General features: G+C 39.8%; 2 long non-coding RNA genes across 2 annotated transcripts; both read left to right on the top strand.

The window, feature by feature from the left end:
- Positions 1 to 13,248: 13,248 nt before the first annotated feature.
- On the top strand, positions 13,249 to 58,209 carry LOC123332045. Its single transcript, XR_006548892.2, has 3 exons — positions 13,249 to 13,438; positions 51,289 to 51,357; positions 57,536 to 58,209. It is a non-coding gene; the product is annotated as an uncharacterized LOC123332045 (long non-coding RNA).
- Positions 58,210 to 62,333: 4,124 nt separating this feature from the next.
- On the top strand, positions 62,334 to 64,254 carry LOC123332048. Its single transcript, XR_006548895.2, has 2 exons — positions 62,334 to 62,366; positions 62,803 to 64,254. It is a non-coding gene; the product is annotated as an uncharacterized LOC123332048 (long non-coding RNA).
- The last annotated feature ends 7,835 nt before the right edge of the window (positions 64,255 to 72,089 follow it).

The following is a 72,089-nucleotide window of genomic DNA, read 5'->3' as shown; positions in this document are numbered from 1 at the left end:
TAATTGTTTGGGATTGATTTTGTAGATGTTTTTCCTTCTCTTGTATTTCTTGTCTATATAAATCCCTTTAACAGTTGTTGTGAGGCTGGCTTGATGACACTGAATTCTCTTAACTTTTGCTTGTCTGAAAAGCTTTTTATTTCTTCATCAGTTTTTAATGAGATCCTTGCTGGGTACAGTAATCTTGGTTGCAGATTTTTCCCTTTCAGTACTTAAAATATATCCTGCCATTCCCTTCTGGCCTACAGAGATTCTGAGGAGAGATTAGCTGTTAAATGTATGGGATTTCCCTTGTATGTTACTTGTTGCTTTTCCCTTGCTGCTTTTAATATTCTTTCTTTGTGTTTAGTCTTTGTTAATTTGATTAGCATGTGTCTTGGCATGTTTCTTCTTGAGTTTATCCTTATGGGACTCTTTGCACATATTGGACTTGATTGACTATTTCGTTTTCCACGTTGGAGAAATTTTCAACTATAATCTCGTCAAAAATTTTCTCATACCCTTTCGTTCTCTCTTCTTCAGTTCAGTTCAGTTGCTCAGTCGTGTCCAAGTCTTTGTGACCCCATGGACTACAGCATGCCAGGCCTCCATATCCATCACCAACTCCCAGAGTTTGCTCAAACTCATGTCCCTTGAGTCAGTGATGACATCCAACCATCTCATCCTCTGTCGTCCCCTTCTCCTCTTGCCCCTAATCCCTCCCAGCATCAGAGTCTTTTCCAATGAGTCAACTCTTCTCATGAGGTGGCCAAAGTATTGGAGTTTCAGCTTTAGCATCATTCCTTCCAAAGAAATCCCAGGGCTGATCTCCTTCAGAATGGACTGGTTGGATCTCCTTGCAGTCCAAGGGACTCTCAAGAGTCTTCTCCAACACCACAGTTCAAAAGCATAAATTCTTCAGCACTCAGCTTTCCTTATACTCCAACTCTCACATCCATACCCGCCTACTTGAAAAACAATAGCTTTGACTAGACGAATCTTTGTTTGCAAAGTAATAGCTCTGCTTTTTAAAATGCTGGCTAGGTTGGTCATCGCTTTTCTTCCAAGGAGTAAGTGTCTTTTAATTTCATGGCTGCAGTCACCATCTGCAGTGATTTTGGAGCCCCCCAAAATAAAGTCTCTCACTGTTTCCATTGCTTCCCTATTTGCCATGAAGTGATGGGACCAGATGCCATGATCTTAGTTTTCTGAATGTTGAGTTTTAAGTCAACTTTTTAACTCTCTTCTTTCACTTTCATCAAGAGTCTCTTTAGTTCTTCTTCATTTTCTGCCATAAGGGTGGTGTCATCTGCACATCTGAGGTTATTGCTGTTTCTCCCCGCAATCTTGATTCCAGCTTGTGCTTCATCCAGCCCAGCATTTCTCATGATGTACTCTGCATATAAGTTAAATAGGCAGGGTGATAATATACAGCCTTAATGTACTCCTTTCCTTATTTGGAACCAGTTTGTTGTTCCATGTCCAGTTCTAAGTGTTGCTTTCTCAGCTGCATACAGATTTCCCAGGAGGCAGGTCAGGTGGTCTGGTTTTCCCATCTCTTTAAGAATTTTCCACAGTTTTCAGAGATAAATCCATGCACCTATGGCTACCTTATCTTTGACAAAGGAGGCAAGAATATACAATGGAGAAGACAATCTTTTTAACAAGTGGTGCTGGGAAAACTGGTCAACCATTTGTGAAAGAATGAAACTAGAACACTTTCTAACACCATACACAAAAATAAACTCAAAATGGATTAAAGATCTAAATGAAAGACCAGAAAATATAAAGCTCCTAGTGGAAAACATTGGAGAAGGCAATGGCAACCCACTCCAGTACTCTTGCCTGGAAAATCCCATGGATGGACGAGCCTGGTAGGCTGCAGTCTATGGGGTTGCACAGAGTCGGACACAACTGAAGTGACTTAGCAGCAGCAGCAGCATTCACTTTCACTTTTCACTTTCATGCATTGGAAGAGGAAATGGCAACCCACTCCAGTGTTCTTGCCTGGAGAATCCCAGGGACAGTGGGGCCTGGTGGGCTGCCGTCTATGGGTTCGCACAGAGTCAGACACGACTGAATCGACTTAGCAGCAGCAGCAGAGGAAAACATAGGCAAAACACTCTCTGACATAAATCATAGCAGGATCCTCTATGACCCACCTCCCGGAGTAATAGAAATAAAAGCAAAAATAAACAAATGGGACCTAATTAAACTTAACAGCTTTTGGACAATGAAGGAAACTATAAGCAAGGTGAAAAGACAGCCTTCAGAATGGGAGAAAATAATAGCAAATGAAGCAACTGACAAAGAATTAATCTCAAAAATACAGAAGCAGCTCATGCAGCTCAATTCCAGAAAAATAAACGACCCAATCAAAAAATGGGCCAAAGAACTAAACAGACATTGCTCCAAAGAAGACATACAGATGGCTAACAAACATGTGAAAAGATTCTCAACATCACTCATTATCAGAGAAATGCAAATCAAAACCATAATGAGGTACCATCTCATGCCAGTCAGAATGGCTGCTATCCAAAAGTCTACAAACAATAAATGCTGAAGAGGGTGCAGAGAAAAGGGAACCCTCTTACACTGTTGGTGGGAATGTAAACTAGTACAGCCACTATGGAGAACAGTGTGGAGATTTCTTAAAAAACTGGAAATAGAACTGCCATACGACCCAGCAATCCCACTGCTGGGCATACACACTGAGGAAACCAGAATTGAAAGAGACACGTGTACCCCAATGTTCATTGCAGCACTGTTTACAATATAGGACATGGAAGCAACCCAGATGTCCATCAGCAGACGAATGGATACTAAAGCAGTGGTACATATACACAATGGAATATTATTCAGCAATTAAAAAGAATGCATTTGAATCAGTTCTAATGAGGTGGATGAAACTGGAGCCTATCATACAGTGTGAAGTAAGTCAGAAAGAAAAACACCAATACAGTACATTAACACATATATATGGAATTTAGAAAGATGGTAATGATAACCCTATATGTGAGACTGCAAAAAAGACACGGATGTAAAGAACAGACTTTTGGACTCTGTGGGAGAAGGTGAGGGTGGGATGATTTGAGAAAATAGCATTGAACCATGTATATTATCATATGTGAAATAGATCACCAGGTTTGATGCATGAGACGGGGTGCTCAGGGATGGTGCACTGGGACAACCCTGAGGGATGGGATGGGGAGGGAGGTGGGAGAGGGTTTCAGAATGGGGAACACATGTACACCCATGGCTGATTCATGTCAATGTATGGCAAAACCACTACAATATTGTAATTAGCCTCCAATTAAAAGAAATAAAAAAAAAAGAATTTTCCACAGTTTGCTGTGATCCCCACAGTCAAAGGCTTAGGCATACTCAATAAAGCAGAAATAGATGTTTTTCTGGAACTCTCTTGCTTTTTTGATGGTCCAGTGGATGTTGGCAATTTGATCTCTGGTTCCTCTGCCTTTTGTAAATCAAGCTTGAACATCTGGAATTTCACAGTTAACATATGGTTGAAGCCTGGCTTGGAGAATTTTGAGCATTACTTTGCTAGCCTGTGAGATGAGTATGATTGTGCAGTGGTTTCAACATTCATTGGCATTGCCTTTCTTAGGGATTGGAATGAAAACTGACCTTTTCCAGTCCTGTGGCTACTGCTGAGTTTTCCAAATTTGCTGGTATATTGAGTGTAGTAATTTCACAGCATCATCTTTTAGCATTTAAGATAGGTCAACTGGAATTCCATCACCTCCACTAGCTTTGCTCGTCTTGATGCTTCCTAAGGCCCATTTGACTTCACATGCAAAATATCTGGCTCTAGGTGAATGATCACACCATCGTGATTATCTGGGTCATGAAGATCTTTTTTGAATAGTTCTTACATTGTATTCTTGCCACCTCTTCTTAATATCTTCAGCTTCTGTTAGGTCCATACCATTTCTGTCCTTCATTGTGCCCATTTTTGCATGAAAAGTTCCCTTGGTATCTCTAATTTTCTTGAAGAGATCTCTAGTCTTTCCCATTCTATTGTTTTTCTCTATTCCTTTGCATTGATTGCTGAGGAAGGCTTTCTTATCTCTCCTTGCTATTCTTTGGAACTCTGCATTCAAATGGGTATATCTTTCCTTTTCGCCTTTGCCTTTTGCTTCTCTTTTTTTCACAGCTTTTTGTAAGTCCTCCTCAGACAACCATTTTGCCTTTTTGCATTTCTTTTTCTTGGGGATGGTCTTGATCCTTGCCTTCTGTACAATGTTATGAACCTCTGCCCATAGTTTTTCAGGCACTCTGTCTATAAGATCTAATCCCTTGAATCTATTTGTCACTTCCACTGTATAATCATAAGGGATTTGATTTAGGGCATACCTGTATGGTCTAGTGGTTTTCCCTACTTTCTTCAGTTTAAGTCTGAATTTGGCAATAAGGAGTTCATGATCTGAGCCACAGTCAGCTCCTAGTCTTGTTTTTGCTAACTATATAGAGCTTTTCCTTCTTTGGCTACAAAGAATGTAATCAGTCTGATTTTGGTATTGACCATCTAGTGATGTCCATGTGTAGAGTCTTCTCTTGTGTTGTTGCAAGAGGGTGTTTCCCATGACCAGCGTGTTTTCTTGGCAAAACTCTATTAGCCTTTGCCCTGCTTCGTTCCGTATTCCAAGGCCAAATTTGCCTGTTACTCCAGGTGTTTCCTGACTTCCTACTTTTCCATTCCAGTCCTCGATAAAGAAAAGGACATCTTTTTTGTGTGTTAGTTCTAGAAGGTCTTGTAGGTCTTCATAGAACCATTCAACTTCAGTTTCTTCAGCATTACTGGTCGGGTCATAGACTTGGATTACTGCAATATTGAATGGTTTCCCTTGGAAATGAACAGATATCATTCTGTCATTTTTGAATGTTGGTGCATTTGATATTGTCCCGGAAGTCTCTGAGGCTATCCTCAGTTCTTTTGATTCTTTTTACTTTATTCTACTCTTCAGAAGTTATTTCCACCATTTTATCTTCCAGCTCACTGATTCATTCTTCTGCTTTAGATATTCTGCTATTGATTCCTTCCAGAGTATTCTTAATTTCAGTAATTGTGTTGTTTGTCTGTGTATGTTTATTCTTTAATTCTTCTAGGTCTTTGTTAATTGATTCTTGCATTTTCTCCATTATGTTTTCAAGGTTTTTGATAATTTTTACTACCATTATTCTGAATTCTTTTTTAGGTAGTTGCCTGTATCCTCTTCATTTATTTGGACTTCTGTGTTTCTAATTTGTTCCTTCATTTGTGTAGTCTTTCTCTGCCTTTTCACTATTAATTTTAAAAAACTTATTGTGTTTGAGATTTCCTTTTCCCAGGCTTTAAATTTGAATTGTTTCTTCCTTATGGTTTCTGCCCTCCTAAGGTTGGTCCCAGAGAAGGCAATGGCAGCCCACTCCAGTACTCTTGCCTGGAAAATCCCATGGATGGAGGAGCCTGGTAGGCAGTTCATGGGGTCGCTACGAGTCAGACAGGACTGAGTGACTTCACTTTCGCTTTTCACTTTCATGCATTGGAGAAGGAAATGGCAACCCACTCCAGTGTTCTTGCCTGGAGAATCCCAGGGACGGGGGAGCCTGGTGGGCTGCCCGTCTATGGGGTCACACAGAGTCGGACATGACTGAAGCAACTTAGCAGCAGCAGCAGCAGCAAGGTTGGTCCTGTGGTTTGTGTAAGCCTGTAGAGGGTGAGATTTGTGCTCAGTTTGTTGTTTGTTTGTTTGCTTGTGGGTTTGTTTTTCCTGTAATGGGCAAGGCTGAGTGAGGTGGTTATCCTGTCTGCTAATGATTAGGTTTGTATTTTTGTTTTGTTTGTTGTTTAGGTGAGTCATGCACAGGGTGCTACTGGTGGTTGTGTGATTCCAGGTGTTGTATTCAGGTGGTTTCCTTTGTGTGAGTTCTCACTATTTGATCGTCCCTAGGGTTAATTCTCTAGAGAAGGCAATGGCACCCCACTCCAGTACTCTTGCCTGGAAAATCCCATGGATGGAGGAGCCTGGTAGGCTGTAGTCCATGCGGTCACTAAGAGTTGGACACGACTGAGCAACTTCCCTTTCACTTTTCGGTTTCATTCATTGGAGAAGGAAATGGCAACCCACTCCAGTGTTCTTGCCTGGAGAATCCCAAGGACGGGGGAGCCTGGTGGGCTTCCATCTGTGCGGTCGCACAGAGTCGGACACGACTGAGGCCACTTAGGAGCAGCAGGGTTAGTTCTCTGGTAGTCTGCTGCTGCTGTTGTTGCTAAGTCTCTTCAGTCGTGTCCAACTCTGTGTGACCCCAGAGACGGCAGCCCACCAGGCTCCCCCGTCCCTGGGATTCTCCAGGCAAGAACACTGGAGCGGGTTGCCATTTCCTTCTCCAATGCATGAAAGTGAAAAGTGAAAGTGAAGTTGCTCAGTCGTGTCCTACTCTTAGCAACCACATGGACTGCAGACTACCAGGCTCCTCCGTCCATGGGATTTTCCAGGCAAGAGTACTGGAATGGGGTGCCATTGCCTTCTCCACTAGTTCCCTGACCAGGGATCAAACCCAGGTCTCTTGCATTGGGAGTGCAGAGTCTTGGCCACTGGCTACCAGGGAAGTCCATCTCATATACCAATTCTTAAAGGAGCATTTCTTATGTTATAATACTAAATTTAGTATGGTAGTCACCCTTATATGGTATTAGTTTAAAATTAAATATGAGAAATTTCCCATTTGCTAAACAAGAAAGATAAAATATGTCTATGGTATTCATGTACCAATTTAGACATGTTTAAAGTTTTTTTTTAATCTTGAAATAATTATAGACTCACACAAAGTTGCAAAAATAGTACAGAATCCCATGTACCCTTCCTTCAGGTTTCCCCACTGGTGACATATTACACAGCTGGTGTACAATATCAAACTAGGAAATAGACATTGGTGTAACATCGTTAACTAGACTCCAGATCTTCAGTTTTCAATATCTGTAACATGTGTGTGTGTGCATGCATAGTGAAAGTGAAAGTGAAGTCGCTCAGTCGTGTCCGACTCTTAGCAACCCCAGGGACTGCAGCCCACCAGGCTCCTCTGTCCATGGGATTTTCCAGGCAAGAGTACTGGAGTGGGGTGCCATCGCCTTCTCCATGTGTGCATGCATAGTTCTATTCAAATTTATTCCATGTGTAGGTTCATGTAACTGCCATCACAATCAAGATGCAGAACCATTCCATCCCCACAAAGTAACTCCCTTGTGCTACCTTTTATATTTGCATGCCCGGCAACTGCCAATCTGCTCTGCATCTCTCTAGTTTTATCATGTTGAGAATATTATGTAAATGAAAGCACACAGTATGTAACTATTTAAGAGTGGCTTTTTTCATTAAGCATAATACCCTTTAAACACATTTCAGGTATTGCATGTGTAGTTGGTACCTTTTTTATTGTGGAATAATATTCCAAAATCAGATTGATTATATTCTTTGCAGCCAAAGATGGAGAAGCTCTATACAGTCAGCAAAAACAAGACCAAGAGCTGACTGTGGATCAGATCATGAACTCCTTATTGTCAAATTCAGACTTAAATTGAAGAAAGTAGGGAAAACCACTAGACCATACAGGTATGACCTAAATCAAATCCCTTATGATTATACAGTGGAAGTGAGAAATAGATTTAAGGGCCTAGATCTGATAGATAGACTGCCTGATGAACTATGAAATGAGGTTCGTGACATTGTACAGGAGACAGGGATCAAGACCATCCCCATGGAAAAGAAATGCAAAAAAGCAAAATGGCTGTCTGGGGAGGCCTTACAAATAGCTGTGAAAAGAAGAGAAGCGAAAAGCAAAGGAGCAAAGGAAAGATATAAGCATCTGAATGCAGAGTTCCAAAGAATAGCAAGAAGAGATAAGAAAGCCTTCTTCAGCGATCAATGCAAAGAAATAGAGGAAAACAACAGAATGGGAAAGACAAGAGATCTCTTCAAGAAAATTAGAGATAACAAGGGAACATTTCATGCAAAGAAGGGCTCGATAAAGGACAGAAATGGTATGGACCTAACAGAAGCAGAAGATATTAAGAAGAGATGGCAAGAATACACAGAAGAACTGTACAAAAAAGATCATCATGACCCAGATAATCACGATGGTGTGATCACTGACCTAGAGCCAGACATCCTGGAATGTGAAGTCAAGTGGGCCTTAGAAAGCATCACTACGAACAAAGCTAGTGGAGGTGATGGAATTCCAGTGGAGCTATTTCAAATCCTGAAAGATGATGCTGTGAAAGTGCTGCACTCAATATGCCAGCAAATTTGGAAAACTCAGCAGTGGCCACAGGACTGGAAAAGGTCAGTTTTCATTCCAGTCCCAAAGAAAGGCAATGCCAAAGAATGCTCAAACTACTGCACAATTGCACTCATCTCACACACTAGTAAAGTAATGCTCAAAATTCTCCAAGCCAGGCTTCAGCAATATGTGAACCGTGAACTTCCAGATGTTCAAGCTGGTTTTAGAAAAGGCAGAGGAACCAGAGATCAAATTGCCAACATCTGCTGGATCATAGAAAAAGCAAGAGAGTTCCAGAAAAACATCTATTTCTGCTTTATTGACTATGCCAAAGCCTTTGACTGTGTGGATCACAATAAACTGTGGAAAATTCTGAAAGAGATGGGAATACCAGACCACCTGATCTGCCTCTTGAGAAATTTGTATGTAGGTCAGGATGCAACAGTTAGAACTGGACATGGAACAACAGGCTGGTTCCAAATAGGAAAAGGAGTATGTCAAGGCTGTATATTGTCACCCTGCGTATTTAACTTCTATTCAGAGTACATCATGAGAAACGCTGGACTGGAAGAAACACAAGTTGGAATCAAGATTTCTGGGAGAAATATCAATAACCTCAGATATACAGATGACACCACCCTTATGGCAGAAAGTGAAGAGGAACTAGGAAGCCTCTTGATGAAAGTGAAAGTGGACAGTGAAAAAGTTGGCTTAAAGCTCAACATTCAGAAAACGAAGATCATGGCATCTGGTCCCATCACTTCATGGGAAATAGATGGGGAAACAGTGGAAACAGTGTCAGACTTTATTTTTCTGGGCTCCAAAATCACTGCAGATGGTGACTGCAGCCATGAAATTAAAAGACGCTTACTCCTTGGAAGGAAAGTTATAACCAACCTAGATAGCATATTCAAAAGCAGATACATTACTTTGCCAACAAAGATTCATCTAGTCAAGGCTATGGTTTTTCCTGTGGTCATGTATGGATGTGAGAGTTGGACTGTGAAGAAGGCTGAGCGCCCAACAATTGATGCTTTTAAACTGTGGCGTTGGAGAAGACTCTTGAGAGTCCCTTGGACTGCAAGGAGATGCAACCAGTCCATTCTGAAGGAGATCAGCCCTGGGATTTCTTTGGAGGGAATGATGCTAAAGCTGAAACTCCAGTACTTTGGCCACCTCATGCGAAGAGTTGACTCATTGGAAAAGACTCTGATGCTGGGAGGGATTGGGGGCAGGAGGAGAAGGGGACGACAGAGGATGAGATGGCTGGATGGCATCACCGACTCGATGGATGTGAGTCTGGGTGAACTCCCGGAGTTGGTGATGGACAGGGAGGCCTGGCGTGCTGTGATTCATGGGGTCACAAAGAGTCAGACACGACTGAGTGGCTGAACTGAACTGATTCCATTGTATAGATGGACCAGAGTTTATTTAATCATTATTATTCCATTCTCTCCATTTTGAACTTATGTTTGTTAGGTTTTGAAGTGCTGATTTTCTATTGTATCTTCTGCACCTAAAGAAGCTGATATAATTCAATTCATTGAAATGAAATTCTAGCATATCAGATTTTACATGTGAGAATTTACATTTCAGAATATTCTCAGCTGTGGATAGTAATCTTGTTAGTATCATTTGGGTTGGCTTTATGTATCTTTGAATCACAGAATGGATGGTATTTTCAATTATGACCCGTTATTCTAAAATCTCTACTTTCTGTCATAGATTCATCACTTTCCATCTGCTTTTTTTCTTATGTACTCCTAAACCTATCCTATATTTGTGGGATGATATCAATTTTTTAACATCAGGTTCTTTGTCCATCCATTATTATTATATGATAATAATATTTTACATAATTTTAATTTCCATTATTACTAATGGAAATCATACTCCTTATAGAAGTTTTCAGTGAACAAAGAAGAAAATTGAAAAATCACCTGAAATCCTGCCACACAGGAATATTTAATATTTTAATATTAAATATTGGGATTCCCTGGTGGCTTAGACAGTAAAGCATCTGCCTCCAATTCAGGAGACCCGGGTTCGATCCCTGGGTCAGGAAGATCCTCTGGAGAAGGAAATGGCAATCCACTCCAGTACTCTTGCCTGAAAAATTCCATGGACGGAGCCTGGTGGGCTACAGTCCATGGGGTCGCAAAGAGTCGGACACGACTGAGTGACTTCATATTATTAAATATGTAATTTTATTGTAAATCTCCCCGGGGCCTTTTGAACACTTGAACTTTTTTTTTTTTTTGAGCATTTGAGCTTTCTATTCCTCAATATAAAGCTGTCCATCCTCTAGACCTGGCTCAGTGGTAGTCATGTCCATGGGAACATAGTCAGAGTGTTTGTCCTGTGCTGGAGGGGCTGAGATATGACCCTGAGCTATATGCTCCCTTTATTGCTGTGGTTCAGACTTCTGTCCTGTGCATCTGCCCATCTTCTTTCCTCACTGATGAGCTGATCCAGAATTTACAGAAATCTCACTAAATCACTTTTTATCTTCCCCCTACCTTTACTTTTCCCCAAGACTCAGGACAGGGACACCCCAAGCTGACATCCCTTCCTGAGAACCCCTTCCTGGCCCTGCTTAACCTTCCAAGGTCAGGCTGCTCCCCTCCTAATATAAAGTCACCCATAACTTTCATCTCTTGATACTAATCCCACCAAGGAAGAAGGGATCCTGCAATGGGAGAAAGAAAAAGGTTACCTTGTTTCATTCCTTTTAGGGAAGTCTCTACTGCCAGAAAACTGGTCTCCTGGATCCTAAAGGTCACCTTCTTCCACGTCTGCCAGACCTTTCCCATTGAGGTCAGAGGGAAGATAAGACGACTGTGGCCTGCTGGCCTTTCCTTCCCATCAGTGATGTGCTGGAACCCAGGTAAGCTGGCCTGGAGGTGATGCAGACTCCATTCCTGGCCTGTGAGGTATGTAACATGACCCACCCCCCCTCAGCCCCTGCCAGCATCTGCTGCGCTCCAGGAGTGAGGGCAGGCATTCCCGTTCTTCACTGCTGTGTGCTCTGATGTGTTGCTCAGAGATGCTCAGCAGTTAATGTGGGCTTTCTTGAGCATTTCTTCTACTCCAGAGAGCAGATTAAAATGTTACACTGACATTATTACAGGGCTCACCTTGCATCATCCCTAGTTCATGAAAATAATGAAATTGATTGCCAACTTGTTTCTAATATGGGTTACAGATTGCTAGGGCCCATCCCCCAATTGATCCTGGTGCATCAGCTTTGTTAGATCCCTTTGAACAGCATAATTTCTGCATTTCTGTTCTAGTCCATCACTTGAATCGTGACTCTCTTTCCCTTCCTGATCTTGCCAGCCTCCTTTCCAGCGCTCTCTCTAATCCCTTGACCATATGACTGAGAGAGAGTGGTCTTTCTGAAGAGTTGATCCCTTCCTGGTTCTCTCTGGCTAGCCAGTATTACCCAGATGGCACCTAGGTTCAGTTCTCTAGCTTCGTGTCCTCTTCCCCAGCCATCCTCAGCCTCCATCATTTCCCAGAAGGTATTTCCTGTTTTGACATCTTCTCATACATCATTCCCTCTGCTAGAATGTTCTCCAGAGTGAAACTAAGCCATCCTCCCTTTTGAAAAGAGTTCTTTGATTCTTTGTGGAGAAACTCTATGCTCCCCCAGCTCCTTGGATGAACCTCTACCACAGCTCTATCAACTGTTAATTTATTATTTTCTCCTCCACCCCACCCTTATCACCATACTGCAAGTATTTTGTGGGTTTTTTTTCTATTTTTTTAAGCCATGATTTGTGGCATGTGGCCTTCATTGGTGGTTCAGATGGTAAAGAGTCTGCCTGCAATGCAGAAGACCCAGGTTCAAACTCTGGGTTGGGAATACCCCTTGGAGAAGGGAATGGGTACCCACTCCAGTATTCTTGCCTGGGAAATCCCATAGACAGAGGAGCCTGGCAGGCTACAGTCGATGGGGTCGCAGAGTCAGACACGACTGAGTGGCTAACACTTTCACTTTCTGTAGCATGTGGGGTTTTAATTCCCTGACCAGGGATCAAACCTGCGTTCTCTGCAGTGGAAGCACAGAGTCTTTCCTCCCTGCTAGGGGGGTCCCCATACTGCAAGTATTTTGAAAGAGATTAAGTTTTATTCAGCCTTGCATTCTTAGTGTTTGAACAGAGTAGATGTTCAACACATATTTTCTGAATCAATCACTATAATAAAAAACCTCCACATGTTTTTTTTGTCTTATACCTATGTTCATATTTAAAACAAAATTCTTTCTCTTTTTGTTTTGTTTAATAAATCACAATATCACCATGTTGGTTTTTCTCAAGTCTGTTTCTTGCCCTCTCAGAAGATACCTCCACAGTCATTGGCACCAAATAGCACTTCATTTAGGAGAGTCTCTTGAAAATATAGCAAGAGCAGATTTTCAAACACATATTACATGTTGACCTGTCTTGACATTCCCAGTTTCTCTCACCACAATTAAAATATGAGTATCATACACATGGCTAGATGATTCTTCAACATTGGTAAAACTACCATTGAAATTCATTGCTCAACTTTGTTGATCTCTGAGCAGGTTTTCTTAATTATTCTGTCATGTTCTCTCTACTGGGTTTTCTCCCCACTGTAAATTGGGTTTAGTCTTCAGCTTTATAATAGCACCATCATTAGGGCTGCTTATAATGACTTTCCTCTGTGACCTGGCCTTGTTGTTCCACTTGGGCTTCCCATAGATCTTCTATTCTGCTTCCTAAACTTGAAGCAAAATCACCTAGAGGACTTCTTAAAACACAGGCTGCTGGGCTCCAAGCACAGAGCTTCCTGTTGGGTAGGTTTGGAGTGGGGCTGATTCGTGTCCTAACAGGCTCCCAGGTGATACTGATCACACTGAGATTCACTGCTCTGCTAGCATGCCCAGTGCTGGTCGGCAGTTTTCATAGCTGTATCCACTTAACTCATGTTGAGCCAGCCCTGCTCCAGAAGGCATATAAGGCCTTTCATAGGCTCAGAGCCATGGGTCTTCAGACCGGGGTCAAGGAGGGGCCTAGACTTGGGCCTTTGCTCGGCGCTCTGGCTCCCGTGCTTTGTCTCTTCCTGGGCTCTTCACTGCACACACTGCTTCCTGTGGGACTAGGGGACTTGGGCTTCCCTGGCTCACTTTCTTTTGGAAGCTGAAGGGGAGAAGGTAAGTTTCTTTCCCCCTTATGGGCATCTCTCTGCTGCCTAGGTCTCGATTCTTGATTCTGTGCTTATACTGGTGTTGTTGGTTTACCTGTGCTGATTTCTTCTTATTGTTTGTTAAGACTTTGGGGTTTGCCTCCTCTGTGCCCATGAGCTGGGATGTCAAGCCTGGTTCTTATCCACTGTTCCTCAGTGTTGGCTCGGCCAGACTTCCATGAGTACCTCCTTGTTTGCTTTCTTAAACATTGAATATTTACTTACGAGTACCACCTGGTTGCTTAATTTATGATTGTTGTTTCTTCTTTCCCCCTTTTGATTTCTCTCTGTGTTTCCAGACACCGCAACCACCTCCTCCCTTACACCCTGAGACTCAATGCTGGCTTGTTTTTTTCCCCTATATAAACAATTACTTTTATGGTAAGACCATGCAACTTGACTGTAAGGTTCTAGTGCATCTACACACATAACTTAAAGTAAAATATTTTCTGTCCCTTTTAAACTTGTGTCAGTGAGGTCTATGAGCTTGCTTTTCAAAGCACAGTCTGAGGGACAGCTGTATTAGCACATTAGGGGAACTGGTTAGAAATGTGCCACCTCAGACTTAGCACATTAAAATCCACATTTTAGTTTTTTATTGAAATATAGTTGATTTACCATATTGTGCTTCAGGTGTAAGGCAAAGTGATTCAATTTTACATATATTCTTTTTCATATTGTTTTCTATTATAGGTTATTATAAGATATTGAATATAATTCTCGATGCTATGCACTAAATCTTTATTGCTAATCTATCTTATATATAATAGCTTGGGGGGGAGGAGCCAAGATGGCGGAGGAGTAGGATGGGGAGAACACTTTCTCCCCCACAAATTCATCAAAAGAGCATTTAAACGTCGAGTAAATTCCACAAAACAACTTCTGAATGCCGGCAGAGGACATCAGGCACCCAGAAAAGCAGCCCAACTCTTCGAAAGGAGGTAACGCTGTGAACCTCTCTGAGTGACCCTCACAGTAGAGAAACTTTTCATCTTTAACGTAGATGTTTTATCAATGGTGCTGTATAGAAGGAGAAGTTTTGAAACTACTGTAAAAATAAGACCGATAACTGGAAGTAGGAGGCTTAAGTCCAAACCCTGACTCCAGGGAACTCCTGACTCCAAGGAACATTAATTAACAGGAGCTCATCAAACGCCTCCATACCGACACTGAAACCAAGCACCACACAAGGGCCAACAAGTTCCAGGGAAAGACATACCAAGCAAATTCTCCAGCAACAAAGGAACACAGCCCTGAGCTTCAAGATACAGGCTGCCCAAAGTCACCCCAAAACCATAGACATCGCATAACTCATTACTGGACATTTCATTACACTCCAGAGAGAAGAAATACAGCTCCATCCACCAGAACATCGACACAAGCTTCCCTAACCAGGAAACCTTGACAAGCCACCTGTATATAATAGCTTGTATCTGTTAATTGCCTATCCTTAATTATTCCCTCCCTCTCCCCCACTTTCCTCTTTGATAACCATAAGTTTGTTTTCTCTGTGAGTCTGTTTCTGTTCTGTTTATAGGTTAATTTGTACTTTTTATATTGTACAAATGAGTGGCATCATATAGTTTTTGTCTTTCTCTGTCTGGCTTACTTCACTTAGTATGATAAGCTCCAGGTTCATCCATGGACCTGCAAATGGCATTCTTTCTTTATGGCTGAGTGATATTCCCCTCTTAAACCTGTTGTTTGTTGATGAGCATTTAGGTTGCTTACACATCATGGTGATTGTAAATAGTTCTGCTATGAACATTGGGGTGCATGTGTCTTTTGGAATTATAATGTTCATATTTTCTGGATATATGCTCAGGAGTGGGATAAAATTCACATTTTTAACAAGAGCCACAGGTGATTACCTATGCATATAGGAAAGAAATGATCTATGGTACAGCTCCTATAGGATGAAATGCTACCACTTGACTAAACATGACTCACAATCTTAGCATTTCACTAGTTTTCAGCTTCTTACCACTACTGATGTAATAACTACAAACCTATGCTGGTTGTTTCCCTCTGACAGTATGAACAATGATGAACAACCCATGATGCTGTAGGAACCCAGGAACTTACTGTGTATGAGATTTGTTATTTCTTGGGCTGCCTCTTTGGCAAAATATTTCCAATTATGTGAGTCTACCAAAGGAATACTGCTTGAATGTTTTTTCCAGTTGTATTGAAATATAATTGACATACAGCACTATACAAGTTTAAGCTGAACAGCAGAATTTGACCTACCTATGTCATGAAATGCTTACCACAGTAAGTTTAATGAACAGCCATTATTGTGTATAGATACAAACTTAAAGAAATAGAATGAATTTTTCCTTGTGATGAGAACACTTAGGATTTACTGTCTTAACACGGTTGTATGTCATATGAGAGTTGTTAATTGTATTTATCATGTTGTCCACTGCATCCTTAGTACTTAGTTATCTTATAACTGGGAGTTGGTACCTTTTGATCACCTTCGTCCAATCTCGCCTCTCCCCAACCCCCTCTCTTCTGGTAATACAAATCTGTTCTTTCTTTTTCAGCATGATTTTCTGTCCAGGATCTTATGTGGGCTTGGATTAGAGGCAGGCTACAAGTCCAGGGCGAATGAGTATCATAATGCTACATTTCAGGTACTTAATGTAATGCTAGCCCATAGTAGGTAACCACTGGCAAAGTGTTGAAAGGGGATCAGGCTAGGTGAACTCACTCTGCCTCAGAGCTTGTGTAGTGAGTGGGGCCAGCAGTTGTGGTCTGCACAGTGACAAGTGACTGGCCTTATTGCCAGATGCCCTTCCTTCTAGGAGCCGGACTCCAGCCAGTGACTCAAAGAACAGAAGTCAGGTACAACCATTGCAGGGGGAGGGCTGTTAAGACACACCTGATGTCAGGGCCTCAGTTACGACTGCCTCAGTTCAAGATGAGGGCCCCAGCCCCAAAGGGAGGAAAGTTGAACATCAACCTGGAGACCCAGGTGGAAAGGCCTTTATTCATAAGCAGTGCAGTAGAAGGAGCATGGGCTCTAAAATCCAGTCCGAGTTAGGATCACAGGCCTGTCTCTTCTCACCATGTGACTTAATTAACTAAACCTCAGATGGTCTTCCTCATCAAATGAAACTGCATGTAAAGGGTCTTAGGGAGCATGGGTCCTCCACCTCTGGGATCTAATGCCTGAAGATCTGAGGTGGAGCTAATGTAATAATAATAGAAATAAAATGGACAATAAATGTAATGCACTTGAATCTATCCCAACCATCCCCCACCCAGGTTTGTGGAAAAATTGTCTTCCATGAAACTGGTCCGTGGTGCCAAAAAGGTTGGGAACTGCTGGTATAGAAGGTTTCAAATAAGAGATGCTTAATCAAATGGTAGTTGCTATTATGCTTATTAAAATTAGAGGAATATAGACCTCAGAGCTATTTAGGTTCTTTGAATTCCCGTGGTAAGAGCAACAAGGCTAATTTAGACCTGATTGGTTGGAGGGTTGGGTATTTAATGTATTATATTTCTTGGTTGGCCAGTATCTGGGCAGGATGGAGCATGCACGCTCAAATCACAGGTGCTGTTGTTGCTCAGTCATGTCTGACTCTTTGAGACTCTATAGACTGCAGCACGCCAGGCTTCCCCGCCCTTCACCATCTCCCAGAGCTCGCTCAAACTCATGTCCATTGAGTTGGTGATGCCATCCAAGCATCTCGTCCTCTGTTGTCCCCTTCTCCTCCTACCTTCCATCTTTCTCAGCAACAGGGTCTTTTCTGATGAGTTGACTCTTTGCATTAGGTGGCCACAGGGTTGGAGCTTCAGCTTCCGTCCTTCCAATGAATATTCAGGGCTTATTTCCTTTAGGATTGACTGGTGTGATCTCCTTGCAGTCCAAGGGACTCTCAAGAGTCTTCTCCAACACCACAATTCAAAAGCATCAATTCTTTGACACTCAGTCTTTGTTATGGTCCAAATCTCACATCCATATGTGACTATGGAAAAACCATAGCATTGACTATATGGATCTTTGTTGGCAAAGTAATGTCTTTGCTTTTTAATAAGCAGTCTAGGTTTGTCATAACCTTTCTTCCAAAGAGCAAGCATCTTTTAATTTCATGGCTGCAGTTACCTTCTGCAGTGATTTTGGAGCCCAAGAAAATAGTCTCTCACTGTTTCCATTGTTTCCCCATCTATTTGCCATCAAGTGATGGGACCAGATGCCATGAACTTAGTTTTCTAAATGTTGAGTTTTAAGCCAGCTTTTTCACTCTCCTCTTTCACCTTCATCAAGAGGCTCTTTAGTTCCTCTTTGCTTTCTGCCATAAGGGTAGTGTCATCTGCATATCTGAAGTTATTAATATTTCTCCCAACAATCTTGATTCCAGCTTGTGCTTCATCTAGCCTGGTATTTTGCATGATGTACTCTGCATATAAGTTAAATAGGCAGGGTGACAATATACAGCCTTGATGTACTCCTTTCCCAATTTGGAACCAGCCTGTTGTTCCATGTTTGGTCCTAACTGTTGCTTCTTGACCTGTGTACAGGTTTCTCAGGAGGCAGGTAGGGTGGTCTGGTATTCCCATCGCTCTAATAATTTTCCACAGTTTGTTGTGATCCACACAGTCAAAGGCTTTAGTGTAGTCAATTAAGCAGATGTTTTTCTGGAATTCTCTTGCTTTTTCTATGATCCAACAGATGTTGGCAATTTGATCTCTGGTTCCTCTGCCATTTCTAAATCCAGCCTGAACATCTGGAAGTTCTCAGTTCACATACTGTTGAAGCGTAGCTTGGAGAATTTTGAGCATTACTTTGCTAGCATGTGAAATGAGTGCAATTGTGTGGTAGTTTGAATTTTCTTTGGCACTGCCTTCCTTTGGGATTGAAATGAAAACTGACCTTTTCTAGTCCTGTGGCCACTGCTGAGTTTTCTAAATTTGCTGGGATATTGAGTGAAGCACTTTCACAGCATCAACTTTTAGGATGTGAAATAAGAAAGTGGAAGTGAAAGTTGCTCAGTCGTGTCTGACTCTTGACAACCCCATGGACTATACAGTCCATGGAATTCTTCAGGCCAGAATACTGGAGTGGGTAACCTTTCCCTTCTCCAGGGGATCTTCCCAACCCAGGGATTGAACCCAGGTCTCCCACATTGCAGGCAGATTCTTTACCAGCTGAGCCACAAGGGAAGCCCAAGTATACTGGAGTGGGTAGCCTATCCCTTCTCAAGAGGATCTTCCCGACCCAGGAATTAAACCAGGGTCTCCTGCATTGCAGGTGGATTCTTTACCAACTGAACTATCAGGAAAGGTGATAATCTTCCTGATCACAGGTGTTGACAATTAAATTTACTGTAGAACGTTATTATAATTGTTATACAATTGTCTGCACTAAAAAAAATCACTGAGATGTGTGGGGCCACTGGTGGTCAGCAAGGCTAGATTCTACACTTAGGCTGCTGTTGAGGTCTGTCTTATGGCAAGTAGGCATATTTCTGTGGGCCTCAATTTCTTGTAAATAGAAGAATTAAAATTAGATATCCCTGCAGATAATGGCATTCTTTAGGTGTCCCTTATATAATAATAGGGACTTTACCAGGAGTTCTCCGTTAATTAGTATTTTCATGATTGTATGTAGCCTTTTAAAATATGGCTACCAATACAATATTGTAAAGTAATTAGCCTCTAATTAAAATAAATAAATTTAAAAAAGGAAAAAATATGGCTACTTATAGACTTACATAAAAATCCAAGTGCAGCCTTACCATCTAAACTCGGGTCTTCAGGCAATCAATGAGCTTGAACCATGGTGATGAGGGAGATAGACTAAGGCTGAGTCAAAGTTGAGCCTTATCTGTGATCTTAAACCTTAGAAGGACCTGTTACAGAATCTCAAGATTTTGGTAGCAACTGGGCTGAAAGGGACTATTAATGTCTTTTTTAAGCTGAGATCCTCCAGGTGAAGGTTTCAGTTTGAAAGGAGACTGAAGTGTTGAGTTTTGTTTTTTTTTTTAAACAATTCTTAGATATATAACATCCTTTTTCATGAGCAGGGTCTTCCTGTATGGGATCTATTTTGCCAGTGAACTTGCCTGGCTTGTGTGGGTGCCAGAACCCTGTACAGATAGAAGAAGACCAAATGTCACCCAGGGACCAGATGGGGGTCTTCCAAGTGTCCTGAAGTCCTATGTATTTTAATGTGCCTGCTATTGAGATGTTTGGTTAGTGCTTCTAATTCTTCAGGTTATGCATAAGTATCGTGTGAAGGGCTCTTTGAACTTAACTCCAAGACCCCATCCTCTGTGTGGATCTGGGGTAGGGTCTGAAAATTTGCATTTCCAGCAAGTTCCCGGGTAATACTAATGTTGGCCTGTGGACCAAGTTGGAGTAACAGAGCAGTAGGCTGCTTCCACTACATCATTTTCTGTAGTGTGATTATCCTCTCATGTTTAGTGGCATCCCATCAATCAAGATTGTCACCTTTCCTTTTCCCCTACCTATCTTCTGTAAGGTAAAGGAAGAAATGGCTGAGGTGACCCTGCTGTCAGCCTAGACTGGATTTATCCCTTACTCTGAAGGCCTCATGGCTTAGATGTCTTTCTGGATAAAGGCAATTTTGATTGTGGAAAATAAAGAGGCTTCTTTATGCCCAACCTTAGGAGTCTCCCCTTTTAACATCCGGGGGGCTAGGTGAAAGCATCAGTAGACAACCCAACCACCAGATGTTTGCTTGATTTGTTGCTCACATCTTGAATCCCTTTGTTGGAACCGAAAGTAAAAAATAAAAACAAAAGTGACAAATACCAAACTTCAGTCTCTTAGACGTTTTCCTCCCAACTGGTTTCTTCACCTTGCTATGTAACCTGTTGTACCCCAGTGGGAGCTCGCCAATGAGATGGGATTGAATGCTGCAGAACACTCCATGGTGGGGCAAATGGTCTCCCTAATAAGCCATGAATCCTCTGAGCAACCATTCTAATACATTTTGGAAAGATTTCTCACTGCCTTATGGCCCTCTGAGTAGATTCCCAAAGTAATAAACCTAGATCCTAGACCAAAACAGCCTGTTGAATAGCTGTGTGACCTTGGGCTGGTTTCCTCACCTTTCTGGCCCCTTCTTTTTTTCTCTGTACTTGTTCTAAACCTGGGAGTTCGATTTCTTGTCTCAGCCAGACAGGTAGGTGGAGTGCAGGGTGATCTGTTGACTGGTACTTTGTAAATCTTAGGCTTAAGGTGTCATCTAGCCCCATTGTCTTGGTAGGAAGCTCTTAAGGGCTAAAAGTCCCCTTGTATTGGAGAAGCAGGAAGCTTGCGGCCCTGTCTGCCTAGGACAGTGAGTAGCTACTTCAGATACCTATGGTGGTGACCAAGTGATACATAAATAAGGGGAATGGGGAAGGAGTGATGGTTGGAGAGTGAAGACTGTGGTCAGTCAGTGTGAGCGCATGTGCTCTGTTGAGAGTGCAGCAGCCAGGAGGCCCAGCAGACTGGTGGCCCAGAAAAGGATAGCCTGGAGCTAACAGGCTTTCAGAAGTCAAAGCTAGGATACCCCTCCCCTATGCCTTAGCGTGATGCAACAAGCATTTTGAAAAGTTGTCAGATGTTTTCAGTACCTATTTAGGTTGAATTTGGCCTATAAAGACCTAATTTTGACTTCACAGTGTGTGCATGAGTGCTCAGTCGTGTCCAACTCTTTGTGACCCATGGACTGCAGCTCACCAGGCTCCTCTGTCCATGGGGATTCTCCAGCAAGAATACTGGAGGGGGCTGCCACTTCCTATTCCAGGGATCTTCCCGATCCAGGGATCGAAACCACATCTCCTGTGTCTCCTTCATTGCAGGCAGATTCTTGACCACTGAGCCACTTGAGAAGCCATTATCACTTCTACACTATGACAAATTGAGCAAGGAATTAAACAGTCAGTTTATTGACTACTGACAACCATTTATCACTGTGAAATTGCTATTGTTTCAGAGGCTTTTGATCCAGTTTCCCAACTTGGCTTTACTTATGTCTTAAGCAACAGATAATGATCCAACAACAGAGATTTTAATGAACATTAAAATAGAACTCAGGGTTCTGCTCCAAGCTTGGTGCAGAAATGGATCTACATATGTATATTCTATATTGGGTACTCATTGGCTCCTGCTTTTTCTGCTAGCAGTTACATTAAAATGAAATAATGTAACCCACGGATACTAATGGCATATGGTATTAATACAAATCTATGACACTATCTCAAGCCTAGGAAAGTGAAGAGTGAACACCACTGAACAACAGTGAGTAAATCTAGTGAATGACTGAGTCTAAATTGTAGGCCCTGCTGCTTTTCTCTTGCAATAATGTTGACTCATTATTCCAAAACACTGAAAGCAAAAGAGGGAGGTAAGGGGTAAGGAGAAAGCAAAATACAAACTTCAACTGGATGAAAGATACATTAAAAGGTAAATAATACCCTTGCTTCTCCTGTTGCCTTGTCTGTGCTGCTCTAGGACCCTGTAGCCTGAAAAGGGAAAAAGATTAATCATTTTCACATTTCTGTTAAATGTTGTTAAATAATATGGAAATCTCCAGAATATGCAGCAGAAACATGTTAAAGTCCAATAACTCTTCAAAAGTTACTGGCTCAAGATTTGAACCCTTCCCTACGTATCCTTGGCTTCCTTTGTGGCTTAATAAAGAATCTACCTGCAATGCAGGAGACCCAGGTTCGATCCCTGGGTTGGGAGGAGTCCCTGGAGAAGGGCATAGCTGCCCACTCCAGTATTCTGGCCTGGAGAATTTCATGAACAGAGGAGCTAGTTGGCCACAGTCCACAGCTGCAAAGAGTCGTACATGACTGAGTGACTAACACACACACATTTACTTGTCCTTAAGAACTCGAACACTCAAACCCACACATGTCAGCATAAGTGGGTGATAGTATGCATTTCTTAAATCATTGGCCAAGAGATCATACTTTTTACAACTCTTGACACTCAATTTACAAGGTACAGAGAAGTTTTAAAATCTCCATTAAAAAAATAGGCTGAATACTTCAGACTGGTAGAGGGTAGAACCCTAAGTTTAGAAAGTATGTACCTAAAACTCTTCTCCGTCAGGCAGAACTACTAGCTGGCTAGGGCCACCAGGATCTGTATGTTCTATCTTGATGTCACACAACTGTGTGTGCTGTGTCTGGTGCTGTATAGAATTGTGTAGCTGATCTTGAAAGTCTTCTGGTCGCCTTGAGCCAGCCTTACTGGAGAGTACTGTGTGACTACATGTGATAGCTATATGCTTCCCAAAGGTGTTCGGATCAATCATAAGGTGTTTTTCAGTATTTACTGTCTTCCTTTGACTTCTGAGCTACTGTATCCCAGTGTTAGTGTTTTGGTATTGAATTTCCCTTATTCTAAAAGCTCAGACATCATCTAAGTAGTTGATTATACTTTCTAACAAAGGGTTTATCCTGTTCCAAGGCCTCCTCTAATTTTTAGGACCCATGTTTCATGCTTTAATTTTTTTGGTTCTTAAGACTTTTTAAACAAGTCTTCATTAAGTAAAATCACCTGTTCCTTGTCATTCTAGAAGATTCTTTATCTTGTCCTTCAAACAAATCTACGTCTGTCTATAGTTTGGTTGGTCATATACAATAAATTAGTTGGAGACTGAAATATGCCTGCTGCTTTGCCACTCCAAACCAACAAAACTCCCAAAATGCTTCCTCGCCCGAACTAGTTTCTTCTATGACTAAACTATGGGTTTTGACTCCTTTCATTCTCTAAGCCTCTCAGGCTTAAAACTTTCTGAGCTCCATGCTGTTCAGGTTTACCTATAGCCCATCCTCCAATGGACAGAGCCCAGTGGGAATGGGCCATCTGGTGATAGATTCTTGGAGCTCCAGTATCTGAGCACATAGTTGGCCATACTCTCAGACTCCTAATGATATGTCTGCTTTGAATTTCAGAGACTAAGTCCAATGATAAGTTTACCTAAGTTTTATTTGGTGTTCACAGGACTCTGTAGGCCACCAGATGATGGAGAGCAGACATTTGCCTCAAGCTTTTCAAGTCATAGTTGTCCCTCCTCTCAGCTAGTCTAAAGGCTATTCTGGGGGCAGGGGTAAAGAGCAATCAGTTATACTTTAAAAATAACCATAAACTATTTTCCCCTTAAAATGTGAAGAAGTTTTATGGTAGGGAGTGTAGGACCTAGAATATATGCCTTCTGTGTGTTCTGAGTACTACTTGGAATGTAAATTAGTAGAATGTACCTAGAAAGAAATCTGCCAGTCATCCTATCTACTCCCTTCCCAAGAACTTGTTATAAAGGAAATTCTATTAATACCAATGAAAGTATCTGTACATGACTGGCTTTGTTATTATAGATAATAATGAGAAGTGAGCAACAAATAGAACAATTGTCCTATAGTACCCTATGGAGTATTGGGTACTCATTAAGTCATATTTTGAAAATATTTGGGAAAATAATCATGTTATTATAAAAAAAGGAAGACAGAAAAGTAGAGCCTGACCCTAGTTGTATAAAACCCCATGGAGCATTTTTTTTCTCTTAGAGGTTGTTATTGGGTAGTACGATTGGGGTCCTCTGTCTTGTCATCTCCATTTACTGTACTTTTTTATTGCTTTTAGAATCAGAAAGTTATAAAATTTATTGAATGATTTGATGCCTTGACTGAGGCTTTTACTGTCCAGACAGGTAAATAAATATAGCCTTGAATTGTTGCTATTCTACTGCCTAGGAGTGATGGTTCAGTTACAGTGGCTAAAACCTGGCATGTATGGGTTTGATTTAGGCTGGTGTCACCATGAAGGGAAGGCATTACAGAACACTGGAAGTATAACAGGGAGGTGGCCTCAAAGATGCCAGGTGAGGGTTCTGGTTTTAGAACTGTACTCAGTATCTAAGGACTGCTTCTTTAATTTTTCTATGCTGTTATCCATGTATTTACCTGTCTTTCTGAATTCATCTTCCATGGTTTTGTATTCACCTTCTGTGTTTCTCAGTAGTTCTTTTCTCCCTCCATACCAGACTAGATCCTGTGTCTTGACAGGAACTGTGGAAGTGTTAGTCACTTCAGTCGTGTATGACTCTTTGTGACCCCATGGACTGTAGCCCACTAGGCTCCTCTGTCCATGGGATTTCCCAGGCAAGAGTACTGGAGTAGGTAGCCATTCCCTTCTCCAGGGGATCTTCCTGACCTAGGGATCAAACCTGGGCCTCCTTCATTATAGGCAGATTCTTTACCATCTGAGCCACCAGGGAAGCCTTGTGAAATACTCAGGACTCGGTCCATTATGGATGACTAGTTGTGGTATACAGGTGGTTTGTGGTAGGGTTACATCCATTAGGAGATGAAGTTAACCAAGACTTGAGTGATTTGTTAATATCCCATCAAAGCCAGCTGTTGTTCAGGCTGAGGCTGCACACTCACAGGATGACTGAGCTTCTAAAGAGTTAGTCAGGGCAAAGCACCACTATATGACAGGCTAATTCTTTGAGATCACTTGCTAGTTTATATAATCTCACAATCCTATAATTTGGGTTACTCACAATCTCATATTACTAAGGGGATATGCAAGTTTCATTGTGTTTTTGGATAAAATAAAGGGCACCTTGTTATATTTACATTTCAGATATACAGCAAGCAATGTCAATAAATTTTTAAAAGAATGTATCAAGTATGGTACCATATAAGTATGCCTCAAGTACTGCATGTGACAGATATATACAAATGATTTATCTGAAATTCAAATGTAGTTGGTTATCATATTTTTTATTAGTTAAATTGGCCCTAACTTTGGGTAACTTACTTTGCTCAAAATGTAGCAAAATACAGAATTTGAAAGTAGTTCTGACAGAGTTCAAAGCTTGTGCTTTTAACCTTGTATGCTGTTGCCCTTTTATTTCTGTTGTGTGGATTTGGACAATATGGGAGAAGTGAAGGCTTGGCATGTGAGTGTCCAGAGCTCTGAGCAGATACTTAGTTTATGCCGGCAAGATTACCCAGCAACTAATGAACTCCTGAATGACTCTTTCAGGATGGTCTGTGGGCCTTGGATGTGGTGTCTGTTCAGGTTGACAACTTAAACCTTAGTTAGGTTCCTAAACCCTAGTTTTGTCATCTGCCATCCCTAACCTTCACTTTTGAATTTGCTGAGATAATCTATATACTATAAAATTTACCCATTTTAAGTGCACAATTCAATGCCTTTTAGTAAAATTGAGTTGCATGGTCATAACCACAGTCTTAGAGGCTACAGAAATGCCTTAAATGACCCTATTTGCTTGCAAAGAATCAAGATAGTTGTATAATGGCCTTTATGATCCTTAAAAGCTGGCTTTGTTGTAACCCATTGGATTGGGGGGTGAGGAGAGTCAGAGATAGCAGAAAGAGCCAAGACATCAGGTTTGGTGTTCTACAGGCACACTTAGCCATTCACAAAGTTGGCGTTCTAGAGAAGACCTAGAACATGGACCATATGTTACCAAACTGCAGTAAAATTGAGTTGCAAAATTGTGGAAGCAACCCAAGTGTTCGCAAACTGGGGAATAGTTAAATGAGGTATTTTAACACTATGACATACTATTAAAAAATTAGCATGTGTCAGTTTGTTCCATTTTAAAACATGAGTAAGTGATGAAAATTGCTCAGTTGTGTCCGACTCTTTGCAACCCCATGGACTATATAGTCCATGGAATTCTCCAGGCCAGAATACTGGAGTGGGTAGCCTTTCCCTTCTCCAAGGGATCTTCCCAACCCAGGGATTGAATCCAGGTCTCTGGCATTGCAGGCGGATTCTTTACCAGCTGAGCCACCAGGGAAGCCCAGGAATACTGGAGTGGGTAGCCTATCCCTTCTCCAAGGGATCTTCCCAACCCAGGGATTGAATCCAGGTCTCTGGCATTGCAGGCGGATTCTTTACCAGCTGAGCCACCAGGGAAGCCCAGGAATACTGGAGTGGGTAGCCTATCCCTTCTCCAAGGGATCTTCCCAACCCAGGGATTGAATCCAGGTCTCTGGCATTGCAGGCGGATTCTTTACCAGCTGAGCCACCAGGGAAGCCCAGGAATACTGGAGTGGGTAGCCTATCCCTTTCCCAGAGGATCTTCCCAGCCCAGGAATTGAACCAGGGTCTCCTGCATTGCAGGCAGATTCTTTACCAACTGAGCTATCAGGGAATCCCTAAAACATGGATAAACCCCAAACATTATTTTAAGAGAAGCCAGACATAAAAGGCCACATTTTATTATATAATTCTGTTTATATGAAATGTCCAGAAAAAGGTAAATCTATAGAAGATAGGGACCTCCCAGGTGGTGCAGTGGTAAAGAATCACCTGCCAATGCAGGAGACACTAGAGAGGTGGGTTCCATCCCTGGGTTGGGAAGATCCCCTGGAGTAGGAAATGGCAATCCACTCCAGTATTCTTGCCTGGAGAATCCCATGGACAGAGGAACCTGGTGGGCTACAGTCCATGGGGTGGCAAAGAGTTGGACATGACTGAACACACACACACACAGAAAGTAGGCAAGTAGTTGGCTAGGCATGGAGGTGGGGGAAGTGAAGGGAATAAGTGTCAATGGGCAAGACATTTTATTGAAGGGATAGAAATGTTCTAGAACTGAGTTTTGATTGTTGCTGATACTTCAACAAAGTTACCTCATTGGGGTAGAATATCTCTTAAGTCGTGAACCATAGCTTGTCTGTTTAAATACAGATCAGATCTGATTATAACAAAATCTAGATGTTTTGTGGTAGTGCAGTCTTAAAGCAAACTGTAAACCTAAGGGCCATTAAGTGAATCTCACAGATCTTGTCTGCTGCATTGGTTTTTTTTCTTTTTTTCTTTTTCACTGAGGTAACTTAAGGAGCCGGACTTAGAGGCAGCAAACACCTAGGGTTGAGTGGCATAAATGGTAGTCTTGGTTCAGCCAATGACTAGCTGTGTGGCTGCACAGGTCACTTAACCTCACTTAATCTCAGCAAAACAATACAGGCTTTTTGGCAAGATTAAATGCCTTAGTAAGTATGAAAGCACACTGCAACCTATAAACTTTTGCAAGAGTGAGCCCTCTTAATATGGCTGAGAGTGAGTTAATCTTGATCCAACAGTGATTAGAACCTTCTTTTTTTAAAACTAAAAGAACTAAATTTTAATAAAAATGAGATGTTTTAACAATTAGAACTCTCATGTTGTAAAGTTAACCCCTCGAAGACTCTACTTCGTTATGCTCAAGTCAACTTAGTTTAAAGGCTTTTGCTATATTCACGTGACTGTGATTGTTTTAAGCCTCGCTGCTCTCTTTAATGGAGAAGGAAATGGCAGCCCAGTCCAGTGTTCTTGCCTGGAGAATCCCGGGGACAGGGAAGCCTTGTGGGCTGCCATCTATGGGGTCGCACAGAGTCGGACACGACTGAAGCGACTTAGCAGCAGCAGCAGCAGCTCTCTTTAAAAAAGAGTGAAAAACACGTCACGCACAATAAAGCACATAAAACTGTTTTCTGAGATGGGTGTTTTCAGGACATGATTGCATTGACATTTGGCAAGTGTTAATTCTCATATTGAAGGAAATTGCCTTTAAGATAAGGATATGCATGATGACAGATTGGAAAGATAATGGTTCCCAAAGCAATGGATGAAGATTTGCAAAATGCACTTTTCACAGACAGAATTTGTATTCATGTAATGACTGACTTTTATGTTTTGAAGCATTTATAGGTGAACTCTTTTCTGTGACTGATAGAGACAGGTAGAGATATTTTATAATTTTTGATAAATGAAAATTTAGTGTTCTGTTCACCATCTGCACCCAAGATCACTTCTTAGTTTGTGCTGCTTGAATAAATCATGCCTTCTCTTACCATGAAAATCCTCGAGTATTTGGGAAAAATTTTTTTTTCAATTCTGAAGCTGATTTTTGTATGCACCACAATAAGTGGAATTAGGTCAAATATAAGCCCCAAACTGAGTCACCTAGAGGAGGCCACTGTAAGGACTTGCATAACCAGTGTGGGGGTAACCAATAGACCAAATACAACACAGTAATAAAGAGATGGAGAATAAATTCTAACTTACCACAGGTTTTCCAAAAGCAGAACTGGTATAGGGAGTAATAGTTGAAGAAAGAACTGAAGGATACGATTCTTAGGAACATTTTCAGTTTTGAGAAGGACTTTAAAAATTATCCACACCCATTGAAATAAAACTTAAGAAAATCTCAGATGAAAAAGCACAAAAGCTACCAAGAGAGGGAAAGACATCAGACATTATCTACAAAGGAATAATTGCCAACAAAACAACAATAAATCTTTGAATCCCAGTGGAATGCAAAGGAAAAGTATGGTTAAATTTCTTGCCTTGTGGTGCAGAAATAGTGTTGAACTTAATATTTGGTAGAAAAACAAATTCAAGTATGTACTTTTTAAAACTGTAAGGGTCACCACTAAAAGTAAGCAAATGGACTGTGGCTATTAGCTATCATGAAGGAGGAAAACATGAAAAAATGGGGTCAATTCAAGTGAAGGCAGGATAATAAAAATAAAGGGAAAACAGAGCAAATTAAATAAGATGGTACAATTTGTTTGGCTTAATATGAATAGAATGCTAGATTTCTAATTTATATTCACTCAAAACTTTGATATAGTTCCATTTATTCTGGCAGTTAGTATTACTGCTAGGAGTCTAGAAAGTTTCTTAGTGATTAAAAAAATTGAATGAGGCTTGAAACTTCTAATCCAATTCTGAGAATATAAAGAAATATACTATGTTAAAAAAAAAAACAGAGAAAATTAACGTGATACGGTGTTATTAACTAAAGTACAGATTTTGTTCAAATTTCACAAAATTATATGCTAGTGTCCATTATTGTTTTCACACCTTATTCAAGATTACACATTATATTTAGTTGGATTGAGCAGCTTTAGCTGTATGCAACAAATTCTAATAAATTCTCTTCATTTTTTTTTTTTTTGAATTTATAGATCGATTTGGGGAGTATTGTCATTTTATTTATTTATTTATTTTATTTTTTAAATTTAATTTAATCTTATTTTTAAACTTTACATAATTGTATTAGTTTTGCCAAATATCAAAATGAATCCACCACAGGTATACATGTGTTCCCCATCCTGAACCCTCCTCCCTCCCCATTCTATCCCTCTGGGTCGTCCCAGTGCACCAGCCCCAAGCATCCAATATCGTGCATCGAACCTGGACTGGCAACTCGTTTCATACATGATATTTTACATGTTTCAATGCCATTCTCCCAAATCTTCCCACCCTCTCCCTCTCTCACAGAGTCCATAAGACTTCTATACATCAGTGTCTCTTTTGCTGTCTCGTACACAGGGTTATTGTTACCATCTTTCTAAATTCCATATATATGTGTTAGTATACTGTATTGATCAAGACAGTATGGTACTGGCACAAAGACAGAAATATAGATCAATGGAACAAAATAGAAAGCCCAGAGATAAGTCCACGCACATATGGACACCTTATCTTTGACAAAGGAGGCAAGACTATACAATGGATTAAAGACAATCTCTTTAACAAGTGGTGCTGGGAAATCTGGTCAACCACTTGTAAAAGAATGAAACTAGAACACTTTCTAACACCATACACAAAAATAAACTCAAAATGGATTAAAGATCTCAACGTAAGACCAGAAACTATAAAACTCCTAGAGGAGAACATAGGCAAAACACTCTCTGACATACATCACAGCAGGATCCTCTATGACCCACCTCCCAGAATATTGGAAATAAAAGCAAAAATAAACAAATGGGACCTAATTAACCTTAAAAGCTTCTGCACATCAAAGGAAACTATTAGCAAGGTGCAAAGACAGCCTTCAGAATGGGAGAAGATAATAGCAAATGAAGCCACTGACAAACAACTAATCTCGAGAATATACAAGCAACTCCTACAGCTCAACTCCAGAAAAATAAATGACCCAATCTTCATTTTTATTTTGTTACAAATATTTTCTAATTTTCCTTGTTACAGCTTCTTAGATACACCCATTATTTAAAAGTGGACATTTAATTTCCAGATACATGTGTTTTTTTATGTATCTTTGATATTAATTTCTTATTTTGATATTAAATTCTCATTTAAATGCTTTCTTCTCTGCAATCACCCTCTTTGTTTTTTCAATCTTTTAGCTTTATTGAGGCTTTCAATGGCTAAGTTAAAGATCTCTCTTGGTAAATGTCACATTGCACTTGAAACTATGTGGGTTATTTTCTAATATACTTTGATGTTCATTTCTAATATAATTCCACAGTGCTCAGAGAACTGCCTCCGTATGATTTCAGTATCTTTAGACCATGAAATTTTTGCACCTTGTTTTATGTCTGTGGATATATCCTAGTGTCTCCTGGTTTATAGTCTATGGAAACTTGAATAGATTCTGTATCTGGCTATTGTGTGAAGATTGTGTAAATCTTAATTAGGTTGAATTGGTTCACAGTGCTTTTTAGGTCTACTATATCCTTCTACTTTTCTGTCTATTCATTCTATTAATTTTTGAGAGCTTGATACTGCATCTCCAACTAAAAATTTATCTACTAAAAATAATTGTAATATATAGTGGAATGGTATGTAACTTTGTTCTATATTTTCCAAGTCTCCTGTAAATGTGTTAACATACTTTCATAATTTAAAAAATAAAAAAATAAGAAAAATCAATCATATATCAACTAAGCAGTTTTAGAAATCCTAAAAAAAAAAAAAAAAGAATTCAGTGGTACAATTGAGTTCAAATATAGTAATCTCAAAAATGCAAGTCGAGTAAGATCCTCAGTTAAGAGTCTCAAAAATATAAAATGCAATTATATGAAGTTTACAAGAGAAGATGTAAAAATAAGGGTAGGATTAAACTACAGTATTTAAAATATAGCAGGAAAATATTAATCCAAAGAAAACTGCCTTAGTGAGATTAATCGGATAAAATATGATTACGAGAACAAAAACATCAACGGGCACAAACGGGGACATTTAGAACTTATAGCACTAATTCATGAAATTCAGCAATCATAAACTTAAGTACATCTTACAGCACAGCCTCAACATATACAACAGAATTTTGTATCCAACAAAGAAGATGCATTCTTCAGAGTGCACATAGGGTACTCTGATAAACGGATGATACGCAAGGCTAAAATCTAAGTCTGAACAAATTCCTAAAAGTGGTATCTGATAGACTGTTTTACAGCTCAAAAAAAAAAAATAGCAGATACATCTGAAAACAAAACCATCTTCATTTCTAATTAACTTCAGTAAATATTGCTCCTGTAAATCAAGTATTTAGAAGGGTAATAATAGAAGCCCTATATTTCATAACTTATGGAATACAGCCAAAGAAACTCTGAGAAGGAAGTTCATGGTCTTTCATAAATAATGGAAGGGTTTAAGATACAGTGTAGAAACTGGTAAAAGAAAAAGAGTAAAGCCAAAGCAAGGAAGTAAATAAAGATAAATGGATTTTAAAAGTCATTTTAGATGTATACAACCAAAAGCTAAATATTGAGAAAAAATGGTACAGGTGAATCTTAGGCAAGATTGATAAAGAAAATCAGAAAAATCGTTGGAATTAAAAAGTGGGTTATAACCATAGTGACAACAGAAATCTAAATTATTCAGAAGAGAAATTTTTCAATGAACTTAAATCTGGACAGCAGGGATTTTCTAGAAGTAAGCATATCAGTCAGTCAGTTCAGTCGCTCATCATGTCTGACTCTTTGCGACCCCATGAACCACAGCACACCAGGCCTCCCTGTCCATCACCAACACCTGGAGTCCACCCAAACCCATGTCCATTGAGTCGGTGATGGCATCCAACTATCTCATCCTCTGTCGTCCCCTTCTCCTCCTGCCCTCAATCTTTCCCAGCATCAGGGTCTTTTCAAATGAGTCAGCTGTGCACATCAGGTGGCCAAAATGTTGGAGCTTCAGCTTCATCAGTCCTTCCAATGAACACCCAGGACTGATTTCCTTTAGGATGGACTGGTTGGATCTCCTTGCAGTCCAAGGGACTCTCAAGAGTCTTCTCCAATGTCACAGTTCAAAAGCATCAATTCTTCAGTGCTCAGCTGTCTTTATAGTCCAACTCGCACATCCATACATCACTACTGGAAAAACCATAGCTTTGACTTGACGGACCTTTGTTGGCAAAGTAATGTCTCTGCTTTTTAATATGCTGTCTAGGTTGGTCATAACTTTTCTCCCAAGGAAGCAAGCATCTTTTAATTTCATGGCTGCCATCACCATCTGCAGTGATTTTGGAGCCCCCCAAAGTAAAGTCTCTCACTGTTTTCATTATTTCCCCATCTATTTGCCATGAAGTGATGGGACCATTGCCATGATCTTACTTTTCTGAATGTTGAGTTTTAAGCCAAGTTTTTCACTCTCCTCTTTCACTTTCATCAAGAGGCTCTTTAGTTCCTCTTCACTTTCTGCCATAAGGGTGGTGTCATCTGCATATCTGAGGTTATTGATATTTCTCACAGCAATCTTGATTCCAGCTTGTGCTTCATCCAGCCCAGCATTTCTCATAATGTACTCTGAATATAAGTTAAATAGGCAGGATGACAGTATATAGCCTTGATGTACTCCTTTCCCGATTTGGAACCAGTTTGTTGTTCCATGTCCTGTTCTAACTGTTGCTTCTTGACCTATAACAGGATTTCTCAGGAGACAGATCAGGTGGTCTGGTATTCCCATCTCTTACAGAATTTTCCACAGTTTGTTGTGATCCACACAGTCAAAGGCTTTGGCGTAGTCAATAAAGCAGAAGTAGATGTTTTTAGGGAAATCTTTTGCTTTTTTGATGATCCAGCGGATGTTGGTAATTTGATCTCTGGTTCCTCTGCCTTTTCTAAAACCAGCTTGAACATCTGGAAGTTCACAGTTCACACACTGTTGAAGCCTAGCTTGGAGAATTTTGAGCATTACTTTGCTAGCGTGTGAGATGAGTGCAATTGTGCGGTAGTTTGAGCATTCTTTGGCATTGCCTTTCTTTGGGATTAGAATGAAAACTGACCTTTTCCAGTCCTGTGGAATCTGATCACATGGACTGCAGCCTTGTCTAACTCAATGAAGCTATGAGCCATGCTGTGTAGGGCCACCCAAGATGGACGGGTCATGGTGTCGAGTTCTGACAAAACGTGGTCCACTTGAGAAGGAAATGGCAAACCACTTCAGTATTCTTGCCTTGGGAATCCCATGAGACAGTATGGTATTGCATTTTGCTAGCCTAGGAAAAGATCAAAACTGAAAGTAAGGTTTCTACTGAGTTTGTTTGCTTTCATACCATTCTGAAGTTAAAAGACTGAGTTGAACCATTATAAGTCAGGGATAATTTGCATTTGTAGACAACAAACCCATACTTAAAACTATTAATAATTAAGTTAGATTTCTTGATAAGAAAAATAAAAAGAACTAATAGTATGCATGTATACCAGCAATAACCAATGAAACAAAATATCCTATTCAGTATGACAAATACAAAGCTGGTAATACCACAAACCTGTTAAAACTACACTTGTAATAAAATATATAGAAGATCTTTAAGGAAAAATAAACTTTATTGAAGGTTATGAAACTCTAAATAAATGCAGATACAAGCAACATTACTCAGTTGGAGCACTCAGTATTGTTAAAGATGTCAATTCTCTACAGATTAATCTATGAATTCATTGTAATACCAAAAATCCCACTGAGCTTTTTAATTGAACTCACCAAACAGATTTTGAAATCCTTCTAGGATAGTGAATGAACAGAAAAGATATTTGTGAAAGGAACTTACCAAACATTAGGACATGTTGTGTAGCTATAGTAATTAGCATAGCATGCTGTTGGTGCAGGAAGTGACAAATAGATCATAGAATCTAGAAAGAAATGGAAAATTGTTCTATGAGGGAAGTGACGTAGAAAATCAAAGGAGAAATGATGGGTCATTCAGTAAATCATGCTGGGAAAATTACTTTTATATGAGAAAAATTGCCTCATAAAAATTCATAAAAATTGTTCATATAAATAACTTCAGACTAAGTTACAGAATTGTTAAAATATTGGCAAGAAATTGTAGAATCATATCTCTATGACCAAGGAGACTGGAAGACTTTTAAAACTATAAGTTACCAAAAGCATGAAGCATAGAAAAATAAATTCAGCTACATCAACATAGACTTTAGTAAGTCAAAGGACTCTATTACACACACAATTCACAGGCAGCAGATGGGGTGAAACTGTTTTTAACCTATTTAACAAAGGATTAGTATCCAAAATACAAAGAACAAAATGCAAATGAAACAGAAACAAAGCGAAATTCAAGTGTTTAATCCAATGTGTGAAAAATTAATATTCACTAACAACCAGTCAACTGTCATTTCTTCATCAGAATGAACAAACTATTAAGTGTGACAATCCTTAGGATATGAGGAAAAGGGTCCTCTGAGGTACACTTCTGGGTGAAGGCTTTTTCCAGCATGAGTTACAAGTGTAAAATACTGGTACTTTAATGACTTAGAAGTTCCTCCTCAAAGTGTGTGCCCTACACACTCAAACTGGGGTACAAGGAGGGACCAAGGAAGGATGTTACTCTCAGGCCCATTTATACAAAGAAAATAGGAAACTCCATAAATATCTGTGGATAGAAAAATAAAGTGTAGTCTTTTTACAAAATGGAAGAAGAAACTGTAAAGGGTAAAGAAGTAGATCTTTCCATACAATTAGTGTGGTCAGATGCCAAAATCATGCTTTACAGTGAGCTCAGACTAATGGTTGCTCACTGAAAGAGAAGTTAATGAATGTGACTGAGGCTGGAGGGCCAAGGGGATTTTGTGTTTGTGTCTTTAAAAGAAGGTATGTATTAATATGATTTTGGCATGGTGAAAATTCATATGTTTAGGAGAAAATGCAAAATCAGAACTAGATTAAATTTACAAGTTGCTTTTCCTTGCATTGTCATTTGAGCTCTACAGTGCCTTTAGAAATAGGCATTAATTACCAACTTACATGGGCGATTAATCTATGACAAAGGGAAGAATATACTGGAGAAAAGATAGCCTTTTCAATAAATGGTGTTGAGAAAACTGGATAGCTACATGCAAAAAATCAAACTGAACTACTTTCTATATGACAGGCAAAAATAAACTCAAAATGGACTAGAGACACACAACTATAAGACTTGAGAGAAGGAAACTTAGAAGAAAACATAAACAGTATGTTCTTTGATGTGGGTCTCAGCAATGTTTTTCTGGGGACATGTGGCTTCTGGCAAGGGAAACAAAAGCAAAAATGAACAGGTAGGGCTATACAAAACTAAAAAGCTTTTAAATTTTTAAATTGAAATATAGTTGTTTTACAAAGTTGTGCTAGTTTCAGGTATACAGGAAATGATTTGGTTATGCATAGATGTAAAAAATGAACATATATTTATTATACATGTATAACCAAATAACAAATTAAAAAATTATAATGCATTTAAGGGAAAATAATTTTCATTAAGAAGTTCTCTATAATTGTACATTGTTTGAACAAAGAGCTTTGGGGCAAAAAAGGGCAGAATTAAAACTGCATTTAGAGTTTGGTAATGTTTCACTGGGCCATATGTCTACATATAATCTCACTTCTTTTGTGAATAAAGGAAATGTTTTGACTCCAGAGTTGTTCATAGTCTATTAACATACCACTTTTTAGACTCAAGAAAACATTTTAAGAGAAAATAAATATTGGTATATGAGTTTTTTATTATGTGTCCTAATGAAAGATTTTTCATCTATAACATTTAACAGAGACAAGTGGCCAGAAAATGTTTGGAATGAGAGAATAATTCACTAGCTATGATTTCAGTTAAATATAATTTTTATTTCCATTGAAATGGCCACTTATGACACATGGAAAAAGTTCTATATAATCAGTAATGTGAGCCAAGACTTGCTAGTGAATAATATATGACACTTTATAAATTTGAAAGAAATATATTTAATGAAAAGAATATGAAATTTATTTTAGAGAAGAGGTAAGTACGGTCTTAGTATTCTGCACAAAGTAGTTAGAAAATATGCTGTCTCATGAATAAAGTCACAGAAAGTGAGAGAAAGATTGTAGGATATAACCTGCAGTGATAAATGAAGAATTGAGATGTTTTTGAAAAAATTATATGTCCTACTTATTTACAGGGGATCTTTTGAAATGTGTAATACATATGGATTATCTGAGAGGGGAAGTTAATTTTTGCTGACTAATTTGTTAATATGTATTAATGAGTTCAAGTAACTTTTGAGTGGTGACTTGGTTCCTGGAGTGGAATTGGAGGGCAAAGGCAGGGTCCCTCAGTCCCACAAGGAGCTTAGATCCAGCAGGAGAAACTTTTATAGATGCAAAGGGTCGTAATTCAATGTGATAAACATAAATCCCCTAGATACCCCATTTAAAAGCAAAACAGTTAAGTGAATGCCAACTTTGGGGCATCCATCTTAATTAAAGCCCCAATGCCTTAGTTTGGCATTTCAGACCCTTTTCATATCTGTTTAGAGTTGCTTTCCCAACACTCCACACTACCGTGGCGCCTCTCTGTTTTGCCTCAGCACACAAACTCTTCTTTACCCACAGTAATCCTCTCATCTTTCCCTGAACTCAACTTTCTCTATCGTTTATGACTTTGCCTGTTCTCCCATCTTAAATTCCAGTGAGTGCCTATGGTTCTTTCAGGACGTAACTCAAACTTCTTCTCTAAAGCGTTCCCCGACTACTCATCTTGATTACAGCAGTGATCTTAAATTATGATATTTTTGTTTGCTTCTCTGACATCTCTGCTAGGCTGTAAATCCAGGAAGGCAGAAGTCATATTCATTTTCTATCACTGTCTAGCAGTGTTTGGAATAGAGCTTACTAAATGCTTGCTGAAATAGCCAATAGAAGGCAGTAATGGGGGTACACAGAGGGGTTAGGGTGAATTCTGTCAAGCTTCTTGCCCAAGAGCATGCAGCTGGTGCTCATCAGTTCAGTTCAGTCACTCAGTCCTGTCTGACTCTTTGTGACCCCATGGACTGCAGCACACCAGGCTTCCCTGTCCATCACCAACTCCCGGAGCTTGCTCAAACTCATGTCCATTGAGTTGGTGATGATATCCAACCATCTCATCCTCTGTTGTCCCCTTCTCCTCCTGCCTTCAATCTTTCCCAGCATCAAGGTCTTTTCCAATGAGTCAGTTCTTTGCATCAGGTGGCCAAAGTTTTGGAGCTTGAGCATCAGTCTTTCCAATGAATATTCAGGACTGATTTCCTTTAGGATTGACTGGTGTGATCTCCTTGCAGTCCAAGGGACTCTCAAGAGTCTTCTCTGCTCATACTTCCTAGAAATTCTCTCTTGGTTGAATATCAAGATAATGGATTTGGTGTCACTATGGGAATAGATATCAAAACTGAAGGGTCTGAGGTTTTTTTTCCTGCTTGCAGGCTAAGAAGTGAGCCTGCCATAGTTGCAGGATGCCCAAGAAAATATCTGGCTCCTCAGCCAGAGACGCGGGCCATCATGAGTCATGGCACAGTTGTCAGGACGAGCTTCATGTCTGCCCCAGTTCCCTGAACTCTCATAGAGGTGACACAGAAGTGGGCCTGAGTAGATGCTGCACACACAGTGGGTTGGCATGCCAGTCTAGGAGCCCTGGACAGACAAAGCAAAATCTTTGAAAGGGATCTGTTAGCAAACTTGCCCAGCCTTTTTCCCCAAAGGCAGATAATGCCTTTATTATCCTGGAGAGTAAGGAGGAAGAGGTTGTCTCTTAGCTTCTAAGGCTGTCTGCTAAATTGTTCCAGGGCTAGGGTGAGGCAAGTGAGGTGCTTGTGGCACAACATTTAAGGAAGTACTTGCTCAAGTGCTGACTCTACACTTGCACAGTGCTGAGAGCGAGCATTTCTTTCAACTTGGAATCCTAGGTGTTCCATTAGCCTCATCATGTCCTGGCTTTGTGATAGACAAACATCCCTGAAAAGATAGTGTGGAACGGAAGCTGTCAGTGTCTTTGCTTTGCTCAGAGGACATGCTGGAATGTGAAATCCACATGGAGAATGGTTTCCCAGCCGTAAGAAATCCCCTAGTTAAAACGCATCTATTAACAGGGCTGCTGATGTTAATACACTGGAAATTGAGAAAACTTTTAGTTTTCAAAGATATTTTAAGTTCCCACGTGACTTCAGCCATTCCACTCCTATATATTTAAGAAAAATTAAAGTATATGTTCACACAAAGACTATTACATGACTATCCATAGCAACTTTCTCTGCTGCTAGTAAAGACTGGTAAAAACCCAAATGTCAATCAATAGGTGAATGGATAAAAAAAACATGGACTGTCTACATAGTAGTACTCAGCAATATATAGGAATGAGCTATTGGTACATTTAAAAGCATGGTGAATGGATATCAAGATGACTGTGCTTAAGGAAAGAAGTAAAAAACATCTGTACCTGCATCCGTTTATGCTATTTGATTCCATTTATGTAAAGACTTAAATGCAAACTAATTTATTGTGGCCGAAAGCAGACCAGTTAATTATTGGGTTGGCAAAAAAGTTCATTCATGCTTTTCCATAACATCCTATGGAAAAACCTGAAAGAACTTTCTGGCTAACCCAAAGCATAAGCGACAGATACTTAGAGGTGATGGAAATGTTCATATCTTGTTGATTTTATGAGTATTTACACATCAGACTTAATCACTGTACACTTTAAATAGGGGCTGGTTATTGTATGTCAGCCATACCTAAAGATAACTCTGTTTAAAAGGATATCTTCGGTTCAGAAGTGGAGGAATAATAGATGCTTTACATGCCCCTGGGTTCAGAGAGGAGGTATTTTACCTGCTTCCTGATGACTTCTTCCACATAGTCTGAACTTTCTCAACTTATATCTGGAGTGAAATTCTTCAAAATTGAAAGGTTATTTTATATGAACAAAAAAGGCTGGAGCACAGGGGACCCATAAGGGGTGCTCAGTGATTCATAGCTGATGTGAGTCAGCAGTTATAGTGCTTTTTTTCCTAATATGTAACCAAGATCACTGTATGAAGAAAAAGGCCTGGTAGGGTAGGGGATGTAGATCACTTTGGCAGTGTGGAAGCAGTAAAGATAGGAACTCTGAGTTGTAATTTAGGATGGCAGTAAAAGGCTGTTGTTCTAGAAAGTGGTGGAGAGTGAGATAGATATACATTAAGATAGCTTATCAAAATAAGTTGCTACATGGTGTAGGTACTGACAACAGGTGAATATTGCTTAGGGCTGGCCCAGGGCAAAGGAAATATGAGATGCTCTTCTCTTTGCATCTCCAGGTAAGTATAGTCGTTGGATATTTTATGGAGAATATATTCTAACTTACAACTGACCAACCAAACACTAGTTGGATACCAGCCCATTTGTAAATTAGGGACTATGTCCTATTCATAATAATCCATGTATATCGTGCCATGTTGTAAGATGTGTACCATTTGAAACCATGGGGATCCATCCATAAATGCTCACTCTTCTTATGTATTAAGAAGCACTCACCTAATTAATGTTGAGAACATAAAAGCTAAGCTGGGTCTTTGCTAGAAAATCAGTGCACAGTGATTTCAGAAAAGGGAAGTTCACTGTGCACTGAAACTTCATGGAGAAAGTTGGATATGAACTTGGTATTGAAAGATGGATTATAACTGGCAAATGCTAAGTGAGATGTGTGATGAGATCATTCTGGCTCAAGTTGAGGGAACATGTATGTCAAAGGTGGATAGGCATGTGTGGACCAAGTTAGTAAGGCTATAGAAAGCCAGGCAGAAGAGTTTGCATTTTATCTAATAGACAATTTGGAGCTTGTATAGGATGAATTCACTTGCAAGTAACACAAAAGTGACTTTGACAAATAAAGGTTTACTTATCTTACATGATAAGATGCCCAATGATGCCATCAGGGAACCAGTCCTGAACATCATGGCTTTGTTTTCATGCTTGCCACCTCCTAGTCATAAGATGGCTACTATAGGTCCAGGCATCACTTCTGCATTCATATTGGGAAAATGGAAATGGTAGTACCAGCCAACTCTTACCTCATACCTGTCCCTTTTTAAAGGGATCAAAGACTTTTGGTTTTGTTTCATTGGACATAACTGGGTCTCATGCTCACCATTAGGGACAAAGGAAGCTGGAGAAGGATGTATTGGGCTTTTCAGCCTCTTTAATGGAGATGTCAAGCTAGAAGGGGATTAGTAATGGCTGCTGGGCTAGTTCATAAACACGTGCTACATGAAATCCTGCTTCTGGAGCCGGAAAATAGCATGGTGAAAGCATATAACCTACTCAAGGTTGTTCTCAGCAAAGTCATAACTAGGGAAAAGAATACTTGGGATGATTTAGATTATTGTTCAGGAAATATGTACTCCTTTCTCTCTGCCACTGTGGTCATGTATTTCTCTACCTTACTGATGTTGGGTCTGGCCACATGGTTGTCTTTGACCAGTGCAATGTGGGCATAAATGACAGTGCACTATTTCTGAGCCTAAGCCTTAAGAAGTGTCCTGTGTTTTGCCTTATCTTTATCATGCTTCTGCTGCTGCCTTGAAAACAACATGCTATCCTAGTAGCCCACTGGCCATAGTACAGTAAGAGATACATGGAACAGAATCATTCTGGTCAGCATGCAGACCTGCAGCTTGAAGTAGAGCAAACCTAGCTGACCTGTAGTACTATGAGAATAAATATGAATAGTCATGTTATGTTCTGTTGAGATATTGTGGTCTCTTGTTGCATAGAAATAGTGATGGATCTCCATGAGGCATTCTGTTGTTCAAAATTCAAAAAAATATTGATATAAGGCATTTGTTCTGTGCTTGCACATAAATATCAGTTGAGATAGTTTACCCTGGTAGGAACATAGGCTACATATCATTATTTCCATTTTATACACTAGAAAATAGAATATCAGGGAGGTAAAATGATTTCCTTAATCTCAATTGGCCAGTATTGAGAGACCATTGTTCATATTGGCTCAAGTCCTTTTTTTTCAATCTTCTATACCAATTGCTTTGGTCCCATGGCTACAAAAGTGTCTCCTTGGGGTCATAATAGAATTTTTATGTCTTAGCCTGGGACTGCCATGCCTGAAACATTGTAGACATTTAATTAATATGTTGAATGACTGAATAATTACTCAAGAAATGGATTCATTTTGATATTTGGCAAAACTAATACAATTATGTAAAGTTTAAAAATTAAATTAAAAAAAAAGAAATATATCTAGTTAGAGTGTCAAATCTTTCCTAATCTGTTCAGCTTAAAATGAGTAGACACTTGCATTGTCAGACCTTCCCAGTTTTGCTCTTCCAATCAAAATCCATTCTATTTTATGAGGATTAAATGCAGCAAATTCATTTTCACCCATGTCCTCAGCACGATTTTAGGGAAGCAAAGAGACTATATTTGTCAGGATATCAGGAGAAGAGAGGGAGTATTAATGGCATAGAGAGTATGCCACATGTAGTTGGTGTACTATTCTTTATTTTTTTAATTGTTATTGGAGTATAGATTTACAGTGTTGTGTTAATTTCTGCTGTGCAGCAAAGTGAATCAGTAATACATACACATATATCCACTCTATCAGATTCTAGACCCATATAGGCCATTACATGGTACTGAGTAGAGTTCCTGTGCCCTACAGTAGGTGCTTGTTGATTACCTGTTGTATATATAGTAGTGTGTATGTGTCCGTCCCAATCAAAGCAGCTTTTGTGTTTAGCTATTACTGCACACAAATCATTCTAAAACTTCATGGCTCAAAATGGCAACAGTTTGGTGTACTGTTGTTACTGTTTTCTATCATGCTGTTGCATTCATGTAGATAGGAACAATGAGATGCTTGGTTGTTGGGCTCTGGAGACTTCCTAAGTCATGTACATCAGCTTGTTTATATAACAGGCAATAATGAAATGAGAAAGAGAATGAAGACAGGCAAAACGGAACAGATAAAAGGAGGGAAAAAAAGACATAGTAAAAAATCATGTCCTCTGAGGCAAGATCTCAATAGAAACGGGACACACACCATTCAAAACCTCATTTTTCTCAATTCTACCACTCAGCTTTAATTAAAATAAACCATTTAAAATTGTTTTAAAAAACATAATTAAATTAAATATTAATAGTTAAATAATTACCTTTTCTTTCATTTTACTATTTTAATTCTAGTGAAAATAAACCAGCAAAATTTGCTGTGTAACTGCTATCATCCCAGTATGCTGAAAGCCCCACCAGGTCCAAGTATGAACAAGGAGGATGAAACAAGCTTGGTTGGGATGTATCCCTCTGGTTGTATTGTTAGGAGCTATAGGAGATGGTGGTGCTGGGACCTCTGAGTACAAAAGTACAAGTAACTTCAGTGGTACCATTGTTCTTGGACAAAGGCTTGGTTTTTTGGCATGGTACTCAAGATCTTTCACAATCAGTCTCTAATTTTTGTAACTTCATTTCCGGGGACCTTCCCTCACATTCCATAGAAAGACTCTAACACATTTTGAAATACATTTTTTTTTGAAACAAAGTTATTAAATATCTTTAGTTAATACAACTTTGACATACAGAATTTCTCATATTGTAGATAGAATTAAATTTCCCAACTTAATTGACATCAGTGAGATGTCAGTGAGGTTACTTTGTGGTACTTCCCAGTAGAAGAAACAGTTTATTTCCCCTTCCATTGATGTCTGGTGATGCTAATGGTAAAGAACCCACCTGCCAATGCAGGAGTAATAAGAGATGCGGTTCGATCCCTGGGTTGGGAAGATCCCCTGGAGGAAGGCATGGCAACCCACTCCAGTATTCATGCCTGGGGAATCTCATGGACAGAGGAGCCTGGTGGGCTATGGTCCATAGGGTCACAAAGAGTCAGACATGACTGATGTGATTTAGCACATATGCACCATTGATGTTAGGCCATTTGTCTTCCTTTGAACAGTGAAATATCAGCTGATATGTAAGAAGAAGATTTCAGTGTGCTCAGATAGTTTGGTTTTGGCTCTTGTAATTCTGCTATCTACTATGAGAAGATCATTTCACAAGGAGTTTCTGGCCCCAAAAAGGTGAAGACTTGTGTTAGACACATGAACTTGATATGAAGCCTGGAGTCTAAATTGCTTAGCCAAGCCTAGTCAAGAAATGCAGCCTACTCATAAACCCATGGGCCCATAAACTCTTGCCCATAAACCCATGGGCAAGAAAAATAAATTTTGTTATTGTAAACTACTGAAACTGAGATTTCTTCATGGTATTGTACAATTCTGAACCATAGGAATTTTGCCTAATAATATAGATGGCAGATTCAAGCTTGTCTAAATATAATAATAAAAATCTTACACAGGCCTTTTTAGGGCCTCATTCTCAATGGACACATTAAGTATCTGCTACATGTTTAGTACTTTATTAAATCTAACATCAAGCAATGTGGAAGCAGAAAATGGGTTTTAGAGAAAAATATTAATCATATTCTGAAATAAAATACAATGAAGCATTTTTTCTCACTTGATTACTAACCCTCACATACTTTATTTTTAACTCTAACTTTTATACATAAGCTGATCAAAGATTTACCTTTTAGAAATCAGCTTGAATACTAATTGGATACCAAATGCATCTGGGCATGAGCTGACCTCAGCTTTTGAATAATTCATCTTAAGAGTTACACGATTTTCTTTCTTTTTTTTCTCTCTGCTACTTTTGAAGTTGTTTTCCTTTGGCTCAAAGCAGGAGGGAGAAGCTGTGTTTTTCCCCAAAGAAAGCCTTAAGATCAGAAGGCTCAGCATTGAATGTTGTCTTGATCACAGTTTATGTGCTTCAACAAGTTGCTTATGTAGCCTGAACTTGGTATCCCCATCTATCAAATGGGGACATTAATAAATTCCACTTGGTAGAGTAGTTATGAAGATCAAATGCAATAATATATGTGAAAGCACAATATAAAATGCTTGAAAATTCAAAGGTATTCTACTTCTGACTCAAACATTCTCTGTGGGAGAAAGAAAAAGATCTAACTGGTGCTTTGTCTTAAGGGCTGTATGTATCTAGGGTTTAGTTTCTTTCACATACTTGTTTTTGTCTTGTCTTTTCCAGTTTGATTTGATAATTTATCCTTCCCCAGACAAATACTTGATAGTAAAGAGAAGATGTTTGCTCTTTTCATTTCTCTTTCCATGATGGGAATTGTTATCTCCTGCTTCAGTCAACGGTAGGTCTGTGTTTTGGTAGCTTTATCCATCTACAGATTCAGCTGTCTTAGGGCTAGTTCAATTGCATCAACAGAATCTAGTATTTTAATTACCAAATCAAACAGAAAATGGATTAATCATATGTAATGTTAGACTTCAAAAACCATTACTTTTCTAACAGTCCAAAAACTCAGTCTTGGCTGCTTGAGTTACAGCTTTCTCCTAAAATTGGCTGAGCCTTAGTCCTCACTTGTAACATGGTGAGAATGCCTACTTCGTGGGATTATTAGAAGGATTACATGAGATCCACAAATTGACTACTCTTCATTTTCAACTTCAGAGAAATCCCATAAACACTATAAATTGTAGTCTCTCTTGTCTGTAAAATATGGCCTCTTAGCCTTTTCTCGGCTTAAGATTCTTTATGGACCATAGTGTGTTTTGAGAATGTTCTTGAAAAGGTCGCAATTGACTTCTTTTCAGTAGTCTGCTTTGAATTTGCTCTCCACAAAGTGAAGCGACAGAAAAGTAGGTGGTAATGACAAAATGCACGTACCTGGCCCTCTGATGCACTTAACCCATCAATCCAAGGAGCTCATTTAAGAGAATCACTGTATTTGAGTCTGTGTCCCTTCTCCATAGCCATTGGCGAGTTTCCTTGGCCTTTATTAAGGGCAAAATAATAACTTACTCCCTGAGGAAAAAAGAAATATTTGGGGTTCAAAGTCTTCCTTATTAGCACTATAACATTTTAGAAGTTATACACTGTGTGGCAAGAAATTACCCCATTTAGTTTTCTTTACTAATATACCCTTATCCCCCCAAATAAAAGCAATATTTTATTTTTACAGAGCAAATACAAAGGTTTAAACCTTTAAATACAAAGGTTTCTAAATCTATCATTGTAATTATCCAGTTAATATGAACTGAAGAAAATATAACAAAGCACCCACCCTTCTTTTAAACAAATAAGGCACCATGCGTAGCACAGTTTCTGGAATCTAACAGATCTCCAACAGATATATCAAGCCCGTGTTAATTGTAGCAGTTGTTCATGCAAAGACTTGTGGATTAATTCGCATGTATCCATAGTTCTAAGTTTTAAATGTGAGATTTTTAGACACGCTAGTAAAGTAATGCTCAAAATTCTCCAAGCCAGGCTTCAGCAATATGTGAACCGTGAACTTCCAGAGGTTCAAGCTGGCTTTAGAAAAGGCAGAGGAACCAGAGATCAAATTGCCAACATCCGCTGGATCATCAAAAAAGCAAGAGAGTTCCAGAAAAAACATTTATTTCTGCTTTATTGACTATGCCAAAGCCTTTGACTATGTGGATCACAGTAAACTGTGGAAAATTCTGAAAGAGATGGGAATACCAGACCACCTGACCTGCCTCTTGAGAAACCTATATGCAGGTCAGGAAGCAACAGGTAGAACTGGACATGGAACAACAGACTGGTTCCAAATAGGAAAAGGAGTACGTCAAGGCTGTATATTGTCACCCTGCTTATTTAACTTATATGCAGAGTACATCATGAGAAACGCTGGGCTGGAAGAAGCACAAGCTGGAATCAAGATTGCCGGGAGAAATATCAATAACCTCAGCTATGCAGATGACACCACCCTTGTGGCAGAAAGTGAAGAGGAACTAAAAAGCCTCTTGATGAAAGTGAAAGAGGAGAGTGAAAACAGTTGGGTTAAAGCTCAACATTCAGAAAACAAAGATCATGGCATCTGGTCCCATCACTTCATGGGAAATAGATGGGGAGACAGTGGAAACGGTGTTAGACTTTGTTTGTGGGCTCCAAAATCACTGCAGATGGTGATTGCAGCCATGAAATTAAAAGACACTTACTCCTTGGAAGAAAAGTTATGATCAACCTAGATAGCATATTGAAAAGCAGAGACATTACTTTGCCAACAAAGGTCCGTCTAGTCAAGGCTATGGTTTTTCCAGTGGTCATGTATGGATGTGAGAGTTGGACTGTGAAGAGAGCTGGGTGCCGAAGAATTGATGGTTTTGAACTGTGGTGTTGAAGACTTGTGAGAGTCCCTTGGACTGTAAGGAGATCCAACCAGTCCATTCTGAAGGAGATCAGCCCTGGGTGTTCTTTGGAAGGAATGATGCTAAAGCTGAAACTCCAGTACTTCGGCCACCTCATGCGAAGAGTTGACTCATTGGAAAAGACTCTGATGCTGGGAGGGATTGGGGGCAGGAGGAAAAGGGGACGACTGAGGATGAGATGGCTGGATGGCATCACCAACTCTATCACGTGAGTTTGAGTGAACTCTGGGAGATGGTGATGGATAGGGAGGCCTGGCGTGCTGCAATTCACGGGGTCGCAAAGAGTCGGACATGACTGAGCAACTGAACTGAAGTGAATGGAGATCTAAGGACTATATGGCACCCTACTCCAGTACTCTTGCCTGGATAATCCCATGGACAGAGGAGCCTGGTAGGCTGAAGTCCATGTGGTCGCTAAGAGTCGGACACGGCTGAGTTGACTTCACTTTCACTTTCGCTTTCATGCATTGGAGATGGAAATGGCAACCCACTCCAGTGTTCTTGCCTGGAGAGTCCCAGGGATGGGGGAGCCTGGTGGGCTGCCATCTATGGGGTTGCACAGAGTTGGACACGACTGAAGCGACTTAGCAGCAGCAGCAGCAGCAACAGCAAGGACTATATGGGTTTATTGGTTGAATTTCTGAGGCCAGACACACTGTATCATTTATGTCAACTTTTCATTGTCTGCTTAAGTCTATTGCATACTCTTTAAGAAGGGCCCACCCTCTTTTCCTCATTAAAGACTCCCCAATCCCATTCCTCAGGTGCATGTGGTCACTCCTTCCCCAATGCTCCCATGGTGCTTGTGCAATCTCGACTGTGGTATCCCAGTGCTGTATTGTAGGTATTTAGTTTGTTCTTTCTCTCTCACACACATGTCTGGTATCTCGTCTAGGAAGGTCGTAAACTTTGTTCATCAGTGTTTCCACAGTGCTTAACACGTGGCAGGCACACAGTAGGCATTCTATGTTTGAGTCGAGTTTGCTGAATGCATGGATGGTAGAATGAACACATCTTTAGGGGTTTGAAGCTTCATTGCTTCAGTGGACTCCTCTCACTTCCTCACAGTCCCTGCACTACCGTGCTAGCATCTGGAAACCATGAAGAACTGGGGAAGAAGGGAGAGGTTCAAGGGGTGAGAGTCGGCCATCTTCCCACCTGTCGCACATTAGAAGAAGCCTTGTAAACCCAACAGGTAGCTTCTCCTTCCTCTACCACCCACCCACGGAAGGTGTAAAGCAGGATAGGGTTCCAACTGGTGATTTCTGCCATGTCACAGGGGCCACAGATGTGCTGGACGAGGATCAGAATACAAAATTAGACATCCTTTAGATTCTCTGAAGATGCTTTTTCTTTCAAGTTATTGTCGATCAAAAGTGCATTCCAATGTCATAATAAAATGATACGAATTGTTCATTCCACTGTTACCTGATTACTGCAGTCAATCAAAAATCCATTTTAGGTTATTTCAGCATGATGATACTTGGTTTATTCAGCTGCATACCTAACAGGGTCTTTGATTAAACACGTGGTCTGGAATTTGGTGAATATTGTCTTGAATGCTTTGTACACAGATCTCCCCTTTGCAAATGACCCTCGTATCCGCTCCCAACCTCTGGAAGCACTTCTCTCTGGAAAGAAAATGTAACATGGCTTTATTGGAATAGAAACATTTTCATCCTACTTGTCTTACTGTCTGTTTTTCAGTTATGTTTGTTCAGCATAGTTTCCAGAAGGTGAATGCAAGTGCTCTTCCACATACATTTTCAAGGCATTTTTTTTTGTTCTGATGACAATTCATTTGTTATTTTTATGGTAAGCCAGGGAGTGTGGTGTTGATCACAGCTGTTACCCTCTGTTCTTGCACTTGGCAGCACACATTCACCAGAGATCACCTACCCTGTTTATCCTCAAGCCCACAGTTGGAGAAAACAGCTTTTATTGTTAAAGCTATTCAGTTGCAATTAAGAGGGCACCTGAGAATTTGCAAACTCTTCAGCCCATTAGTCGGTGCAGCATTAGTGTCTGGGAATAAAGGTTGCTTGTATCTTTTTAATTACTTAAATTCAGTTTATCTGGTAACAGAATTGGCTGGATTCTTTCCAAGTTTGGGGTAGTTCTAGAATCTCAATGACCTTCCTTTGGAGAATGCCCTGGGTTTTATTTTGATAGACAGTATTTGATAGGCTACTAGTAACACCTATCATGTTCAAAATTTTGCATTCACTCTGTTTATTTTAGGATTATTCTGTCTTCTGTTTCTTTCCCCCATGAACTTTTAATGTACTGGGGACAGAATGAAAGTCCTTGGTTAACAGGGTAGGTACCTGTATCAGTTATCTGTTGCCACAGAAATGCTGCATAATACGGGTTTTGGTGACATACAACACCACACAGTTATTTAGCTGATGCAGACAGGGCTTGCTCCCCTGTCTTTAGTCAGCTGACATTTAACCTGGGTGGCTGGGCTTGCTCAGAGCTATCTTGCTCTGGCAACTGTTAGCTGATCTAAGATGGCCTTGGCTGGAAAGACAGGAGCAAGTCAGCTCTGCTCGATGTGTCTTTCATTCTCCAGCAGGCTGGCCCAAGAATGTCCTCGAAGCCGTGGCAAAGGACAGAAACAAGCAGGTCTACTTGCACAAGCACTTGTCAAGCCTCTGTTTGCATCATATTGGCTAATATCCTCTTGGCCAATGCAAGTCAAAGGGAGTAGGAGTGAGTGGATGCTGAAAACTTACAGGGTGAAGGGCATGGAGGGTTAAGAACAGGATCCAGTTTCTGCACTCAGTCTTCAGAATCTTCCATTCTCAGCCTGGCTGAAACCTGTTTTTACTTTCCATGGATCATGCAATCTCTGCCCCTTGCCCTGCCCTTGGGGATTTAAACAGCTTGCTCCCTTTTTTGATCATGAACTCATTTTCCTTGTTTCCTTCACCCAATTTCCTTCTGTTTTCCTCTTCCCAGCTCCCTTTCTCTTGTCTTCACCTCCTTCTCCTTTTCTCCATTCCTGTACCTTCTCTCCTTCCTTCCTACAGAGAAACTAAAAACAAACCTAACATTCTCATGCACATAGATAATTGTTTGAAAGGAGTACTTTTTTTTTTTTTGGTCCCTGGAGCTCTCATTACTGATTAACTCCTTATAAAAAGGAAATGCTGAAACCTCTATTTCTCCAGAAATTTAACAGTGTGGGTGGTTCTGATGTGGGTAGGAAGAGATAGTCAGACTTAAGTTGTCCCAAAAGGGACGGGGGATGGGGAAAAAAAACTCTATGAACCAAACACAGAAGCAAAACCTAAATAGATTTCCCAACTTTTTTTTTTTAAGTTTTCTCCCAAATTTACCAGCTGAAAATTTGAACTGGGCTTTTCTGTTTAATTAAGGGTTTAGAATAGACGTGGATGCAGGTGGTATTTTGGTTGGTAGTATGTGGTGATAATTATTGTTGCCATAGCTACCCGAAAACTGTTCAACAGAATATCACTTCATGTTGCAACTTCAAATAAAGGCTGTAAAAGTTCTATGCTTCTTACATAGATTTCACTTAAAGGAAAAAGTCTGCTATATTCAGGCTGGAATCTGTTTCGTTGTCTGTCTCCGAAAATATGGCTCAGTGTTCAAAACAGGTCAATTCTGGGTTAAGTAAATTTTATTAATAGGTTTAAACTGAGTTCAGCTACCTCCTTCCACAGACTTGGCTTACACTACACTAATTGATAGCAACTTAGCAAACTGAGATATAGTAAGGTGATTTATTATGGTAAATATTTAATGAAGTTTCAGGCTTCTAACTCTTCTCAAAGAGCCCTGCCTCTATATAAAGCGCATATAATGTGCCAACCTTTGATTCAGAAAAAAAAAAGCCCAAAAAACTAAAAGCCAAAATCTGTAAAAGCTTCACATACAATCCCATGTATTTCAAGAAAGCTCAGAGGCATTTTATCAAATTTTGCTTCCATTAATCTGCCTTGGGATAGCCTGGGCTGGGTTCCATGTGGTTAATTCAATGTGAAATGGCAATTCCACTTCTCAAAATGTATTATCTTTAAGACAGTGAGAAGTTTGGTATGATTCCTCAGCCCTCTAACCCACATGTAGATTTCCGTAAATTAGAACTAGATTTCTTTTCTAATTACCAGCCTGTTTCATTGGATCATTTCCCTATTCATTAGACCCTCTGAGCCTAAATTTTCTCATTTGTGTAAAGTGAAACTGTAATACCCACCTCCAAGTATTATGTTGAGGATTGAAAGTCAGTAGAGAAGAAAGTGATCAATACATTAAGTGCCATGCAAATAGAAGGTCTTATCATAAACACAAATGTTCTGATAAGCATTTGGAAAATCAGCTTTCCCCCAGATAATTTTGGTCCATGGTGTGAATCCTTGCCCTTGGTGAGGGTAGAACTCTTGGACAACAATTAAAGATAGGGAGTGAGATTTGTTTTTTTGTTTTCATGACATGGATTTCAAGGCCTTCACAGGTAGATGTAGTCTCTAACAAGGTTTAATTTTTACCTTTTCTAAACCAGCTCCAAACTCAAGGGACAGGAAGAATGGCCGTTGTTTGAATAAGAATCTGAAGCTGCACTATCTGAGAGGTATTCCCTTTTTTAAAATTAATTTTTACATTAAAGTATAATTGACATACAAAATTATTTATTTCAGGCATACAGCATAGTGATTTGATATTGAAATCATTGCCACAAAAAGTCAAGTTAACATCCATTGTGTACATACTTAAAAAGTTTTTCTTCTGCTGAGAACTATAAGATCTATTCTCTAAGCAACTTTTCAATACAGAATTGAGTATTATTAGCTATAGGCATCATGGTGTACTTTTATGGCCCCAGGATTTATTTTGTAATTAAAAGTTTGTACCTTTTGACCTCCTTCACTGGTTTTGCCCACCCCCCCACCCACCCCATGCCTCAGGCGGCCACCAATCTGTTCTCTATATATCAGTTTGTTGGGTTTTTTAATGATTTCATATGTAAGTGAGATCATTTAGTATTTGTCTTTCTCTGACATATTTCATTTAGCAAAATGCTCTCAAGATCCATCCATGTTGTTGCAACATCAAGATTTCCTTCTTTTTATGGCTAAATAATATTCCATTATATATATAACCACAATTTCTTTACCCATCTATCCATCAGTGGGCACTTAGGTTGTTTGCATGTCTTAGGTATTGTAAATAATGCTGTAATGAACGTGGAGGTGCCCATATCTTTGAGTTAGTGTTTTTGTTTGCTTTGAATAAAGAATGTAGAAGTGGAATTGCTGGGTCATATGTTTTATTTTCATTTTTTTTTTAAGAAATCTCCATACTGTTTTCCTTAGTGGCTGCATCAGTTTACATTCTAACAGTACACCAGGATTCCTTTTTTCCCCCATATCCTTATCAAGACTTCTTTCTTGTCTTTTGGGTGATAGCTATTCTAGCAGGTGTGAGGGGATCATTGTGGCTTTGATTTGCATTTTCCTGGTGATTAGTGATGTTGAGCATCTTTCCATGTACCCATTGGCCACCTGTATGTTTTTAGAAAACTACTCTAATCCTCTACTCATTTTTAATCAGTTTTTTCTATTGAGTTCTCCATGTTCTTTATATATATATATGATAAGTGAAGTGAAGTCACTCAGTCATGTCTGACTCTGCAACCCCATGGACCGTAACCTACCAGGCTCCTTTGTCCATGGGATTTTCCAGGCAAGAGTACTAGAGTGGGTTGCCATTTCCTTCTCCAGGGAATCTTCCTGACCCAGTGATCGAACTTGGATCTCCAGCATTGCAGGCAGATACTTTACCGTCTGAGCCACCAGTGAAGCCTCTATATATAGGATATTAACCCCTTATCAGATACATAATTTGCAAATATTTTTTTCCCATTTTGAAGGCTGTCTTTTCATTTTGTTGGTTTCCTTTGCCATGCAGGAGCTATTTAGTTTGATATAGACCAGTGTGAAGGGATTTCCTGCCTATGTTTATTTCTAGGGGTTTTATGGTTTCAGGTCTTATGTGTAAGTCTTTAATAACCCATTTTGACTTAATTTTTGTTGATGGTGTAAGATAGGGGTCCCATTTCATTCTTTTGCTTGTGGCTGTCCAGTTTTCCCAACACCATTTATTAAAGAGCTTGCATTTTCCTCCATTGTATATTCTTTGATCCTTTGTTGTAGATTAATTGATCATGGATGTGTGGATTTAATTCTGAGTTCTTGAGTCTGTTCCATTTATCTATAAGTCTGTGTTTGTACCAATACCATGCTGTTTTGACTACTATAGCTTTGTGATATTAATAATATGAAATCATAGAGTGTGATGCCTCCAGCTTTGTTTTTCTTTCTCAGTCTTGCTTTGGCTATTAGGAGTCTCTTGTTAGTTCACACAAATTTTAAGATAGTTTTTATATGAAAAATACTGTTGGAATTTTGACAGGGACTGCATTGAATCTGTAGTTGTTTCTGGGTAGCAGGATAATTTTTAACAGTATTAAGTTACCCAGTCTATCAACATGGAATATTATTCCATTTGTTTGTTTATTTCTTTAGTGTCTTACAGTTTTCAGTATGCAGGTTTTTTATCCTCTTGGTTAAGTTTATTCCTAGATATTTTATTCTTTCAATGCCATTGTATTAATAAATTGGATTGTTTTCTTAATTCTTTCTGAGAGTTCATGGTTAGTGTATAGAAATTCATCAGATTTTTGTCTGTTGATTTTGTACTCTTCAGCTTTACTGAGTCCATTTATTCTAACCATTTTTGGAATATTTAGGTGTTTCTGTATATAACATCAATCATTAGCAAATAGTGATAGTGTTACTGCTTCCTTCCTGATTTGGATGCCTTTTTGAGGGTTTTTTAAGTGAGAGACTGGACAGTGTTTCTTTCCATTATCCTTTTGACATTATAACATCTTTTTGGTAGACTTAATTTCTCACATTAATTTTTAAAAGGGACTGCATGGCATATACTTATTTACCTTGAAATTAAAAATGAGCTCAAATTTGTGACCCCATGGACTATAGCCTACCAGGCTCCTCTGTCCATGGGGTTTTCCAGGCAATAGTACTGGAGTGGATTGCCATTTCCTTTTTCAGGGGATCTTTCCAACCCGGGGATTGAACCTGGGTCTCCTGCATTGTAGACAGATGCTTTACCGTCTGAGCCACCAGGGAATTTTTGACTTACCTTGAGAGCCCAAGGCATCACAAAAACATAAACTGAGATCATTTATTTGGAGGCTACAACAAGACTCGCTGGTAACTGAGAGCGGGTTGCAAAGTGATTGGCTGTGTGTACTAATGGATGATTGGGCTGCTTGTGCTGCGATTTCCTCAGCCCTGTTCAAGTGGAACAATCAGAGCTGGCTCAACTGATGCACACACATGGTTATATTACTCCCTGGAGAAAACAATTTCAGCTCCTGTGTGGCTGGTACAAAGTTCTCTTTATCATGTGATATGACTATTTTTGTTCAGTCACTAGGTTGTGTCCGACACTTTGCGACCCCATGGACTGTAGCACATCAGGCCTCCCTGTCCTTTCACTATCTCTTGGAGTTTGCTCAAATTCATGTCCATTGAGTTGGCATTGCTATCTAACCATCTCATCTTCTGCCACCCCCTTCTCCTCTTGTCCTCAACCTTTCCCAACATCAGGATCTTTTCCAATGAGTTGGCTCTTCGCATCAGGTGGCCAAAGTATTGGAGCTTCAGCATCAGTCCTTCCAATGCATATTCTGGGTAGATTTATAGCCTTTATTTACAGCTACATTATTAGTACTCCTCCTCCTAGTTTTATGTTAAATCAAAGAACAAGTCCTTGTGCAATTATGAATGAGATTTATAACGTGAAAATGTTACAGAAATGGATGCACTTCTAATTTTTCTTTTCATGTCAAGGTGATGGAGCATACTGGAGAGGTTTTAAATGGCATCTACATGCTCTGTGTATACTTTTTATAATGTTCAAGGTTTATAGTTCAGAGTTGCAGTGTTCAATATGGTAGCTATTAGCAACATGTGGTGGAGAAGGCAATGGCACCCCACTCTAGTACTCTTGCCTGGAAAGTCCCATGGACGGAGGAACCTGGTGGGCCGCAGTCCATGGGGTCACTAAGAGTCAGACAAGACTCAGCGACTTCGCTTTCACTTTTCACTTTCCTGCATTGGAGAAGGAAATGGCAACCCACTCCAATGTTCTTGCCTGGAGAATCCCAGGGACGGGGGAGCCTGGTGGGCTGACGTCTATGGGGTCGCACAGAGTTGGACACAACTGAAGCAACTTAGCAGCAGCAGCAGCAACATGTGGCTTACTTAACATCACTTACAATTAAAAATTCACTTCCTCAAGTCACACCTGCCATATTTCAAGTGCTTAGTAGCCACATGTGACCAATGGCTACTAGACTAAAGAGAGCAGAATCAAAACATTTCTGCCATCACAGAATATTCTATTGGCTAGTGCTTGGATAGAGAGAGTTGGGAGTATTTTTCTCCATGAAGCAATCTATGAGTTAGCCTAGGAAAAATGTCAAGAGCCTTTAGAATTTTATATCCTTGGAGGGAAATATAAAATATTCCATTTACTTGCTTCAAAATTAAGAATATGAGTCATAAAATTTTATTGAATAGCTACAACAAACTGTAAAATCTGAAACTCATTTCCTATTATAATAGTGTGCAGAGGGAAAGAGGTGAGGGACAGATGCAAACTCAGTCGTTTAGATGCCCACACACAGGCACTGCACTGGGACAGATGGGGGAGGAGAAGGCCCTAATGCAGAAAAGGGGGAGGAAATGTGAAGGGCAGGAAGCGGGGAAAGATAAATGGGAATCAGAGGTGAAGACACGGATTTCAGCTTTCACTAAGGGGAGTGTTGCCATAAGGTCACAGATCAGAGCTTAGTGTTGCTGGGGGTTTGTGCGTTCTCTCTTCTGCCTTGTGGCTTACTTTTGATAGGTCTATTCTCTCAGCATTTGGAATGCTTTCAAGAGGGCCCCTTGGAGCAGCTGTTTTCACCCTGGACTGCAGAGTCCCAGAGGGATGGTTCCCAGGGCTGTAGCTGCAACAGTAGCTCTGAGAACTCAGAGGTGCAAATGATCAGCCCCCACCAGTCACTCAGGAACTTGGGGTGGGTCCCAGCCCTCTGTTGTAAGAAGCCCAGCAGGGATTTTCTTTTTTTTTTTTTTTTTAAAATATGGAACGCTTCACGAATTTCATTCGCATTCATGCTTAGGCTTCTTTTGCTGACTTACCATGAGAAAGGGAGGGTCTGTAAACTTGATTTTTTTTTTCTGGAGAGACACTTTCATCAAGTGCTCAAAAAAAAAAATCTGATCCTGTTACCTGCTAAAAACTAAAAAAACATTCACTTTTGATATTTGGCAAATCTAATACAGTTATGTAAAGTTTAAAAATAAAATAAAATTAAAAAAAAAATTCACTTATATTCTACAGTAGGAGGAGCAGAACCCTATGCTGAAGTCAAATTTATTCTTTTGTGCTCTGCATTCTAGCCACCAAGAACAGCCTGAGAACTCAGATGAAATCAAGCTGGGGACCACCTCAAGTTGGGGTCTGCCCTATTTCCCTTCTCTTTGAGAAATTTAACCTGATTTCCATTCTCTAAAAACTTATCTTAGAGCCTGGCTGTGAGATTTTAGAGTCAAGGTATGCAGGTGACTGACTTACGGATTGGGTTAAGGCAGCCTTCAAAGAAGTAAAGCCCTTCCTTTGTGTCCATTCCCTACCTCAAGGACAGCCAGAGGCCTTCAAAAGATCTGAATGAGAAAGCCAGCCTTCCCCACCTGGCATATTGTATTACTTGTCTTGGGTGGACAGGGATTTTCTAGGTGTAATTAGTTAACATCTATTAAGCAAGGCCATTTATTAAGTACTGCACCCTGTGGGACCTTAATACAGTGTAATTGATGACAGCAGAGGCAGCATCTTTCAGTTGGTGCTGTCTCAGGGTAACTTGGTATTCTGTTCACTCTGTGGTGGCCTGAAGCTTATGGGGGTTTTTGTGCTTGAGGATATAATGCCTAATAGTGATCTCTTGGTTTTCCATTTGGAGAGTGATTGTGTGTACTCTGGTGGTTCAAGCAGCTGTTGTAATGGTGACTTATCCAGTTCAAGTTAATCCCAGCCCCGTGGGACTCTGGATCTTCAAAGGAGTGCTTAATCTGTGTGTGTGTGTGTGTGTGTGTGTGTGTGTGTAAAACAACTGGCTAAATGTAAGGAGTAGCTTCTCTATGTGACCAAGTATAGAGATTACCAAGCAGAATAAATGATGTCCTTTTCTTTTCTTTTTGCAGTTCATCTAACATTGTAATAGCTAATAACTATCTAGAACCTTTCTAGTAGGTAGTATTTACTGGTTATTAAGTGTGCCAAGTGTTGTGCTCAGTGTTACACAATTTCTTATTAAATCCTCATCCAGCCCCTAAATTAGATACATTGTTGTTCTCAGTTTATTGATGATGATGCTGGGTTTAGAGAAGGTCAGTAATTCTACAGCTATCACATGGCATATTTGTCAGTATAGGCCAAAAGCTATAACCATAACTCCAGTATGTCTGTGGGCTTAAGGTTCACTTTTTGCTCATATCCAGTCTCATGCAGGCTAGTGGGGATGGGGGAACAGTGGGAAATGGAATTCTAGTCCATGCAGCTGTCAGGCTTCCTTCCTTCATGTCTCCACCCTCTTCTGGCCCTTGGAAGGTCTTGATGGGCCAGGCTTGTAACGGGACCCATCACTTTTATTCCAGAACTTGATCACAAGGCCACACAGAACTGATAGAGGCTGAGGAATGCAGTCTAGACGTGGGACTTGGGAAGAAGAGGAGAACGCAGAGATTGTTGAGTACTAGCAGCTTGTAAGCAGAAGGGTTGGCACCCAAACTCAGTTATCTAATTCAAAAGCCCTCTTGATTGTGAAGCCAAAACTGACATTTTTGCCCTGACTCCTTTATAAAAAAACCTGTGCAACATGTTTTGCAGTAATGGGGAAAAAATAAGATTACCTGTCTAGTTCTGATCCCCAGTGAATGGCGTCTTGCACATTACCTGTCAGACTGGACTCATCTAGCCAAAACTTTAGCCTTGTCTTGAGTAACAGTGACATGTGAAGAAATGATACAACCTTTGTGGATATGATAATCACATGAGAAAGATGCTATTTTTCTACCATAATCAGACTATTGGCAATTTTTTTGTTCTCGTTAATACACGTGCACGCGCGCACACACACACACACACACACAAACGTGTATACACACCTTCAAAGCATTCCTTCTGAAGTCTGACTGACTTGTATTTCATTGCAAGTAAATTTTTATTTTCTAAATGCCTTTGTCTTTCACTCTTATTTTGGATATCACATCAGTTCTGCCTTTCAAATTTATTTCTTCTCTTGATTAAATTTCCCAAGTATTTTATTTCATGCAGTAGTTGTGATTCTAAAGTTCTGTGTAAAAGAAATTTTCAGGTTGAATTAGTTCAGAAATCAGTGGAGGAGTTTGCTGTTTAAAGAGAAGCTCTTCATATTTTCCTTGGCTGAGTGAATAGCATCAGCACTTGAATCAAGTGAATAGTTGCTACATAATTTGTACATCATTATGAATAGCAGGGATTTCAAATTGACATGCTTTCCTGGGATCATACATTTAACAAATATGGAAAGTGGCTACATATAAGGCAATAGGGAGAGGTAGGGACTGTAGGTCAGTGGAAAATGGATTCCCCGCCTAAAGGTGTGCAAAGTCAAAATTAGTAAAATCGCTGTTCCAGTGAGAAAAATGCACATATGGGCTGAAAGGAGCCAATACACTTTGATATAATGCAGCATAATATAAGTTTCACACATTTGCTAAGATCAAAATACATATATTTTTTTGACCTTACTGCACAGCTTGTGGGATCTTAGTTGCCCAACCAGAAATTGAACCTGTGCCCTCTGAAGTGGAAGTGTGGAGCCCTAAGCTCTGGACTTCCAGGGAAGTCCCCCAAATATGTATTTGATCAGATTTAATAACTTCAACTATATAGAATGACCAAAGACCAAATTACTGTTGAAGAAAAAGTTCTGCCTAGGGATTTTCTACCCTTTTATAATCACTATCTAGTTTGTGGTGACTATCTGTATTTCCCTCTTCAAAAAGCATCCCCTCTTCCCAACACTTATTTGAAAAAAAAAAAAAGTGATATATTTAAAACATGGGGCTTGGAACAGGACCCATCAGCTTAATCCTAACTTTATCTCAGGAACAAATCCATTCTCGTAATACTTCCCTGTATGTTGGGTGGAGTAGTAAGTCTTCTGTGATGAGAGCATAGTGGAATCAAATGTAATTCGATGCACGATACTGGATGCTTGGGGCTGGTGCACTGGGACGACCCAGAGGGATGGTATGGGGAGGGAGGTGGGAGGAGGGTTCAGGATGGGGAACACATGTATACCTGTGGCGGATTCATTTTGATATTTGGCAAAACTAATACAATTATGTAAAGTTTAAAAATAAAATAAAATAAAAAAAAAACAAAAAACAAATGTAATTGGTAGTATTCAGACACTTTAACTTAGAAAACCAGTGATTTCAAGTGGTTTATGTAATGAAGACTCCAGTATTCACAGAAAACTTTGAAAATACACATTCTTCTCTCTGCCCAGGAGTAACTGGCTTAAATTTCATTAGCCTGAATGGAAGGAAGATAAAGTGGCTACTGAGTTAACAGATGGACAAGTTGGAAAGAAAGGATGTATTGCTGGTCTCATCTTCTGCTCTGGAATGTTGTTAATTGCAGAGACAACCTGATCTTTGTTGAGAACCAGGTCGTTCAACCTGGGTACACAGCCTGAAGTAATTGCTTTGGCAAATGTTTACTCTGTCCCAATGATAGAGGCCAGATAGCCTCTCTTTGCCTTTAAATTGAAAAGTATACAATATACTTTTTATCACTATGCAACACTATTAGGAACACTTGCCTCCTAGTGGCAGAACATTCTTTGACACTTAGAGGACACAAACTACTACCCATTAGATAGGTCCACCACCACACCAGTGAACTTCTAATCAACAGAGGTGGAGGTAATGGTGTCTCACAGCCTAAACATAGTGGTGGATCATATGCAGTGTGGAGAATGGAAAATTAAATTCAAGCTTTGTTACATTCTTTGAAATACAATGGATAAGAAAAACAAACTATTGCCAACTGAAATAAATGAATAGCTTTAAAAGTATCCACCTTAAAACATGAGTGATTTGGAGTTCTGGAGAACACATATCCTCATTTGGGAAACTTCTGGGTACCATCACTGAGATGTATTGAAAAGACATAAATCTGAATCTGATAGTCACTGCTCAAGAAAAAAATTTAAGCAGAGTATACATGCATATATGGAGAAGGGCATGGCAACCCATTCCAGTATTCTTGCCTGGGGAACTCCGTGGAGCCTGGTGGGCTACAGTCCATGGGGTCATGAAGAGTGGGACATGACTGAGCAACTAACACATACATACATGTACACCATGACTTCACAGGTCTAAATGGATACCAGTCAGGCCTCCTTGACTTTTTGGCAAATTCAATAAGGAGACCTAAACCAATGACCCCTACAGTTCTGAATCTGACACATCTTAGAAGATTTTGAGAGAGCTGTTTAATATATTGTTGGTCATGGACCTCTATGGAAAGGAATATTACTGGTATGCCATAACATTTCTGTTGGATATTTCCATTCTGGGTTAGGCAGTGCAGGACTGTTCTAATACTCAGTGTTGACCAGACCCAAATGGCTTCTGTGATCAAGAAGAAATGGTATACATGGGAACTGACTTAGTCTGTCCCCACAGAGGTTTGTGCCTTCTAGACAAGCGCCATATCATATGTAAATAGAGGACCACTGGAGCCTTCCATGTCTCCTCCTCCTTAACGCCTCCCCCAAAATGACAATGACTCTGGAAAGGCAAGAGCTCACGTGGTTTACTGATGAGTCAACAAAGCATCTTCAGAGTGCATGGTATTAGAAGGCTGTGATCCCTCAAGTGAAATAGGAGAGTGAAAAAGTTAGCTTAAAACTCAACATTCAGAAAACTAAGATCATGGCATCTGATCCCATCACTTCATGGAAAATAGATGGGGAAACAGTGGAAAAAGTGGCTGACTTTATTTTCATGGGCTCCAAAATCACTGCAGATGGTGACTGCAGGCATGAAATTAAAAGACGCTTACTCCTTGAAAGAAAAGCTTTGACCAACCTAGCAGCATATTACAAAGCAGAGACATTACTTTGCCAACAAAGGTCCATCTAGTCAAAGCTATGGTTTTTCCAGTAGTCATGTATGGATGTGAGCGTTGGACTATAAAGAAAGACAGGCCCCCACAGCAGGTTGGAAGGCAGGAAGTGCGAGTGGTCTTGCCAGTATAGTTGCTTATTTGAAATCTGTGAAGAGTGCACTTGTACATACAGGCCTTAGGCTGGGGGAAATAGTTCATTTAAGAGAGGCACCAGAAGCATGGCTCTGAATGCTTTCTTCACAATGGCATCCATGGCATACTGTGATATTACCACAGTAGAACTCTTAAGTGAAATGCATTTGGAAACCCTGTGGCTTTTCATATCTACATGGACACACAGATACTATCCCTCGGAGTTTTAATATTTGCCTGGGCATAGTTAGCAAGTATTAAGACTGGTGATGCCTGGCCCACAGCTGAGACCATTTTAACATGCATTCATTAATTCAGCAAGGAATTGTGGAGGTGCTTCGATGGGCAAGATGCTGCACTAAGCACTGTGGGGGGAGAAAGAGATGGATAATATCAGTCCTGCCCTCACAGAAATGCAATTCAATTAAGTTGCGGATCAGGGACTGGGCATGGGAAGAAGACACAGGCCACAAACACTATAATGTATACATCTCTCTTATTTGTTCTGTGACTGGAATAGAAGTATAAAAACTGGAAAGTTGAAAAGATGGTGAGATTTTAAAAAAAATTAAAAAAAAAAAAAGAAAAGATGGTGAGAATGAAAAGGAGAGAGAATAACCAAAGAGGAGGGAGAAAATTAAGAGTTTATCTGGGTCTTGTAAGGGAGGTAGGAGTCCAAATAGGTGTGGATTTGGTGTCGAGGAGAGTGGTCAACATGCTGGGAGGTTTGGGAGAGGCCAGTTAGGAAGTGCCCAGAGAAGTGGCGTGTCTGCCAAGACCAGAAGTTAAGAACTTTAATTATGTTTTGAAATAGAAATCAACAACAAAAATGTATACAGACACACAATTATCTCAACCATGTAAACATATCTGGACAAAGACTGGAAGGAAAAAAAAGGCCAAAATGTTGACAGTAGTTCTTTTTATGTGCAAGGATTTTGAGCGTGTGTTTTGTATTCTTCTCACTTGGTGAGCTGATGTGGACCTTGGCTTGATATGACTGTTAAGTGGAATAATGACAGTGGACAGGGGCATTTAGGGAAGAGTTTATATTCAACTCAGATAAATTGTGTCTGACGTTACATTTTTTCCTGTTAAAGTTGGAGATGTATCATTGTTGACATTGTTTTTTCTTTTAGAGAAAGAAGATTTAACTAAGATTGCATTGTAGTAAGCCTACATGGAGTGTATTGTCTTTTTCCTTTCCTGTTGTACTCTTCTCGATCCCCCTTACATGATGCCTGTAATGATACCCCTAAATGAATTTCCACTTTGTCTCAGAGTCTGTTCTCTGAGGGGTGCTGGGGAGGGACAGCTAGGCTAAGACACTGTGCCAGCCTTCCCACCTACAATCTCTCAAACAGGGCTGAGTTTACACTGTAACTATGACTTTTTAAAGCTTTATCCCTTCCCCCTTTTTTAATTGTTTTTGGCCATACCCACAGCATATAGAATCTTAGTTCCCCAACCAGGGATCAAACCCACACCCCTTGCATTGGAAGTGTGGTGTCCTAACCACTGAACCACCAGGGAAGTCACTACTATGACATTTTGATTGTGAAACCTACCCTTCCAGTAACATACGGTCTTCTGCTCATGATTCTAGGAATGACAAGCAAAGAGTCTGCATGGTTAGCACTGGAAGGGACCATCAAGCCATCAGCAAGTCCCAAAATGTTTGTACCCTGGAATCCACTTGAGGAGCTTCCAAAATGACTGATGCTTGCTTGTATCCCCCAGAGATTGTGTTGTAATTGGTTTGAAGTGTGACTTGAGTGTTTACTTTAAAACATTCCCTGGGTAATTCTAGGGGAAACAACTTGGGAACCACCAGTCTAAAACAGGAATTGGCGAATTATGGCTTGGGGGGCCAAATCTGGTCCGTTGCCTGTCTGTCTTTGGATAACCTGCAAACTAGGAGTGGTTTTTACAATTCCAAATGGTTGAAAAAACAGAGCCCAGGGAGAATATTACTTGATGACAGCTCTCTCTAATCAGTGGTCCTACAAGACTAGCTCCTACGGAAAAGGACAGTGTGGTAACTGATTTTATGGTCACTATGTTTGATTGTCTACTAGCATGTCAGGTCAGACACTTAATGTTTAAAAGATGAGTAAAAGCAACCTACCCACATCCTTGCTTTTTCTTCGCAAAAACAGAAGCATAATTGAGTATGAGAAGAAAGAACAATAGCTCTTGCAAAGCTTTTGCAAAGTGAAAGGAGAGGAAGGAATTTTCCAGTGTGTTTCTTTTCAGATAGTCTTGTGTGTACATGTGCGGTTTAGCTGCAGCAGTGCTGGAAAGCATAGTTCTCTATGACAAAAGCATTACTGTGGATTTGTCTAGCTTCTCCCGGTGGAGGGGGGAGGGGTAGTAGATGGGTCGTCTTGAGAAAGTTAAATTTATGGTGGCCTATATTTGTTTCCTCTCATTTGTATGAATGAATTACCGGAACAGGCATGCAGTGTATTTGGCTTTGAACTGTATAGGCAGTGAAGTCATCCAAGCTGGGTGACAGGCTAACAGCCATGTGTTCAGTCATGTGGATTGAATGGATTGCATAGTTAGTTAAATGCCCCTGGAAACATTGCACGTTAGTTGACTGCTTCAAAGCCTCTTCTTTATTCCATGGCACCCTTCCATCTATAACACTCCTTATAAAAACTCTGAAAATAACAATACAATCCAGCTATAATCAGTGATCTATTCAGTATTTAATTCATACCTGTAGACCTAATCAGATGTAGTATGTGCTCATACTGGTGTACAGATGCATACACTGAAATGCAAATAGGCTTAAGGATTTGGTCAAAGGAAAAAGCCAAAACAGAAGTCTTCCCATTATACAGCTATGTACACAGTGCCCCTTCTCTCAGATGCTTCATTATTTTAATTCCAAAGTTCTCAGCGACCTTGCAAATAAATAAAGCCTATTGAATCCAAATTGAATCATCAACTTATGTGCAGTCAAATGAGCATGTGACATCAGTCTATAAATAAGTGACTGGCATTAGTGGATACAATAAAACTGGTAGGTTCAAATATGCTTAAAAACCTAACTCAGTGTGATCTCTGAATTTTGTGTACAAATGATTTCCTTGGAAGCCATGCTGTTTGTCTTTGATTCCACAGTCTGCTGGAGAAAGTGGCCTTGACTTTTAAAAAGGGGTTTTGGCTAAATATAGTCTAGCGTTAAATTTTAAATATCTTTTTCTTTTCTGAAAAGGATGAATGTTTCAAAGTGGTTTAAAAAATGAGAAATACTCCATCCCTGCTAACTTGATGACCTGATTTGGTCATCCGAATTTCATCTTTCTCTTCGATTCTTTGGTTTGGATTCTGGTTGACACTATTACAGTAACACTAAGTGTTCATGGTGCTTCTTTCTTCAAATCTGTGCCCCGGGTAGCATCGGACTGGATACATACACAATTAAGTGCGTGCTCAGTTGCTTCAGTCACGTCCCACTCTTTGCAACCCCATGGACTGTAGCCTGCCAGGCTCCTCTGTCCATGGAATTTCCCAGGCAAGAATACTGGAGTGGATTGTCATTTCCTTCTCTGGGGGGTCTTCCCACCCCAGGGATCAAACTTATGTCTCCTTCATTGCAGGTGGATTCTTTACAGCTTGACCCATCTGGGAAGCCCATTTGCATATAAATTGTATACTAGAGAACAGCAGGGACATAACCCAGATCCACAGAGTGTGAAGACTGTGACTTACAAAAGGCTATGATCCTGTCACAGCTAACCTTCTACTGCAGGCTTTCAGATCCCAGCCCATCTCACCTAGAGCCCAGGGACCTAACTGCCTGGCCCTGTGAAAAAGAAAGTGAAAGTGAGGTCACTCAGTCATGTCCAACCCTTTGCCACCCCATGGACTGTAGCCCGCCAGGCTCCTCCGTCCATGGGATTCTCCAGGGAAGAACACTGGAGTGGGTTGCCATTTCCTTCTCCAGGAAATCTTCCTGACCCAGGGATAGAATCCAGGTCTCCCACATTGCAGGCAGACTCTTGACTGTCTGAGCCACCAGGGAATCCCTGGCCCTATAATCCTTTGATTTTTCGTTCTTCCACTTCTGCACCATGTTCTTTCCATTCCCAAGGATGAGTCTCAGTCCCTGACTGTAGTGGATGTTGTGGTGCTTAACATAGCTTCTCCCTTCAGGGTTAAGGCCCTCGTTCCTCATCTGGTGGTTGCTGGTGGTTGCTGATGTTTGCCGTCTTACTTCCTCCCTAGGTACTGTCCTTGGCTGATAGGCTCTGCCTCACCCAAGGCTATGTCCTTTGCCTACAGGTAGTCTTTAGCCAATGATTTGGTGGTTGACATAGAGTTACAAAGTTATGGCCTCCTTCCCTTGATTCTAGCCAATTGTGAAGGACTGTTTCAGCTCCAGTGTACCCCCATGGGACTGGCTGAGGCCTCTGTTGTGATAACATCACAGCTCAGCTTCTCCCTCTTCCTCTGGTATCCTTGGTGCTTCCACTGGTGCCATTTCTGAGAGCACTGCCTAGTGAAAGCTCCACACAAATCTGTCTGAAAGTCTGTTTTCAGAGGAACTGAACCTAAGACTTAAGAACACACATCTTTTCTCCAAATAATACAGAGTTCTCACCCTTCGGATGGGAACCAGTTCATATTTTCCTTATTTCGTATGTTTGGAAACTGAAATTTAGATTGCCAAGGTCATGGAACTAGTAAACAGCCAAACCAGATACCTCAAACCGAATCCCATGTTCTCATTTACCATCACATACTGCCTGCACACTTCTATCAAAAACTTGTTCTTCTCAAGCATATAGAAAAAAATAAAATAGAAACACACATACCCATCAGCCAGATTTGATGGTGTTACTGTTTTGCCATTCTTATTTCAAATCTCTTTTTTAAAGAAATAAAACATCACAGATACAGCTAAAACCCTCTCCCCTAGCCCTTTCTCTTCCATATTTTCCTGATATTTTTTGAAACAAGGAATCCATGAGTCAAATAACGAATATATATATGTAAAAATGATACTCTTGCTAATGAAGACTTTATTGCCTAGTTGGCCCACTGGCTAGATGCCAAAAAAAAAAAAACAAAAACGTATTTTAAATTTGAATAAATATATCTTGCTTAATCTTATATATTCAGCATGATTTGAGAGTGTTTTGCTAAGTGATTCTCCTTTACTCTCAAGTTTCATAACTACATTTATTTGAAGGAAATTAATCCCCATATGTTTCTAATTAATACATGCTTAACTACTCATCAGAATGTTTTGTATAGGCAATTGACTTGTGAAAAACCTTTTCCAGCTTTTATCCTTAATTTGAAGAGGCAGAATTTGTCATCAAGAAATAAAATTGAGCACTATTTGAATCGTGAACTTAAATATTAGAGTTCGAACTCATTTTCAACTCGAGAAAATGTTTCATTATTCCTTGCTCATTCATGCCTTCCTTTGGCCCTTTTCCTCCTCTTTTCTTCACCATTGTATTATTAGGAATTTGAATGTCAGGTAAAGCTTAACACTATTAGTGGCCTTTTGTTGCCTTTGACTACAATACTGTAATCACCAGAGACATCAAGAATTGAAGGATGAAAGCTCATTTATCCTAAGAAAGGGAGATGGGATTTGATGGTATTAAGCACAAAATGCATTTAGTATTTGTGTTTTGTGTCCCACCTGAGCATGTCAGGAATTGACATAGGGTCAAGGGTCTGTACTAGACTATGTGCTAGTAAAGCTTGGGCAAGAATAATGTCCTGGAATCATAGTTATCCAATACTCTTCCATCTTACCAGGGACAATTGAGCCAAAGATAGCAATGGGACATTTGTCTTGGAGAGTCTTATGGAAAGGACTTATACAAATTGGGGAGTGGCAGAAATGCATTAGTGATACATAGAAGTCTGGTTTCAAATAATTGCCTGCTGACACATCACCCCAAGAGTCATACTACCCAGACCAGTAATTGAGGGTTTGAATGTTAGAACGTGTGATTTAACTGTAGCCAGGACAAGCGACTCAAGGGAAAATACGTGATTGAGATGTTCGTGAGATTGCGGTTTAGTGGTGGTGGTGCTGGAGATGAATAGCATTTGATTCAATTATTTTTTTAATTTATTTTTAATTGGAGAATAATTGCTTTATAATGTTGTGTTGGTTTCTGCCATACAACCACACAAATCAGCTATAATTACACATATATCCCCTCTCTGTTGAGCCTCCCTCTTCTTCCCTCCCCTCCCCAGATTGATTCAATTATTTATTTAACAAGCACCAGATTTACTGTGGACCAGACCCTGTGTCCCTGATCACACAGAGCTCCCTGCACCGACATACAGCAAATTTCCACTGACTATCTAATTTTACACATGGTAATGTGTATGTTTTAATGTGACTCTCTTAATTCTTACCACCTTCTCCTCCTCTTGCCCTGTGTCCACAAGTCCATTCTCTATGTCTGTGTCTCCCTTGCTGTCTTGCAGATAGGTTTGTCAGTGCCATATTTCTAGACTCCATATATATGCATTAATAAACGATATTAGTCTTCCTCTGACTTACTTTACTCTGTATAATAGGCTCTACATTCATCCACCTCATTAGAACTAACACAAATGTGTTCCTCTTTATGGCTGAGTGATATTCCATTGTATACATATACCACAACTTCTTTTTTTGTAATTTTATTTTATTTTTAAACCTCAAACACTGCATTATAATTTATTTTTTAATTGAAGGAAATTACTTTACAGAATTTTGTTGTTTTCTGTCAAATCTCAACATGAATCAGCTGTAGGTACACATATATCCCTTCCCTTTTAAACCTCCTTCCCATATCCCTCCCCATCCCACCCCTCTAGTTTGATACAGAGCCCCCATTTGAGTTTCCTGAGCCATACAGCAAATTCCCCTTGGCTGTCTACTTTACATATGGTAATGTAAGTTTCCATGTTACTCTTTCCATACATTGCACCCTCTCCTCCCCTCTCCCCATGTCCATAAGTCTATTGTCTGTCTGTTTCTCCATTGCTGCCCTGTAAATAAATTCTTCTGAAACATTTTTCTAGATTCCGTATATATGTTAGAATATGATATTTATCTTTCTCTTTCTGACTCACTTCACTCTGGAAATAGGTTCTAGGTTCATTCACCTCATCAGAACTGACTCAAAGGCATTCCTTTTTACGGCTGAGTAATATTCCATTGGGTATATGCATCACAACTTCTTTATCCATTCCTCTGTTGATGGACATCTAGGTTGCTTCCATGTTCTAGCTATTGTAGATAGTGCTGCAATGAACAATGGGATACATGTGTCTTTTTCAACCCTGGTTTCCTCAGCGTATATGCCTAGGAATGGGATTGCTGGGTCATATGGTGGTTTTATTCCTAGTTTTTTAAGGAATCTCCATACTGTCTTCCATAGTGGTTATATCAATGTACATTCCTACCAACAGTGCAAGACCATTCCCTTTTCTCCACACCCTCTCCAGCATTTATTTTTTGTAGACTTTTTGATGATGGTCATTCTGACCTACGGTATGAGGTGATATCTCATTGTGATTTTGATTTGCATTTCTCTAATAATGAGCGATGTTGAGCATCTTTTCATGTGTTTGTTAGCCATCTGTATGTCTTCTTTGGAGAAATGTCTGCTTAAGTCTTTCTCCCACTTTTTGATTGGGGTGTTTGTTTTTCTGGCATTGAGTTGTATGAGCTGCTTGTATATTTTGGAAATTAATCCTTTGTCAGTTGTTTGATTTGCTATTATTTTCTCCTATTCCGAGGGTTGTATTTTCACCTTGCTTATAGTTTCCTTTGCTCTGCAAAAGCTTTCAAGTTTAATCAGGTCCCACTTGTTCACTTTTGTTTTTATTTCCATTACTCTAGGAGGTGGGTGGTAGAGGATCTTGCTTTGATTTATGTCATCGAGTATTCTCCCTGTGTTTTCCTCTAAGAGTTTTCTAGTTTCTGGTCTTACATTTAGGTCTTTAATCCATTTTGAGTTTATCTTTGTGTATGGTGTTAGACATTGTTCTAGTTTTATTCTTTTGCATGTAGGTGTCCAGTTTTCCCAGCACCACTTATTGAAGAGGCTGTCTTCTCCATTGTATATTTTTGCCTCCTTTGTCAAAGATAAGTTTCCCATAGGTGCATGGCTTTATCTCTGGACTTTATATCTTATTCCATTGGTCTATATTTCTGTTTTTGTGTCAGTAACATCCTGTCTTGATTATTGTAATTTTGTAGTATAGTCTAAAGTCAGGATGCCTGATTCCTCCATCTGTTTTTCTTTCTCAAGATTGCTTTAGCTTTGGTGTCTTTTGTGTTTCCATGCAAATTGTGAGATTATTTTTCTAGTTCTCTGAAAAATAGCATTGTAAGTTTAATAGGGGTTACTTTAAATTTGTAGATCGCTTTGAGTGGTATAGTCATTTTCATAATATTCTTCCAATCCAAGAACATGGTATATTGCTCCATCTGTTTGTGTCATGTTTGATCTCTTTCATCAGAGTCTTACAGTTTTCTGCATTAAAGCCTTTTGTCTCTCTGGGTAGATTTATTCCTAGGTATTTTGTTCTTTTTGTTGCAGTGGTGAATTGGATTGTTTCCTTGACTTCTCTTTCTGATTTTTGAAAGACTGCTTATCCCTCAGGCATTTAGAATTTGGCAAACTCTGGGGGAAGTTGGCCAACTATTAGAGGACAAGTTCATTTTCTCAGGCTGCCATTAGTTGGAAACGTAGTTGTTACTGAAAGAAACAAGTCTAGTAGCAATAATCTTGAGTATGTACCAAGTGGTAAATGTTTAGTATAATGCCCAGACTTTTTTCTAGAACAGATTTCAAGTCAATAAATATCATTACAGAGACTAATAGTTCAGGTCTTGATTCCTCTATTATGCTAAATGATCATGACATGACTGATTATGGTGAAATTGTCAAATCAATGAATTCTAAAACTGTACATGGAAATGATTAACTGGGGTGCCCTTCTGCGTTTTGTTATATTATCATGAAGCATGAGGATCAACAGTTAGAAATTTAGTTCAGAAAGTTGCCAGAGTATTTCTGCTAAGAGATGAAATTGGAAGGATTTATGGTATGCAACTTATCCAAGTATTTTTCTGATTCCTTCCATCTTCCCCCTATCTTTTGTTTCTTACCTAATTAATAATTTTAACAAAGGTTTTGTGATTGACAGCAAATAATGGACTTCAGTCAGCTCCCACCATGGCTAAGAGAGGAGGAAGGCTAAGGAAAAAATGTGGTGAAATCTTTAATAGCTGAATTTCTTAACTTGTCCTTCTGCTGCCCTCCAATTTACTCTCGTGTTTTGTTTGAAGTTGCCATTTGGAATCTAGAACAGAATAGCAAGGATGGATAATGTCTCAAATGACTATCTCTGGGAATAAAACCTAGCACGGGTGTCCTGTCGCTTATACATGAACAGTCACCCATGTCTGATTCAAAACCAGAGCACACAGGTGAAAGGGGCCTATAAATGCATAATATATGCATTACATGCTCAAGTTGCCAACTTGCCTCCTTTTACCTGCCATTGTTCTTCAACTGAAAAGGCCAAAAATAATATCAAAGAGACAAAATAGAAGATGATTTTTTCTGTTATAAGGGAAAGATTTCATTACTATTGACCAGTTTTTCCTCATAAATGTTTAAAGAATCTGATTAAGAAGGAGATTGAATCAAGTACTTAGAGGCACATTCCCTGCATACAATAATTTATGGTTATTCAGATCATATTTTCTGGAAATAGTTTATATGAACGGTTGACCAGATAATTGCAAAGTTTTCTATTTTGGTTAAGCAAATTGAGATAACTAGATCAACAGTCGATACACTATGATCTAGGTTGTTTTTAAGGAGAGAGTGGCTATAATATTTGTCCTATAGCTAGAGCTATCTGGTCAATATATTTATTAATAGTTAAAAAATCAGTGAAGTTTCATTTAAAGCATTGTTATCATGACTTAGTGTGAAATCTGGGGCTTCCCTTTATAGATTACTAAGTAAAGGTGATTCTTATTGTGATCCTGTTGGCCTCTCCTTGAAGGTTAGCCGCAGTGCCAGTGTATTTTTCTAGGGATGGGGTTGTCATGGTCCTGGAGCAGCACCCATGAACAACATGGGGGAAAATATTTCTTTAATTTCCCTTGATGAGCATCCCTCTCATGGGTCCTTTATGTAAGTACTTTTGGTTGGGCCAACTTCAATGCAAAAGGCAAAATCTTTTTAAAGGAATGCTAAAAGAACACACACAGTGATAAAAGAATAACATGATAGAACCCAAATACTAAAAACATTCACACACTTACTACTTGTGTAATAGTAAACAGATTTTGTTTTGAGTTGTTACAGCTTTAAATGGCCAGCTGGGGTCTTAAGCAAGTGCATTTATAGGATTGAGGCTCTAGGTGTGCTGTCCCAGTGAGTGAATGGAGGCTACACTGAATGTTCCTAGTCTGAGAGCCACCAGCACAGAGTCTTTAGGGGACTGGACCTGAATCTGGTTCGGGCATGTCCACCTGAATTCTCTGGTGTGTGGCCTCTGTAAGGTCACAGAATTAACCCCTTGACACAGCTTCAACAGAGGGATTTTCCTTCCACTGCTACTTTGTTTTCTTAGCACTCAGCAGGCTAGTCAGTATTGATCAGACCTTTGATCTCCTCATGACTCTGCTAGTGGGGACAGAGGACTGGGTACAACCAGGGTATTTTCCAAATCACATGGCCCTTTCCTGCACCTGTCTCCGGATGGGAAATGGCTGAGACATGAATGAGGAGGAGGCTGGAAACTAAGCGTTATGGCCTTGATGGCTGCTGACAGACAGGGTTGCTCCATAAAATACAAGTTGCCCAGTTAAATTTAAATTTCATATAA

Source organism: Bubalus bubalis, chromosome X, assembly GCF_019923935.1.
Source record: "Bubalus bubalis isolate 160015118507 breed Murrah chromosome X, NDDB_SH_1, whole genome shotgun sequence".
Lineage (NCBI taxonomy): Eukaryota > Metazoa > Chordata > Mammalia > Artiodactyla > Bovidae > Bubalus > Bubalus bubalis.
Note: the sequence above shows the minus strand (reverse complement) of the source record. Positions and strands in the feature narration are given on the sequence as shown.